The sequence below is a fragment of the Aotus nancymaae genome, unplaced genomic scaffold, assembly GCF_030222135.1.
Source record: "Aotus nancymaae isolate 86718 unplaced genomic scaffold, 86718_ANA_hifiasm-v0.15.2.pri h1tg000076l, whole genome shotgun sequence".
Lineage (NCBI taxonomy): Eukaryota > Metazoa > Chordata > Mammalia > Primates > Aotidae > Aotus > Aotus nancymaae.
This window is the reverse complement of record NW_026988491.1, coordinates 13603556-13673114: the sequence shown is the minus strand read 5'-3', so window position 1 is coordinate 13673114 and position 69559 is coordinate 13603556. Positions and strand designations below refer to the sequence as shown.

The following is a 69559-nucleotide window of genomic DNA, read 5'->3' as shown; positions in this document are numbered from 1 at the left end:
CACTCAGCAAATGTTCACTGGGTGACCCTGCCTGGCTGTGTAGTGGGTACTGCAGCGAGCAAGACAAACCTTTAAAAAGCTAACATTTATTTTATTTTATTTATGAGACGGAGTCTTGCTGTCTCCCAGGCTGGAGTGCAGTGACGCGATCTCGGCTCACTGCAATCTCTGCCTCCCGGGTTCAAGCAGTTCTCCTGCCTCAGCCTCCCGAGTAGCTGGGATTACAGGTGCCCGCCACCATGCCAGCTAATCTTTTTTTTTGTACAGACGGGGTCCCGCTATGTTGGCCAGGCTGGTCTCAAACTGCTGACCTAAAGTGATTCTCCTGCCTCTGCCTACCGAAATGCTGGGATTACAAGTGTGAGCCACACCACCCAGCCTAAAATGTTAACATTTTAATTGGAGAGGACAACATTTACATACATAAGACATTCCAAGTGAAGTTTATGGATGGTGGCATGGAAGTGAGGTGTCAGCTGGCAACAGGGGAGAGCAGGCGAGGTGGAGGGGACCCTTAGTACAAAGAAAGGGTGACTTTGGGTTCAAAAAGCATGCTTGTCGGCCAGGCGCTGTGGCTCACACCTGTGATCCCAGCACTTTGGGAGGCCAAGGCGGGTGGATCACCTGAAGTCAGGAGTTCGGGATCAGCCTGGCCAACATGGTGAAACCCTGTCTCTACTAAAACTATAATTTTTTTTTTTTTTTTTTTTTTTAAGATGGGGTTTCACCATAATGGCCAGGCTGGTCTTGAACTCTTGACTTCAGGTGATCCACCCACCTTGGCCTCCCAAAGTGCTGGGATTACAGGCTTGAGCTGCTGCGCCCGGCCATCTACTAAAACTATAAAAAAACATTAGCTGGGCGTGGTAGCCAGGCCTGTAATCCGAGCTACTCGGGAGGCTGAGGCAGGAGAATCGCTTGAAAACCTGGGAGGCCGTCTCCCAGGTTTTCAAGCGATTCTCCTGTGAGCCGAGATCACTGCACTGCACTCCAGCCTGGGTAACACAGAGAGACTCTGTCTCAAAAAAAAAAAAAAAAAAAAAAAATTCACACCTGTCATGGGAACCCACTGTGGCTTGCACAGAGATGGATAAGGAGAGAGATGAAGGGGTTGTAGGGACCGGATCTGACCAAGGAGTTTATTCACCTGGAGGACAGAGGGAAGTTGTTGCCTTCTAAGCAAGCCATTGACAGGGTTCCATTGGTAGAGAGATGTTTGACGACTTTCATAGAAAGACTTTGACTACTGTGTTCAACACAGATTTTTAGGGGGATTGGAGTGGAGACAGGAAGACCAATTAAGGAACTGTTATAACAGTTCTAAGCAAATGTGACTGAGAATAGCGGGTGGATTTTATTTAGGAAATGAAATCGTCAGAGCTTGATCATGGTTTGGTTGTGGGTGGTGATGGGAAGAGATGTATCCAAGATTCTCCCAGATTTCTGGCAAGAACAGCTAGATTTGCAGGTAGGGAGATGGGAATGACCCTGAGTTCAGTTTGGACATGTTGAGTTCTCAAACTCAACATGTGTTTTTGAGACATGCAAGAAGAATGGTCAAGTTCTCCATTAGATAGAGGGGACTGGAGCTCAGGGCAGAGGCTGAGCCTGCAAAGACAACCAAGAAGGAGCGGCCTGCGAGGCAACAGGAGCACAAGGCAGCACAGAATCCTCCTGTGCAGTGGCTAAGGAGGGCCTGGGCAAACTGAGATGCTTTTTTTTTTTTTTTTTTTTGAGACGGAGTCTCGCTCTGTCTCCAGGCTGGAGTGCAGTGGTGCCATCTTGGCTCACTGCAACCTCCGCCTCTCGAGTTCAAGCGATTCTTCTGCCTCACCCTCCCAAGTAGCTGGGATTACAGGTGCACGCCACCATGCCTGGCTAATTTTTGCATTTTTAATAGAGACGGGGTTTCACTTTGTTGGCCGAGCTAGTCTCGAACTCCTGACCCTGTGATCTGATCACCTCAGCTTCCCAAAGTGCTGGGATTACAGGCATGAGCCACCACGCCCAGTCAAGTGAGATGCTTTTGAGAGATCCTGAAGATAACTGAAGAGGCCAGGCACGGTGACGTGAATCCTATAATCCCAGCACTTTGGGAGGCCCAGGTGGGCGGATCACCTGAGGTCAGGAGTTCAAGGCAAGCATAGCCAACATGGCGAAACCCTGTCTCTACTAAAAATGCAAAAATGAGCCGAGTGTGGTGGTGTGCACCTGTAATCCTAGCTACTCAGGAGGCTGAGGCAGGAGAATTGCTTGAACCCAGGAGGTGGAGGTTGTAGTGAGCCAAGATCATGCCACTGTACTCTAGCCTGGGCAACAGAGGGAGACTGTCTCAAAAAAAAAAATGTGAGGAATGGCTGAGAAATGGGCATGGAGACCTAGAAAAGGCAGTCCTTCCCACATGGTGGTCTGCAAAGAGGAGAGAGAGACCAAGCACTTAGGATTGAGGAAGGGTGTTTTCTTTTAGGTTGGGAGAAACTTGAACCTGTGTAAATACCAAAGGGAAGGCATAGTAGAGAAGGGGTGATAACTCAAAGCGGTGGTGGGCAAGGCAGTCTACAGTTCACTGTCTCACTGTCCTGCCATCATAGTTTCCTGTAGCCCCAGATGACTGCTTGGGCTCCACCCATTCTGTCCAAGTTCAGCTAGCAGGAAAGATAAAATATAGGAAGAAGGCACCTCTCTTCCCCTGCTTCTGCCTGCTTTTTTTTTTTTTTTTCTTTTTTTTGATATGGAGCCTCACTTTGTCGCCCAGGCTGGAGTGCAGTGGCAGGGTCTCAGCATACTGCAACTTCTGCCTCCCAGGTTCAAGTGATTCTCCTTATTCAGCCTCCCAAGTAGCTGAGATTACAAGCACCTGCCACCATGCCTGGCTAATTTTTGTATTTTTAGTAGAGATGGGATTTCACCATGTTGGTCAGGCTGGTCTTGAACTCCTGACCTCAGGTGATCCGCCCGCCTCGGCCTCCCCAAGTGCTGGGATTACAGGCGTGAGCCACTGCGCCCAACCCTGTCTGCTTTTTATAAAATTAAACAAAACTTCATTTGCAAGCCATCTCCCCCCAACCCCCACCATTTTTTTTTTTTAAAAAAACAGGATCTCAATGTGTTGCCCAGGCTGGAGTGTAATCGCGTGATCACAGCTTATTACAGCTTCAAGCTTCTGGGCTCAAGTGATTCTCCCACCTCAGCCTCCCAAGTAGCTGCGACCACAGCGTGTGCCACCACACCTGGCTAATTTTTGTATTTTTCGTAGAGATAGGCTATCACCATGTTGCCCAGGCCAGTGTCCAACTCCCGAGCATCAAAGATCCTCCCTGCTTGGCCTCCTAAAGTGCTGGGATTATGGGCGTGAGCCACCACACCTGGCTCTCCCTTCACTTTTAAGGAGACCTTCAGAGGTTCCATATGACACTTGTACTTACATTTCACTGGCTATAAGCAAGCCCTGCATCCACATCTAGCTGCAAGGAAGGTCTGGAAATGGGTCGGTTTTAGGCTGAGCTTCAGTGTGCCCAAGTATAAATGGGTTTTGTTGCTAAAGGATAGGAAAATGGATTCCTGGAGGCTGTAAGCAGCCTCTGCTGTGAAGGGGCTGGGGCTGAGGAGGGGCTGCTGGTTTGTCTGTTGAGGCCGAATCTGCAGAGTTAGGACTGGGGTCCCAACCACTTTCACTCTAATCCCAGCTCTAGGCCCTGTCACCCATGTGACCTTGGACATGCCACTTCCCCTCCCTGAGCCTCATCATCTTCCTCTGTAAAATGGGAATGACAAGCTGCTTAGCAGAACTGCTGCAAGGATTACAGGAGATGCCGTGGGAAGACCCGGGCTGTGGTGGGCGCTGGTGTTTGTTACATTCAGATCAGAACTTGATGTTTTTCAAGATAATGAATACACATGAGCACCTGATGTATATCTGGCATTTGCTAGATGTTTTTTCATCCATACACTTTTGTATTTCTCTTTTTTTTTGAGACGAGTCTCACTCCGTCGCCCTGGCTGGAGGGCAGTGGCATGATCTTGGCCTTCTGCAAACTCCACCTCCTGGGTTCAAGTGATTCTCCTGCCTCAGCCTCTTGAGTAGCTGGGATTACAGGTCCACACCACCACATCCAGCTAATTTTTGTATTTTTAGTAGAGACGGGGTCTCATCATGTTGGCGAAGCTGGTCTTTAACTCCTGACCTCAAAGGATCCACCCACATTGGCCTCCAAAAGTGCTGGGATTACAGATGTGAGCCACCATGCCCAGCCACACTTACGTATTTCTAACTTCCCCTTGGGGGGCAGGTGTAATACTAATTCTTTCTTTTTTTTATAAAACAAGAAACTGGGCCGGGCACGGTGGCTCACGTCTGTAATCCCAGCACTTTGGGAGGCCGAGGCGGGTGGATCACGAGGTCAAGAGATCGAGACCATCCTGGTCAACATGGTGAAACCCCGTCTCTACTAATACAAAAAATTAGCTGGGCATGGTGGTGCGTGCCTGTAATCCCAGCTACTCAGGAGGCTGAGGCAGGAGAATTGCCTGAACCCAGGAGGCGGAGGTTGCGGTGAGCCGAGATCGCGCCATTGCACTCCAGCCTGGGTAACAAGAGCGAAACTCCGTCTCAAAAAAAATAAAAAATAAATAAAAATAAAAAAATAAAACAAGAAACCCCAATTCAGTGAGTCACCCAGTACATAGATGTCAGGATTGGAACCCAAGTCTTCTGACTCCAAGCCTTTCCTGGCACCCTCCAAGGCCCTTCACAGCTCAGTCTCTGAGTAACTACCTGTGGTTTCCCAAACAGCCACAGTTTCCTGCCTCTACCTTTGGACAAGTTCTCTCTGCCCAGAAGCCTTTCTCATACTTGACTACCTAGTGAAATTCTCAGTCTTCAAGGCTCTAATAAAATCCTGTCTCAGAAATTTTTCTGGATTCCCACTCCTTGGTCACCTTTCATTATTTAAAATCAGAGGTATGATGTGTGGCCAACTCCCCAAGGGTAGGAACTAGGTCATTTCAGGTCTGGGCTTCCTCACAGGCTCTAGAGAAGCTGCTCAGCAAATGTCTGCAGCATCAGATTAGTTCAAGAGTCAGACACATTGGTGGACACCTTGGTAAATGGAGGCACAAGTCATCCCAAGGTCCCTGGTGACTTAGAGAGAAGCTGGGACTACGGCTTGGGGCTTCCGCTTTCCCTTCACCCTGCTTCCCATACTTAACTCCCCAGACAATGCACCATGGCAGGCTCTCCCTCCACAATTCCCAGGGTCTGATTTTCCAGGGAGCAAGAGGACACTGGGTTCAGCATGGTATTTGGGAGAATAAGCATGAAGTCATCACCTTCTGTTTGCAGGGCCCTGAGCTCCTATAGGGTGGGGGATGGATAGAAGAAAGTCTGCTGTGGACAGGCCTTCTTTTCTGGGGACAGCAGGCCTGGAAACCAAGCTGGAAAATGGATCCTGTTTTCCCCAGGACGTTTGCATATGTCACACTGGGTCTTGCTTTTGCCAGAGGAACAAAAATGCCACAACGAGACTTGCCTTGATAACCATTGAAACAGCCAGAGCAATCTTGCAGGCCCTATCATGGGTGCCCAGGTGGGCAGGCCGCTTGGCATGGGCAAGGGTCCCTGGTGCACTGTGAAAATCACACATGCCCCAGAACGTTAGATCCACTTTTAATGTGGTTATTTTTTTGTTTTCTTGTTTGTTTTTGTTTTGAGACAGGGTCTTTCTCTGTCACCCAGGCTGGAGTGCAGTGGTATGATCTTGGTTCACTGCAGTCTCAAACTCTTAGGCTCAAGCGGTCCCTCCACGTCAGCCTCCCAAGTAGCTGGGACTACAGAGCATGTGCCGCCATGCCTGGCTGATTTTTGTATTTTTTGTAGAGATGGGGTTTTGCCATGTTGCCCAGGCTGGTTTAATGTGGTTTTATGTCTTATAAAAATAATATGTTTAATGCAGAAAATGAAAAGAGCAGAGAAAAAATATTAAATCATTCATAAGCCTACTACCTAGATGTAACTATTGTTAAAAATTTAGTCAATATCCTTATATATATAATACATGTGATATAGGCCAGACCTGGTGGCTCATGCATGTAACTCCAACACTCTGGGAGCTGAGGTTGTCTCTGGGATAATTTAATCTGCATTTCTCTGATTGCTAGGGAAATCGAACGTTTTTGGATACATATATTAGCCCATTTATTTTTCTTTCTATGTAAATTGTCTGTTTTCATGAAAGGTCTGTTTTCTGTCTGCTAACATGTCGGAAATATTTTTCCTGTATTGAAATGTTTATTTTTACTATTTATTTATTTATTTTGAGACAGAGTCTTGCTCTGTCGCCCAGGCTGGAGTACAGTGGTGCATCTCAGCTCATTGCAACCTCTGCTTCCCCAGTTCAAGTGATTCTCTGGCCTCAGCCTCCTGAGAAACTGAGATTACAAGCGCATGTTACCACGCCTGGCTAATTTTTGTATTTTTAGTAGGGACAGAGTTTCACTATGTTGGTCAGGCTGGTCTCCCTGACCTCGTGATCCGTCTGCCTTGGCTTCCCAAAGTGCTGGGATTACAGGTATAAGCCACCATGCCCCGCCTATTTTTTGACATAATCAACATTTACAGGTTGGACATGGTGGCTCACCCTTGTAATCCCAGCACTTTGGGACGCTGAGGTGGGCAGATCACCTGAGGTTGGGAGTTCGAGACCAGCCTAGCCAACTTGGTGAAACCCTGCCTCTACTAAAAATACAAAAATTAGCCAGGTTTGGTGGCATATACCTGTAATCCCAGCTACTTGGGAGGCTGAGGCATGAGAATCGCTTGAACCCAGGAGGCAGAGGCTGCAGTGAGCTGAGATGGCACCAGTGTACTCCAGCTTGGGTGAAAGAGTGAGACTCTGTCTCAAAGAAAAAAAAAACTTACATTTTTCCGTTATCAAATCTCTTGGCATTTTGCTTTATGGCATCTGCCTTCTATGTTATGCTGAGAAAGTTCTTCCCTACCCCAAATTCATATAAATATTCACTCCAGGCAGGGTGTGGTGGCTCATGCCTGTAATCCCAGCACTTCGGGAGGCTGAGGCTGGCAGATCACTTGAGGTCTGGAGCTCGAGACCAGCCTGGCCAACATGATGAAACCCCTGTCTCTACTAAAAATGTAAAAATTAGCAGGGCGTGGTGGTGCACTTCGCATGCCTGTGGTCCCAGCTACTCGAGAAGCTGAGGCATGAGAATCGCTCAAACCTGGGAGGCAGGGGTTGCAATGAGCCAAGATCATGCCACTGCACTCCAGCCTGGGCAACCAAGTGATACTCTGTCTCAAAAAACCCCCAAAACAAAAACAAACAAACCACACACACACACACACACACACACACACACACACACACGTATATATATATTTTTCACTCCAATGATCTTTACTCCATTTGACATTTTATGCAGTGTAAAGAATCCAACTTTGTTTCCATATACATAACCAATCCCATATCAAATTCGTTTGTTGAATAATCTTTTCTTCCCCCCACTGCTGTGAAATGTTACCTTCAGTGAGTTTGTAAATCTTATACGCCAGCGTCTTTGTTTTTAAAACCCCTACCTCCCAGCGATGTTATGAGGATTAAATAAAGTAACATCTTCCAAGCCTTTAGCACAGAAACAGAATCTGCTCCAAATACGTGGCTCCTCTTCCCTTTCCCAGACCCATTTCCGCATGCTCATGCCATATGCTTCTACCGTTTCACCTTGGGATGCTGGCAACAGTTCCAAAAACACAGAAGGTGCTTCTGAAGGCCTCGCCATTAGACGCCCCAACTGCTTTTCGGCCAGTTATCACCTTCACCAAGATATCCTTGCTCTTCAGGCCTAGGACAAACTGAGTGGAGCCAGAGGCCCACGGGAGGGGGAGGTTAATTCTGCTGGGGGAGTAAGGGAAGACTTCATAGGAGAAGTGACCTTCCAGCTGGGTTTCAGAGGGCAGAGGGATTGAGCAGACAGAGAAGACAGAAAGGGCATTTCAGGCCAAGGGGATAGCATGGTCAAAATGAGGGGGGAAGCTGGGTGCGGTGGCTCACATCTGTAATCCCAGCACTTTGGGAGCCGAGGCGGGCGGATCACCTGAGGTTGGAAATTCGAGACCAGCCTGACCAACATGAAGAAACTCTGTCTCTACTAAAAACACAAAATTAGCCGGGCGTGGTGGGACATGCCTGTAATCTCAGCTACTCGGGAGGTTGAGACAGGAGAATCGCTTAATTTCAGGAGGCAGCGGTTGTGGTGAGCTGAGATCGCGACATTGCACTCCAGCCTGAGCAACAAGAGCAAAACTTCGTCTCAAAAACAAAACAACAACAACAAAACAAATGAGGGGGGATCTGGCAAAGGCAGAAATTCACTGTGGCTGAAACTGAGGAGGATAAATCGGGGAGGGATATGGCTACACCAGAAGCACCTTCATCTTGTAAGCGTAGGGACTCATTTCGGGGGAGAGTCACACAATCATATTTGGGTTTCACAGGGATCCCACTGAGTCAGACAGGGGGCAGAGAGCCCAGTGTTAGGAACCTGCTGAGATAACCCAGATAAGAGAAGGAGGTGGCCTGGACTAGGGTGGTGGCCCTGAGGATAAAAGAAAATGGACGGTTTTCAAAGATATCCAAATAGGCGAAGCAGGAAGACTCTGGCAGTGGATTGGAAGCAGAAGAATGGGGAGTGGAGGATGACTCCCAGGCTCTTGGCACAGGCCGCTGGCCCAGTGGTGGAGGATCTGCCGAGACAGGACCACTAGAGGAGGCCCAGGTCTGGGCCTGGCGGGTAGACAGAGAGGGCGGGACAGAGGGGACGGTGAAACATTCACAGTGTGCAAAGCAGCATGCTACTCTATGCATTCGAGGCATCTGCTGTGGAAGGGGAGAATCGAGGCAGTGACAGAAGGCGTGGTCTGAAAAATATTTAGGATGTTAAGTCAACAAGATCTGGCGTATGCTTAGGTTTTTGAAAAGAGGGACAAATCTGGGATAATACCCAGGGGGGTGACTGGGAGATGATGGTGCCTTTTTCTTAGATGATGAGCACAGAGGAAGGAGGAGGTTTGATGGGAAGATTCATGCATTAATTTGACAATCCTCAACAGAGCACTCAGTACGTGGCAGGAAGCTAAGCAGTGACGAGAGCCCTGCCCTTATGAGACTTACATATTCAGTGAGGAGAGATAGGTAATAAACAGACAAGAAAATACATGTCAGCGGTGACAGGTGCTGTGGAAGAAAACAAAGTGGAGGTAGGCTGCCTTTTGCTTTTTTTGAGAAGGAGTTTTGCTCTTGTCACCCGGGCTGGAGTGCAATGGCACGATCTTGGCTCACTGCAACCTCTGACTCCTGGGTTCAAGCAATTCTCCTGACTCAGCCTCTTGAGTATCTGGGATTACAGGTGTCCGCCACTACGCCCAGCTAATGTTTGTATTTTTAGTAGAGATGGGGTTTCGCCATGTTGGCCAGGCTGGTCTTGAACTTCTGTCCTCAGGTGATCCACCTGCCTCAGCCTCCCAAAGTGCTGGGATTACAAGCATGAGCCACTGTGCCCGGCCCGTTTTTTGTTTCGTTGTTGTTTTTTTTGAGACAGGGTCTCACTCTGTCACCCAGGTTGGAGTGCAGTGGTGCAACCACAGCTCACTGAAGCCTTGACTTCCCAGGCTCAGGTGATTCTCCCACTTCACCCTCCTGAGTAGCTGGGACTACTGGTGTGTGCTACCATGCCTGGCTAATTTTTGTGTTTTGTTTTTTGTAGAGACAGGGTTTCGCCATGTTGTCCAGGCTGGTCTCAAACTCCTGGGTTCAACTGATCTGACCGCCTCAGCCTCCCAAAGTGCTAGGATTACAAATAAGAGCCACTGTGCCTGGCCAGGGTTGCCTTTTTAAAAGGCATGATCAGGGATGATCCCATTGCAGAGATCTCAGATCTTCCCCAGAGATCTGAGGTAGAGCAAGGAGAGCATTTCAGACAGAGGCGACAGCAAGTGCCAAGGACCTGAGGTAGGAACATGCCAGGTGTGTTCTTGGAACAGCAAGGAGGCCAGCGTGGCTGAAGCATGGGTGAGAGTGGCAGGCTATGGGATGAGAGAAGTAGCAAGGCAGGCTGGGCGTGGTGGCTTATGCCTGTAATCCCAGCACTTTGGGAGGCCGAGGCAGGTGGATCACAAGGTCAGGAGTTCAAGACCAGCCTGGCCAACGTGGTAAAACCCCATCTCTACTAAAAATACAAAAAAAATTAGCTGGGCATGGTGGTGGGCACCTGTAATCCCAGTTACTCGGGAGGCTGAGGCAGGAGAATTGCTCGAACCGGACCCAGGAGGCAGAGGTTTGCAGTGAGCCAAGATCACGTTACTGCATTCCAGCCTGGGCGACAGAGCAAGACTCCATGTCAAAAAAAAAAGAGAGAGAGAGAGAAGTAGCAAGGCAGACCCTGGGGGTCTTCACAGGAGATGTCAACCAGATACCTCAGAGTAAAGCCAGTTGGATATACAAGTAGCAGACCTGGGGGTGTACACTTGAGAGAGGTCAGAATACAGCAAATATTTAAAGCTGTGAGACCAGATGGCCTATTAAGGAAGCAAGTGTGGATGAAGATGGGCCTGGGAATCCTCCACATTGACACTGAGGGCTCAATCCCTGCTACTGTTCAATCAATGTAATTTTTTTTTTTTTTTTTGAGACAGGGTCTCACTCCGTCACCCAGGCTGGAGTGCAGCGGTGTGATCTTGGCTCCCTGCAAGCTCTGCCTCCCGAGTTCAGGCGATCTGCCCACCTCACCCTCCCAAAGTGCTGGGATTACAGAAGTCAGCCATTGTGTCCAGCGATGTAACTTTTGAAAAGCCTTGAGGAAAAGCTCATTCATTTTTGTATGAGATCTCTCAAACATTTGAAGTCGCATTTCTAGGTCACGTAATTGGGACAGGGTTTGGGAAGACCCCAGTGCCGGATAAGCACAGAGAACAGATGGGTAACCAAAGCTGAAGGCTTTGCTGATCCAGAAGCATGCACAGCTGGGGGAATTTTCACATCAAAAACAGGCTTTAAAGATATGTGAGTTACCGCAAATGTATAAAAATAGTTTAACAAAAGATGGCAAAGAGGCTAAGACCATGGGTTTTTTTTTTTTTTTTAGATGAAGTCTTGCTCTGTAGCCCAAGCTGGAGTGCTGCAGTGTGATCTCTGCCCACTGCAACCTCCGCCTCCCAGGTTCAAGCAATTCTCTGCCTCAGTCTCCCAAGTAGCTGGGATTACAGGCGCCTGCCACCATGCCTGGCTAATTTCTGTATTTTTAGTAGAGACGGGGTTTCACCATCTTGGCCAGGCTGAGTCTTGAACTCCTGACCTCGTGATCCACCTGCCTCGGCATCCCAAAGTGCTGGGATTACAGGCGAGAGCCATCGAGCCCGGCCCAGACTATGGGTTTTAAAGCTGGACACACTACTGCTCAAATCAGGCCCTGCCCAGGTATAACTGTGCTGAGCCACTTCTCCTCTCTGGCTCAGCTCCTCATCTGTAAAGTGGAAGCATCTGAGTGCCCCTATCACAGGTCTTGAAAGAAGGGAACAAGGCCAGGTGAGGTGGCTTACGCCTGTAATTCCAACTCTTTGGGAGGTTGACCCGGGCGGATCACCTGAGGTCTCAAAATAACAACAACAACAACAACAACAATAAAATACGGCCGGGTGTGGAGGCTCACATCTGTAATCCCAGCACTTTGAGAGGCAGAGGCAGGAGGATAACGAAGTCAGGAGATTGAGACTATGCTGGCCAACATGGTGAAACCCCGTCTCTACTAAAAGTACAAAAAATAGCTGGGTGTGGTGGCACATGCCTGTACTCCTAGCCTACTTGGGAGGCTGAGGCAGGAGAGTTGCATGAACCTGGGAGGTGGAGGTTGCAGTGAGCTGAGGTCATGCCACTGCACTCTAGCCTTGTGACAGAGTGAGACTTCATCTCAAAAAAAAAGAGAGAGAGAAAGAAAAGAAAGAAGTGAACTAGACAATGCTTTGCAAAGTACACAGCATAGCTTGGACCCATAGTCAAGTGTAGCTATCTAATAGACAAGGAAACTAGAAGAAGAGGGGAAAAGATTCAGAATAAAAGAAAGGAGACATAGAGAGGGGCCAGGATCAGCGTGCTGAGCCGGACTGCACTCATGGGCGTGGGACTCGTGCAGTCACACAGGGCCCTGCTCTTGGAATAGGCCTAGCATTCGGTTTAATGCTCTGCATTAATTTCTGTTTTAATTTCGCCACCTTGAAATTCTTCATCATTTTATTTTGGATCTTGTGTTTTATAAAGGAAGTCCAGTGGGACAAAGAGGCATCTGCGTGAGCAGGCTCAGACCAGCAAGGATGACAGGCGGTGGGCTGTGGAGTTGCCTAGCAATTGGCCTGGCCACCCTGTGTGCACCCACATGGCTGGGCAGTTTGCGACACTGTGGGGCTGTGTGGGGACAGCGGGGGCCAGGATCTGTGCCCAGATTGGCGGTGGCAGCAGAAGAAACTGGTGGGGGTGTCACGGCTCCATGCCATCACTGACTTGGCGGTGGGAGAAGAGACTCCACGTGGAACAGCCTGTCCCTGTAGCATCTGCACAAATATAGCTCACCAGCCTAAATGTCAGGACAGGTCCTACCAGCAGTCAGGCAGTAAGCCTTGTCAGAAAGTTATTACAACATGGAAACACACACATGGATGCTGGAATAAAGCGTGTCAGGGAGCCATGAGGATTTTTCAAAGAGTTTAGAATTTTTTATTTTCTCCCTGGCAGCCATGGGGATGTTAGGGAAAAAAAAAAAGAATCTCTGGTTTTGAAAATTGATATAGGCCAGGCACAGTGGCTCATGCCTGTAATCCTAGTACTTGGGAGGCTGAGGCACGAGAATCGCTTAAACCTGGGAGGTGGAGGTTGCAGTGAGCCGAGATCATGCCACTTCACTCTAGCCTGGACAACAGTCTCAACAAACAAAAACAAACAAAAAAGCCTGCTGTAATATTGCAAATGTCCAGTCTTAGAAATTAAATGCATAGATCATCACATTCTACAGAAAATAATTCTATTTTATGTGACGCTTATTCACTATGAAGGCAATTTTAAAACTAAGTTTTCCTTGTAATAGAAGACCCAGCAATCAAATGCATAAACAGATCATTAAAATTATATAGAAATCATGAGGTCACTTTCAGTTTCTTGTACAACCTTCACAAGTTATAGAAAATGTCAAAGAAAACATTAAAATGTTGTATAAGTTTACATTTAAAGTTAAATCAAACACATATGAGACTGATTTATATGAAGAGTTAAATCTTTTTTTTTTTTTTTTGAGATGGAGTCTCACTCTATCACCCTGGCGTCACATTGGAGTGCAGTGGCTTGATCTTGGCTCACTGCAACCTCTGTCTCCTGGGTTCAAGCGATTCTCCTGCCTCAGTCTCCTGAGTAACTGGGATTACAGGCGTGCACCACCACACCCAGGTAATTTTTGTATTTTTAGTAGAGAAGGATTTGCCATGTTGGCAAGGCTGGTCTTGAACTCCTGACCTCAGGTCCACCCGCCTCGGCCTCCCAAAATACTGGGATTACAGGTGTCAGCCACTATGCCCGGCCAATATGAAGAGTTAAATACTTTTTTTAAGAGTTAAATCTTTTTAAAAATTCTTTAAAATCATGAATTTCTCCTAATGTGACAGCATATAAAATACTCTTAGCACCTACAGCAACAATTGCCTTGGCAGGAAGAAGGAGCCTTTTCAAAATAAAAAGTGTAAGGTTTGTTCTTGCCGAGTTTAAAAGGAAGAAACTGAGGCCAGCACAAGAAGATCCAATGCGAATTTATTTGGCTCCCAGGCGAGGTTCTGCGGTCCGACAGGAGGGACCGGAGAAGTCGCACGGACTCCTCTCAGACGTGGGGTTTTATAGGGAGTGAAGGAGCTCGATTGGTTGTGGGAGAGCAGGACTACTATTGGATAAGGTTACAAGCCTTTGTTTGCATACAGGACTTGGCTGCTGTTGGTTAGAATTACTCGGCTGCTATTGGCTAGAAAGACTCGGCTGCTATTGGCTAGAAAGACTTGGCTACTATTTGCTAGAATCACAAGACCCCGCTTGCATACTGGGTTCTTTAAGGGAAAGCCAGGCTGTGCAAGAAAGGGAGAAGGGAACAAGCCCGAGCATGTCCGAGCTTTCGGACAAAAGCCGGGGAGCGGGGGTGTGTGTCCGAGCTCCCGGCGAGGCAACCGGCCTTACAAAAAGTACAAAAAGTTATTTGTAATCTTGGCTTTGCCAAAAGTGGCTGTTATAGCTTTTAATGGAAAATGAAGTTGTCACAAGTATAAATTTTAAAACCTAATAAATGAACTTGCAAAAAAAAAAGAGCCAAAAAATCATATGACCAATCAAGAAATTGTATTAGAAAGGCGTTATTATTTTTGTCTTATATAAAATGACACCAAAATATTATTATTATTTTTATTTTGAGAGGGAGTCTTGCTCTTGTCACCCAGGCTGGAATGCAATGGCTATCTCAGCTCACTGCAACCTCCACCTCCCAGGTTTAAGTGATTCTCCTGCCTTAGCCTCCCAAGTAGCTGGGATTACAGGTGCCCACTACCATACCTGGCTAATTTTTGTATTTTTAGTAGAAACAGAGTTTCACCATTTTGGCCAGGCTGGTCATGAACTCCAGACCTCAGGTGATCTGCCCACCTTAGCCTCCCAAAGTGCTGGGATTACAGGCATAAGCCACTGCACCAGGCCCCAAAATATTATTTTTTATAATCTTAAATTTATGATGTTACTCTTACTCTGGTTACATTTTATATGTAATATTTTGAAAGTAAAATGCTTTATATTTTAGTATTTATTTATTTATTTATTTATTATTATGTTTTGAGACGGAGTCTCTCTCTGTTGCCCGGGCTGGAGTGCAGCGGTGTGATCTCGGCTCACTGCAACCTCTACCTGCTGGGTCCAAGCTATGCTCCTGCCTCAGCCTCCTGAGTAGCTGGAATCACAGGAATGTGCCACCATGCCTTGCTAATTTTTTTTTATATTTTAAGTAGAGATGGGGCTTCACCATTTGGCCACGCTGGTCTCAAATTCTGGGTCTCAAGCAATCTGCCCGCCTCGGCCTCCCAAAGTGCTGGGATTATAGGTGAGAACCATAACACCCAGTCAAAAATTGCACTATTTTTTAATATTGCCTTTTGAACAAGAGGCCCTGTACTTTCATTCTGTACTGGGCTCTGCAAATCATGCAGCAGCCCTGACTCTGAAAACTAGCATTTATTTGAAATGGTTTTCCTATTTCTCCAAATTGTTCTGAGTCAATTAAAACCCTTTCAGGGTTTAATGACTTCCCGCAAGTCCAGTGAAGGCCATTCCATTACATTATAACTTTTTTTTTGGGTGGTGGGGGTGGAGTTTTGCTCTGTCACCCAGCCTGGAGTGCAATGGCACAATCTCGGCTCACCACAACCTCCACCTCCCAGAGTCAAAAGATTCTCCTGATTACAGGTGCTCACCACCACTCCTGGCTAATTTTGTATTTTTAGTAGAGACGGGGTTTCTCCATGTTGGTCAGGCTGGTCTTGAACTCCTGACCCCAGGTCATCTGCCTGCCTTGACCTCCCAAAGTGTCCAACCAACATTTATTTATTTATTTAATTTTTTGAGACAGGATCTGACTCAGTCACCTAGGCTGGATTGCATTGGCAGTGATCACAGCTCACTGCAGCCTCCACTTCCTGGGCTCAAGAGATCTTCACTTGGCCTCCCAAGTAGCTGGGACCACAGGCTCTGGCCACCACGCCTAGCTAATTTTTGTATTTTTAGTAGAGACGCTGTTCTCGAACTTCTGGACTCCTGTGATCCACCTGCCTCCCAAAGTGCTGGGATTACAGGCATGAGCCAAGGTGCCCAGCCTTAACGTCTTCTTTTTTTTTTTTTCGAGATGGAGTTCCACTCTGTCGCCCAGGCTGGAGTGCAGTGGCCGGATCTCCCTTCACTGCAACCCAGGTTCAAGCGATTCTCCTGCCTGAGACTCCCAAGTAGCTGGGACCACAGGTGCCCACAACCATGCCCGGATAATTTTTTTGTATTTTTAATTGAGATGGGGTTTTACCATGTTGGCCAGGCTGGTCTCGAACTCCTGACCTCAGGTGATCTGCCTGCCTTGGCCCCCAAACTGCTGGGATTACAGTGGTGAGCCACTGTGCCCAGCTTAATTTTTGTTTTGTTTTGTTTAGACACTGGGTCTCACTATGTTGACCAGGCTGGTCTCAAACTCCTAGGCTCAAGCAATCCTCCCACTTTGGCCTCTCAAAATGCTGGGATTCCAGACGTGAGCCATGGCGCCCAGTGGAGGGCCAGTAAATTTAAAAACTACCTTGTAAAAACATGTGTATGTAAAAGCATGGAGATGGTCTGGAAGGAATGAGGCTAAGCACCTAATCTTGTTTCTCCTGCGGGTTGGGGAAGGGACCAGGATAGGAGATGGTGATGGGGTGTGTATGTGGATGTGTGCACATGTAAGGTGAGGGACTCTGGCTTCAACTGTAATGATTTTCCTTTTTTTTATTTTAAGATGAATTTTGCTCACGCCCAGGCTGGAGTGCAATGGCACGAACTCAGCTCACTGCAACCTCTGCCTCCCAGGTTCAAGCGATTCTCCTGCCTCAGCCTCCCAAGTAGCTGGGATTACAGGCATGCACCCATGCCCAAGTAATTTTTTTTGTATTTTTAGTAGAAACAGGGTTTCACCATGTCAGTCAGGCTGGTCTCGAACTCCTAACCTCAGGTGATCCACTCACCTCGGCCGCCCAAAGTGTTGGGATTACAGATGTGAGCCACTGTGCCCGGCCAATTTTACTTCTTTTTAAAAAGATAATATATTGATAGCTTCATTGTGTGATGAAGAATTAACAACGGCCTGTCTGGGGAGGCAAACGGGATGGACCGTCCAAGCCAAGCGCAGAATGAAGAACAAAGAAACACCGTGACACGCTGGCAGTCGCTGCTGGGTTCCGAGTCTTCACTTTATTACTATGTCACCGGAAGTCACCACCTTCACTTGGTTCACCACGGATGGATGGATGTCATAAAGGAGGGTGCCACGGGGCCACTGGATTCACTCGAGACTTAACCAGGTGGTGGGGGGGGCCTAGAGTGGGGGCCCAGGATGGGGACCGCCCTTCACCGCACACACACGCACACACACACACAGATATATTTGTGGAGCCTTATATTATACATCTTATATATAGAAAATATATATATTTATACTATACACAGGCAGTAACGCTGCGGGAGGGGGCCGGGGCACCGACAAGGGCTGTGCGCACCAGGGTATGGGGAGTGTCAGGCCAAGGGCATTGCTGGGAGGCAGCCGGCCCAGTCCCTCCTGGGAGGGGCGTTCCCCCTTTTGTGCTCCTTAGAGAATCAAAGGGGTCTTGGGCCAAGGTTAGGGGTCCCCCAGGGCTAACAGGCAGGGGCTCTCCGTGACATGGAGAAACCTGGGACCCTCGAGGCTTTGAAGATCAAGAATCACCAGGGAAGGATGGAGTGGGGAACTAATGTCCGTCCCCTGGGAATTAGCCTCTCCATTGACACACCCGCAGGTGGATCAGGAGCCGTGCAGGCAGGACAGTCTGTAACCACCCAGGATGAGCCAATTCAGAAAGCAGACCTGGCTCCTGAACCTCTCACTCTGCACTTGACCTTGGACAGGCTGCTGTCTCCCTGCCCCAGACTCTGCCAACTCTAAGGGTCCTTGCAGCTCTACACTTATGTCAAAGCTTTTTTCCTGGGCCCTCTCTTGTGCTTGATGGGGAGGAGGAAGCCACCCTGCAGTGTCCAGCTGCAGGAAGGCCCTTCTCCAAGGAGAGCTTTGGGAGCAAGGGAGAGAAGCAGGGGAGGGCAGCTCAGAGGAAAAAGGGATACAAGACAGAGCTGGGCCTGGGGTCCCCCAGGGGCTGTCCTCTGCCAACAGAAGGCAAGAGCTTCGCCATGAACCTTCCAAGGCAGAGTCAGAAGCCCTGGGTCCATCCAAATCCCGCCCTCCATCTCTTGCCCTCTCTCATCTCCTTCCTGGGCAGGTTTCTGCCAGAGCCCAGCCTGATGGGGATAGATCATGCCTGGGAGTGCTTCTGGGCTGTACCCGGGAAGAGTGAGGGATTCTTCGTGAGATGACTCAGCACCCCCCATTCCTGGCAGGAGTCTTGACAACTTTCCCTGCCTAGGGTGGCAGGCAGAGTCTGTAACAAACAGCCAGGATGGAGTCAAGCTTACCTGGTGCCCTGCCCTCCGGCCAAGGATTGCCAACAGCTGGCTGGCACCCAGCGAGAAACAGATGGGCAGCACCCTGAGATCTCCAAGTACCCACCAACAGGGGAGGCTTTTGGTGGAGAGTGGGTGAGGGTCAGAACATCTCACAGCCTCTTGTAGGGGGCACAGAACTTCACTTTGCCATAAACACTCCTGCACCCACTCACACCTTTGCCTTTGGCCTGGTACAGGTTTCACTCTTCAGGCCAGCAGATAACCCGCCCCCATGCTGGTCCCATTTGGGTCACTGTGGACAGGGCCCCTTCCCTGGATTGGAAAATGAAGTCAGCAACAAGTAGCTATCACTCAGCTGCCTGGGGTCCTCTCCATCACTGCTGTCCCTTGGGAGGTCTTGGACAGACCCGAGTTTAGATCTGTGTTCCACTGCCAACTCGCTTATGTTCGCGGAGCCTGTTTCCCCTCTGTTAAATGGGGACAATGATGCTACTTCTCTGATTAGGACTTCCAGCCCAACCTTAGGGATATGGAAGCAGGAACCACCCACACCCTTGGTATCCCCAGGACAGGTGCCGGATAACTGCTGAATGACTGAGCAGGTGAGGGATCGCCTACCTCTTAGGATTCTTGGAGCGGGGATGGGGGGTTGGTGGTAGAAACACCCAGCACTGGGCTTGTCCACCACCTGCTCTGCTCTGCTCCCCAGGGGACAGGTCAGTGGACACTCGGTGGACGGGGGGATGGGCCCCCAGCGCTCTCCCACACCTCTCTCCCGGTCCCTTGCGGCTCAGTGAAGAGCCCACCTTGTGCAAGAATCTACCTGCCCCCTCAGAAGAGATTATGACCTCCTCAGGCCCCATGGCCCTCTTCGTGCCTTGGGGTCACCTGCCACCCTCTCCCCTACAGCCCATGGTCTTCCCTGGGCCTCCCATGCCTCAGGGGCTCTTGCCTGTGTCGTCCTGGAGGCAGCACCTCTCCACGGCTGCAGCCCGGGAGCTGACTTGCTGATTCTGAAGGACAAGGCTGGCTCCGCAGAGGGTTTTACGGAAGGCCAAGGAAACACCTCTCATGCCCTTGGCTGCTCTAGCCCCTGAACCCTGACTGACTCCAGATGAGAGGAGAGGTGACACAGTGTCCCAGATCAGTTCTGTTTCCTGGGAGGTCACAAGGGCAGGGAATCGAGGCACCTGCTGGGCAGCTGAGGCCAAGAAACCCGGGCGTCAGGCCCAGCTTTGCCACTCACTCACCGTGACCTTGGGCCAGTCACACCCTCATCTGGGCCTCCTCATCCACCAGTCCTAGGCAAGGGCTTTGTGAGCCCTTCTAGAGGAAAGGACAGTGATCAGTCCTTTGAGACCACGAAGGGGGTTGATGGAGCTCCCTGGAACGAGTGCCAGTGGGACACTCAGAGCACAGAGCAGCACCAGGGTGAGTCCTCTCAGAGGAGGCCAAGGGCCAGGGGTAGGGCCAGGGGGATGTGGGTGGAGGGACCTGGAAGTGGGGGTGTCCCCGGGGAGGGGGAGGAACAGCTTGGGTAGAACAGGCCCTTGGCTTGCAGCAGAATCAGGGTGTCTCAAGGGGCTGAGGGCCCCAAGGCCTCCCAGAATGACAGTAACACTGAGCTGGGAAGCCCTAAGCGTGGGGATGGGGGGAGGTGGGTGGCCAGGGACAAGCATGTGGTCTGCAGTTGGGCGGCCTGGGCTTGGCCCCACCTCTATCACTAGCTGCCTGAGTGACTCTGGGCAAGGGATCTTGACCTCTCCAGACCTCAGTTTCCTCAACCATAAAATCGAGACTGTCCCGACACTCTTAGCAGGACTGCCGGAGTGGGGTGACAGCCCCCAGTGTCCTGTGGTTGTTCACATTTGCCCTATGACTGAGCCACGGTGTAGCCAAACTTCCCAGCATTATCTGGGTCTGTCTTTCCCACCGTTCTGGCCTCTGGGACCACCAAGACTTCCTCCACAGCTCATCTCTCCCCTTTCCAGAGGCCATCTCTGCCAATTTCACCACCCATGCCCAGTACAGGCTGGATGCACAGTAGGCGCTCAGGGAATGCTGATGACACAATGTATGAATGCAAACACCCCTGGCCCCCACCCACTAGGGCTCTGTGGGTCACATGCCCTGGGACATACTTGCACACACATTTAGACACCCCCCAGCACTGGACGGTCCCACCCCTGCCCTGAGCTACCCTGGACCTCAGTGGGACAAGGCAGAGGCTGATGAGGCGCTGGGCAGGGCAGCCTGGGAGGGAACGGGGGTTGGTTGTGGAGGGAGGGGACAGATTGGGGAGGGGCAGGGGCAGGCGGTCACTGTGGCTCAGTAGCCCTGCGACTGGTAGCCCTGGGGCTCGGTGTCGAAGGTGTTGGCCGGCTGCTGGTAGGTGCCGCCCATACCGGCCGGATCTGGCCCGGTGTTGGGCTCCACGTAGGGCGCGTAAGGCATGCTGGAGTCCTGGCTGGGGTCCATGTAGTCCTGGGAGAAGAGGGCCGAGTCGGCGCCAATCTGGTACCGCTGGAAGGCCAGCACGGCCTGGCCCGCCTGGGTACGAGGACCGTCAGGGACAAGGACAGGTGGGAGGGGGTGGTTAAGGGAGAGACAGACAAGAGCCCTGGGTTAGTGGTGGTTAGTTCACAGGACACAGGCAGGAGAGGGTTAAAGATCCTCAAAGTACTGAACACGAGATTGAGACTAAGCTTGGCTGTGGAGAAGGAAGGCTGCTCTCACAGTCACCTCTAGAGATGCCCAGAACCAGATCATCCAGCCAGAAAGAATCTCCGAAGCCACCTGCCCCTGTCTTCCAATCCCAGAGGTCAATCTGGGCTACTAAAAGCTCTAGATCATCATTATGTTGTGTTAAAATGGCCCAAAGGCCAACAATAGCCTCCTTAAAAAAAGTGTCTCAGCAGGACAAAGGACTGTTGGGATCTCCTAAGAGCCATTCTTTTGTCTCTCCTGCAGCTAGGCAAGGCCACGTAACTACGTTTCAGCCAATGGAGTACCCTCGTGTTCTTTGTCCCACCCTCTGACCTGATGCCTGGAATGCAGATGTGATGGCTGGAGCTCTAGTTGCCAAAAGGGACCACAAAGACCAGGAGCCAAACTGTAGGAATGAAAGATGCCTGGGTGCATCATGGTGTAACCATCATTACAGGCATGGTGGCTCATGCCTGTAATCCCACAACTCTGAAAGGACAAGGTGGGAGAATCTCTTGAGGCCAGGAGATCAAGACCAGCCTAGGCTAAAATATGTAGCTCTGGCATATTGACCATGTTGAGTTAAAGGCACTTGAAAAACAGTAGGCACAAGAACAATCTGACCTTCTTCTCGAAAGCAGGAGAGGCTGGGTGTGGTGGCTCACACCTGTAATCCCAGCACTTTGGGAAGCCAAGGCGGGCAGATCACTTGAGGTCAGGAGTTTGAGATCAGCCTGGCCAACATGGTGAGACCCCATCTCTACTAAAAATAAAAAAATTAGCTGGGCATGGTGGTGCTCGCCTGTAATCCCAGCTACTCGGGAGGTGAGGCAGGAGAATCATTTGAACCCAAGAGGTGGAGGTTGCAGTGAGCCAAGATCTCATCACTACACTCCAGCCTGGGCAACAAAGTGAGACTCCGTCTCAAAAAAAAAAAAAAACAAAAGACAAGCCTGGACAACATAACAAGACCCCATCGCTAAAAAACAAAACAAAACAAAACAAAAAAAAAACTCACACAAAAAAATTAGCCAGGCATTGTGGTGCTTCCCTGTAGTCCCAGCTACTCAGGAGGCTGCAGTGGGAGGATTGTCTGAGCCTAAGAGTTGGAGGCTGCAGTGAACTATGATCCAGCCTGGGCAACAGAATGAGACCTGTTTCTAAAAAAAACAGAAAGATGCTTGGGTAACTGAAGACCTCAGGAGCCACCATGCCAGCCCTGGACCACCTCCACAGCCTTGGATTTTGCTGAAATCACTGTTTTGTTTTGTTTTTTTTCTTTTTGAGACAGAGTTTTGCTCTTGTTGCCCAGGCTGGAGTGCAATGGTTCAATCTCGGCTCACCACAACCTCCACCTCCCGGGTTCAAGTGATTCTCCTGCCTCAGCCTCCCTAGTAGCTGGGATTACAGGCATGTACCACTGTGCCTGGCTAATTTTGTATTTTAGTAGAGATGGGGGTTTCTCCATGTTAGGCTGGTCTCGAACTCCCGAACTCAGGTGATCTGCCCGCCTCGGCCTCCCAAACTGCTGGGATTACAGACATGAACCGCTGCACCTGGCTGAAATCACTGTTATTTGGGATTTCTGTTACCTGCTGCTGAACCTAATTCTAAGTGAGAAACTGAGTTAAACAGAGTGAAACAAGTTTCAGGATCATCCGACTTGGTGGAGCATTGACTATTCAGTGTATGTTGGATCCCTAAGGGGGAACTGTGGCAAGCAACACCGCCAGCCTTGCCTGACCACTGGAGCCTCCCCGGTTTTTTTTTTTTTTTTTTTTTTTTTGAGATTGAGTTTTGCTCTGTTGCCCAGGCTGGAGTGTTATGGCGTGATCTTGCCTCACTGCAACTTCCGCCTCTACGGTTCAAGCAATTCTCTGCCCTCACCGCCTGAGTTGTAGCTGGGATTACAGGCACCCGCCACCAAGCCTGGCTAATATTTGTATTTTTAGTAGAGACGGGTTTCACCATCTTGGCCAGGCTGATCTTGAACTCCTGACCTTGTGATCCACCCGCCTCGGCCTCCCAAAGTGCTGGGATTACAGGCATAAGTCACCCCTGAAGCCTGAAGCCCAGCACCCCTTTTTTTTTTCACAGATCTCAGATGGAGAAAGACTTGTCCACAGCACACATGCATGGTTAGGAAGTTATTTTTCAATAAAAGCAATTATGTTGTTATTAAGGATAATGACACTGACCACACTGAGCTAAGTCCAAGTTTAAGTAAATCAAACTTGTCATTAGAAAAACAACTTAGAGGTTTATTGCAAAAGCCTTCTCCAGAAACCTTCCTGGCCCAGGGAATCTGCCTGTGATGGGAACATGCTGATACTCTCCAGACCCCTGTTTAGGGCTGGAAAGACTGAGCCTAGAAAAGGAAGCGCCCATGCAGAGTTACTGCTAGAACCCATCCCTAAACATGGGGCCCTACCCCTTCCCAGGTCAGGGTACCCTCAACTCCTTCCCTTTGGCCCCTGACAAGGCACTTAGTCAACCAGCAACCTAAAAGGGCCACTTAGTGAAGGGGCAGGGAGTGAATATGACTGGTGTTTTATTCCACGAAGTTCCAGAAGCCCAGTGACTGGGCATTCCCTTTTTCTTTTTTTTCTTTTGAGACAGAATCTCACTCTGTTGCCCAGGTTAGGGTGCAGTGGCACAATCTCGGCTCGCTGCAACCTCTGCCTCCTGGGTTCAAGTGATTTTCCTGCCTCAACCTCCCGAGTAGCTGGGATTACAGGTGCCTGCCACCACGCCCAGCTAATTTTTGTATTTTTAGTAGAGATGGGGTTTCACCAAGTTGGCCAGGCTGGTCTCAAACTCCTGACCTCAGGTGATCTGCCCACCTCGGTCTCCCAAAGTGCTGGGATTACAGGCGTGAGCCACCATGCCTGGCTAGGGCATTATCTTTTGATTGTACTCACTGACCAAAGCTCTGAGGGGCAGCCCTTTCTGGGAGGTGGGGGTTTAAAGCAAAGTGCCAGCGCCTTGGGAAAAAAAGCAGATCAGGTCTAAAGAAGTTTGGCTAAGGGATAAGGCGTGGCCCTCTGGGGTTTCCCACTATGTTGGTGTGGGGTCCTGGCTGCTGGAGGCTCAGATGCTGGAGCCTGTAGAAGCAAGGAGGTGAAGAGCTTCCATCCTGAGGATACTCTTGAGCCCTGGCCAGCCCACAGGGACTGACTGAATGAACCTTGACAGCAATGTCTGTAGACTCGGTTCTCCCCGAGCTCTCTGGCTCTACTATCCAAGCTGGTTTCCTGTACAGAGGCAGAGGGCTGGGGCAGATGACCCCTACTGACCCTTCTAGGATCGTCTGACTTGGCAGAGCCTTGGCTAGTCAATGTATGTTGGATCTCCAACATATATTGGGGCTGCAGGCACTCGTACTATCTCTGTGGTCGCTAAGTCGAGGCTTCATTTGGGTAACCAGCTTAAGGGGCCACAGACAGGAGCAAAGGAGAGGCTGGCTTGGTCTGCAGAGGGAGGATGGGAGTTGTGCTGAGAGTTCAGGGACCTGGAGGTCCCCTGGCCCCACTGTCTCAGAGCAGATGCCCTCTCTGCAGCGTCTCCAGCGTGCAGCAGGCAGTCTGTGTCTGCACTGAGATGCCCCCAGTGTCGGGAAGCTCACAATCAGTGTGCTCAGGTCCTGGCAGGGCTGAGGCATTGCTTTGGGGAACTGTCTGTGCTCCACCAGCCTCCTTAACTCCTGCAGAGAGTGGAGGAATGGGTGAGCTCCTGCCCAGGCAGCTGGGGGCCCCAAGGAGGAAACCTGTGTAGAATCAGAGACCAAAATCCTTTGGCGGTAAAAAGATTCATCACATGAGAATCACTCTCAAAGAAGAGATTCTGGAGGTGCCCCTGACTCTCTGGAGAAGAGAAGAGTGAATGAATGAATGAATGATGAATGAACAAAAGAGCTTACATTTATTGAGCATGCTTGTGCTCAGCCCTGTGCTGGCCTTTGTTTCACTGGCACATGGCCTTGAGAGGTTTGTCCATTATCACTCCCAGTCCAGGTAAGTGGACTGAGGCTCAGAGAGGTGCAGGGGTTTGTCAGGGTCACACAGCACATGAGAACAGAGCCAGATCAGGAGTCTTCTGATATCCTAGGCCAGACCACTCACCAGGGGGACAGTCACTCTTCACACCGCCGTGAAGGGAGAGGCTATTGCTCCACACCCACAGCTCAGCAATGGGGGTCATGAATGCCTCCAGGCAGCCTGTGTATGGGGCCACCTCCAACCCGGTAACTGCCCATGGCTGTCCGTTTGAAAGAGATTTTGATGTGTTTGTCTTCTTCTCCCTGGCCTGTGGGCTCCTGGAGCCAAAGACCCCACCTAATTCATCACTAGGCACAAAACAGCTGCTCAATAAATGTTTACTGAATGAATGAACACGTGGAGAATAAATGAAGGAGGCAGTGAAGGAATATGAGTCAGTGGAGAACCTGAATCGGTTCCTCCAGCCAGCCTTCCACTGCCCTGCATGCTCTGGCCTCCTGGACACTGCTGGCACTAGGCTGCTCCTGCAACCTCCCCACCAGGGGTGATACAGGGCTGCCGGCCTCTGTCTATGGCTGTGCCGAGGTAGGGAACAGTGTGCTGTACTCCTCCTGGAAGCTTAGGTCCTTGAATCTCTGTACGGCCAGGGCTGCGGTCATGCTCTGCCAGGAGAGAGCTGGGGTGAGGCCGGTGGGGAAGAGCTGGAGAGATGCCAGGAGGGAGGCTGGCTTCAGAGGGCCGGGCAGGCACCTGTCGGTCAGGTACTTCACACCCACGGCTAGAAATCACCCACTACTCCTCTGGGAGCCCCGCCCCTGAAATCTTCCCTGTAGGCTGGGTGGTCCCTAGTCCTGGGGCACCTTCTCTGGGCTGAGATCCCTGGGGTCACCTGATTCTTCCTTCCCAGTCGAGGACACTGAGGGCTGCAGCAGCCATGGCTGGCCCACTAGGGCCTGAACCATGGGTCTCCCCCTCCGAAAGCTCTCTTCCAATATTGTTGGGGAGATGGGTGTACCCTCAAAAAATGAATATTCAGGGGCCCTCGAAAACAGGAAGAAGTCATTCCAGGGCAGGCCAAGGAGGATGGGGGAAACAGGGAAGGCTGGTGGCCTGTATGTAGCCTCAAGGGTCTCAGTGCAGGAGGCTGAACCCAGAACTGCTGGCTGGCCCAGAGGGGAGGCAGCCGTGGGTCACGGGGAGAGCTGTTGGGATGGGGCTATGGAGCTGATGTGACCCTAGATCTCTGCAGAAGGGTGATTAGGAGAGAAGAAACACAGATGACCCAGACCAGTGGGAAAGAGGGCCCAGCCGAGCTGTTGCACTGCTGGCGCTCCAGCCTGCCAGCCCAGGGCCTGCAAAGGAGGGGTCTCTGGCCAGCTGGCCTCAGAGATGTGCTTTGTTTGACACACACAACATATTGCTTAAACTTGAATAAACTTCCAACACATCAAGATCCGATTTCATGTAAAAATTCAGACTTCTGCCTTCTCTTGGTCCCTATTCCTGCTTGGCATCCAATCTCCTTGAATCTCCACATGGAGGACAGGCACGCATGTGCCACCCGGCTCGCTCACGGCTCTCTGGCCCTGCCTGGCCCACTCGAATCTGACGTCGACACCTGTCTCCCCGAGATCCTATCCCATTTCACAGATGGGAAGACAGAGGCTAGGAAAATTAGAGGCAGCCCCGATGGGAACCAGGTCTCCTGACTCCTAGGCAGGGCTCCCTCCCAGCCTCAAACCCTGCAAGCCTCGCCTTCCTGTCCAGGCCTCTGCTTTCTTATCTGTGAAAGGGGATGATGAACACCACCCACCCAGAATGAGGGTCTGCCATCTCTAGTGACTGTGCTGCCCCCAAGGGCCACAGCCTCCTTGCTGAGGGAGGACGGCTGTGAGTGCCGCAGAGACAGGCAGGCAGAAGAGGGAGCCAGGGTGGTGTGGGCTTCCAGAGGAGGAGCAGGTCCCGGGCTAGCGCAAGGCCACCAGTCCGGGAGTTCAGTCGGGAAAGGGGGCGAGTGTGGGCTTGGTGGGCGGTAGCTGTACTCACCCAGGTGAAGATGGAGAAAAAGGAGAAGGCGATGGCGGCCCGGGCTGCGTCCGTCCCTTCGTTCAGCGGGTTGTCCTTGGGCTTGGAGACCTGCCACTGGTTGGCCAGGAAGCAGAAGCCCACGAACCAGAGGAAGGCCCAGAAGGCTGAGGGGGTCCCCAAGGCCGGGCAGAATGGGCAGTGCCACACATGGGGGAGAGGGTGAGTGGGGAGCAAATGAGAAAGCCAAGGAACGGGGACATTCAAGAGCGTATCTCCCACGCTCCCCGACCCCCAAAGGGAGAGGCCAAGGGGGTAGGGGAAGAGAGAGGGGAGCCAAGAGAAGGTGCAGGTGAGAAGAGAGAAGCCAGTCAGATGCAGGGGGAAGGGGCCACAGACAGGGCAGGGCCAGGGCCAGACAGAGAAGAGCCACGGGCAGTGAGAGGGGAGGACGGAGGGAGAGACAGAGAGAAGGCAATCAACTCAGGCCGCATTTCTCCAGTCTCTGCCAAACCCCCATCTCAGCCACACCCCTGACGTTGGCCCCCCACCCCCGCCGTCCACCCCTGATGCCTGCAGCTCTGCAGCAGGAAGACCCCAATCCCTAGACCCCACCCTGCTAGAGGCTTCCAGACAAATGAGGTGGGGGAAGGAGGATGAGGCTGGGGCAAAGATGGCAGCTTGGCTGGGTGGGTCTGGGCTTCGACTTCTTTTTTTTTTTTAATTTTCATTTGAGACGGAGTCTCACTCTGTCACCCAGGCTGGAGTGCAGTGGTGGCGATCTCGGCTCACCGCAACCTCCACCTCCGGGGTTGAAATGATTGTCCTGCCTCAGCCTCCTGAGTAGCTGGGATTATAGGCACACACCACCACGCCTGGCTAATTTTTGTATTTTTAGTAGAGACGGGGTTTCATCATGTTGGTCAGGCTGGTTCTCAAACTCCTGACTTCGTGATCCTCTCGCCTCAGCCTTCCAAAGTTCTGGGATTACAGGTGTGAGCCACCATGCACAGCTGGGCTTTGACTTCTAACATGCTGCAGCATGATAAACCACAGAGCCCCAGGTTTATCAAGGGGCCCACTGAGAGCTAAGCCTGGGGTGGTCAGCAGCGGGAGCCTCACGGCCACACAATCACCTGTGGGTGCCCAGGTCTCTCCAGAGAAACCCAGACCTGCTCAGGGCAAGGCGTGCATCTGCCAAGCGGGTAGGGCACCCACCTGGGGCCAGCCCACCTTCCAGAGGCACTGCCAGGGAACCCTGAGGCTCTGTGGAAGTTTGAGAACCACTCATTTAGCTCTAGTTCCTTCTAGAACTAGGCCTCATGGGCTGCCTTCAGCCTGGCTTATCCTGAAACCTCCAGGCTTAGAACTAGGAGGTGGTCCCAGTCCAGGGACCCAAGCCTCAGAACAGCAAGGCTGAAGCCTAGGGTTCTGACCCCTGGCTGAGAGCATCCACCAATCAGATTCCTGGAACTCACGGGGCAGAGATCAGCGTCCCTCTGCCAAAGGCTGCTTCTGAAGGGCAAAGGGCAGCATGTCAGGTTGGCTCCATAGGTCCAGGCCCTGGTCCTGCCCAGGTCTGGCTGGGAGGGCAGGGAAGGGTAAGGCTCCAGGGCCCCTGTTGCCAACTGGGCACCCAGTCACCACCTTGCTCAGTCCTCATGAAGCTGCCCCAGAGAGGTGGCACAGAAAAGGCCACTGAAGCATGGGCCAACCCACGAGGGCTGGCACATGCCCAGCGCCATTCATGGTCCCTTAGACTAGAAGGAACTAGAATCCCATCCGTGCTCCCTGCCCGGGGGCAGCATGGGTTATTTTGGGGTCCTAGGCCCTGCCCTGGTCCCATCCTCCCTGTTGCCAACCATGTGACCCTGAGTCTGTCTCTTCACCCGCCTGCACCTCATTTCCTCATCTGGAAGATGGGGAGAAGGTTGGTGGCTGTCTCCCATGGCCGGGACAGCCCTCTGCAGACTCCGTGTAGGGGGCACCCGCTGGGCGGGGCTCACCCGAGACTCCGATGTCAGACAGGACGGCTTTCTTGCGGTCCTTGACGCTGCTGATCTGCGGGAAGTACACGTCCAGGGCCAGGTACAGCAGGCAGGTGAGGAAGGCGAGCACACCCACGGTCACACCGTAGCTGCAAGCGTTGGGGTTCCGGTTGTAGATGCAGAACTCCTCCTCCTCAGAGGCGCTGTTGAGGTAGCCCTCGTTCACGATGGAGCCGAACACCACTATAGAGAACAGCTGTGGGGGTGGGGGACACGCCTTAGACCTGGGCAGACCCCTGCCTGACACCACCCAGGGGATGGGGAGGCTGCCACCCTCTCCTGCTGCCTGCCCCTCCGTGAGCCACAAGGCATTTCAGAGGGGGGTGCCCAGAGAGGGAGGGCAACTTGCTTGGGTCACATAGCGCAGGTGGGGGTCAATCACTTCCTTTCTCAGCCACAGGCACTGAGGACCCTCTGACCACAAATGTGGCCCCTTCTACCACCCCTCAGCCAGGTACTAAATGTCCTCCCAGGCCCTGACACCAAGATGTCCTGGGACTAGACTGACCCCTGAAGAACAAGGAGCCACAGTGGGCCCTCCTGGGCTGTGAACCTGCCCAGCCCCCACCCCCAGGCTGACTCCTCCAGATGCTGGCATGCGCCTGGCCCCATCTTGTGTTTCCCTTCCCTCTGCAGAGCCGTGGGCTGGCCTGGGGTCTCAGGCCCCTACCCAGGCCTGTCAAATGGATGGAGTGATGAATGAAAAAATAACAGTGGACCAGGTGCAGTGGCTCATGCTTGTAATCCTAGCACTTTGGGAGGCCAAGGCAGGAGGATCACTTGAGCTCAGGAATTTGAGACCAGCCTGGGAAACATGGCAAAACCCCGCCTCTACTAAAAATACAAAAATTAGCCAGGTATAGTGGTGTGTGCCGATAGTCCCAGCTGCTAGGGAAGATGAGGGGGAGGATTGAGCCCAGGAGGTGGAGGTTGTAGTGAGCCAAGATCATGCCACTGCACACCAGCCCGGGTGACAGAGAGAGGCTCTGTCTCAAAAAAAAAAAATCTATCTATGTGTGTGTGAGAATGTGTATACGTGTGTGTGTGTATATATAAAATAACAATGGACACAATCCTACCAGGTACAGGGCACCCTGCATGTTCCCAAGGGTGTTACACATGTGATCTCACTGCCCTGCCCCCCTACGATATGGCAAGAAGTGATGGGATATCACTTCTGAGAGTAAGTGACAAAGGATTTCTACTTCCTTCTTACTCGTCCTCCCCTCCCCGACTCCCTGCTTGCTCTGTTGAAAGCTGTTGTGTTTTGAGCTACCCTTTGGAAAGACCTGAACTGAGAGACGTCTTCAGCCAACTGCCCACAAGGAACTGAGCCCCTCAGTCCAACACCTACAAGGGATTGAATCCTGCCAATATCATGTCAGTGAGCTTAAGAATGGATCCACCCAGGCTGGGTGCAGTGGCTCACACCTGTAATCCTAGCACTTTGGGAGGCCGAGGTGGGCAGATCATGAGGTCAAGAGATCAAGACCATCCTGGTCAACATGGTGGAACCCGTCTCTACCAAAAACGCAAAAATTAGCTGGGCGTGGTGGTGCGCGCCTGTAGTCCTAGCTACTCGGGAGGCTGAGGCAGGAGACTCGCTTGAATCCGGGAGGCAGAGGTTGCAGTGAGCAGAGATCGTGCCACTGCACTCCAGTGTGGGGGATAGAACAAGACTCTGTCTCAAAAAAAGAAAAAAGGCAGGTCGGGCGTGGTGGATCAGGCCTGTAATCCCAGCACTTTGGGAGACTGAGGTGAGTGGATCACTTTAGGACAGGAGTTCAAGACCAGCCTGGCCAACACGGTGAAACCCTGTCTCTACCAAACATACAAAAAAATGGGCTGGGTGTGATGGCGCATGCCTATAATGCCAGCTATTTGGAAGGCTGAGATAGGAGAATTGCTTGAACTTGGGAAGTGGAGGTTGCAGTGAGCCTTGATCATGCCATTGTACTCCAGCCTGGGCGACAGAGCAAGACATCATCTCAAAAAAAAAAAAAAAAAAAAAGTTTAGAGACCACTGAGTTAGGACGCCGTGGGTAAAAGGGATTCTGACGTAAATGTGCACAGAAGATGAACGGAGACACAAAGCCTGGTACATCCGTATACTGGATAACTGTTCAGCCATGAAAAGGAACCACCAGCCTGGGCAACGTTGTAAAACTGCATCTCTACAAAAATTAGGTGGGTATGGTGGCATGCACCTGTGGTCCCAGCTACTTGGGGGAATGAAGTGAGAGGATTGCTTGAGACTGGGAGTTTGAGACTAGCCTGGGCAATATAGCAAAACCCCATGTCTATAATAAATAAATTGTAAATTATAAAAAAGAAAAAAAAAATGTACCCTGAATTATACAACATTAAAATGGTATGTTATGCAAACTGGGCACAATAAAAAAAGGATTCTGAAGCTGCGTCCTGGTTCAGCCATGGCACAGAGGTGGGCAGTGGTGGCCCGTGAGCCACCATTTGCCAGTCCTGATTTGGGAAGACCCCATGACCATGAGACTTCAGACCCATGAGGGCATCAGGGCCCACAGCTCTGCCTGCCACAGGCTCTGCAGCCTCACCATCACCTCTCTGAAGCAGGCAGGGCTATTTATACTGTCCCCAATTGATAGAGTAGAAAAACTAAGGCTCAGAAAGAGAAAGGGGCACTGTTGTCGGCAGCAGAGGCTGAACTTGAACCTAGGCCTCCTGATTCCCAGAGCTGTGTTCTTTTCTACCTGGCCAAGCTGCCTCTCAGCCTCGGGTGGGCCCTGAAGAAGGGGTGGAATTTACTCCCAGAGATCCCAGGGATCGAGCAGAGAGGCCAGCAGGGAGGAAGGCCTGGAGGGCAGCCTCAGTGTGACTGGGGATCAGGCAGCACAACTGAGTCCCAAGTCTGGTGCTCAGAGGCACAGTGGGGAGCACCTTTGAAGTTAGGACTTAAGAGCCATTGTCAAGGGGGCTCCTGGGCTACTGAGAAACCAAGACAAGCAAGGCAGATTCTGAACACTGGGAGATGTGCAGTACATGGCCAGCTGCCTAGGCTGTGTACTGCACAACTCCAGGGACTGCTAGTCACACAGCCCCTTGCACCTGTGTACTGCCACAAGTCTAAGGCTCCTACCAGAAAACTGTCAGGTTGGGAATCTGAGGCCCAGTCCTGGATGCCACCAAAGCAGAACAGAAAAGGCTCCTGATCAGAAAGAGACTTCAGACACTGAGGAGTCATACAGACCTGCCGATTCAGATCCAAGGCCTGCTGCTTATGCTGGGTGGCCTCAGGCAAGTGACTTAGCCTCTCTGAGCCTCAGATTGGTCCTCTGTAAAAATTAACATCCCCTCTGGGGCTGATGGGAGAATTAGAGCAAGTACCCAGAGCAGAGCAGTGCCTTGTAGGAGCTTCGTAAGGTTCATTTCCTCTCTAGAGGCCCCAGAAAAGAAGGAATAACACCAGGAAGGGCCCTCTGGAATCCTTCCTAACAGACACGTGCTCCCGGGGCCAGAGGAGACCCCGCTGCTGCCAGTGCTGAATATAAGTGTGGATCCCCTTCCAAAAACAGAACAATATCAGGCTCTCCAAAAACAGAGACGAGGTGGGAGGGGAAATAGGCAGGCAGAAGCCTGGGCCCTGGGGACAGCAGAGGAGGAGTCATTATGACTGGCCCTCTTGGGAGACAGAGGCAGGCAGTCCTTAGAGAGGCCGGGAGGAAAGTGCTGGAGAGGATGTGTCTCCAAGAGGGTGCAGAGTAAGAGCAAAACAGCATCACTGGAGGGACCGGGTGGGGCCCCAGGGCCCCAGCAGACATCCGCCTCAGTCAGGCATTCATCACAGGTCACAAGTTTCTCGGCTCTGGGCACTGCGCTGGGAGGGGCACTACTATGGAGAGAGAAGGCTGTGGTGGTAAAGTGAAGACAAGCTGCCCAGCCAGGAGCTACGGCAGCACCCAGGGGAGGGACGAGGGGCCTGAGGCTGGTGCAGGCAGTGGCGCGACGGGGAAAAGTGGGTGCTGAATATCCTTCGAAAGTAGAACCACCAGAATCTGCAGAAAGACTGACATGGGGAGTGAGAGGAGGAGAGGAGAAGCTGGGAATGGTGGCTCACGCCTGTGATCCCAGCACTTTGGGAGGCAGAGGCAGGTGGATCATTTGAGCCCAGGAGTTTGAGACCAGCCTGAGCAACACAGTGAACCCCTGTCTCTAAGAAAAATACAAAAATCAGCCGGGCAGAGGCTGAGGCTGGAGGATTGCTTGAGCCCAGGAAGTGAAGGCTGCAGTGAGCTCGGATCGCACCACTACGCTCCAGCCTGGGGGACAGAGGGAGATCCTGTCTCAAAAAAGAAAAAAAAAAAAAAAGAAGAGGCCAAGCGCAGTGGCTCATGTCTGTAATCCCAACACTTTGGGAGGCTGAGGTGGGCAGATCACTTGAGGTCAGGAGTTTGAGACCAGCCTGGCCAACATGGTGAAACCTCGTCTCTACAAAAATACAAAAATTAGCTAGGCGTGGTGGTGCGCGCCTGTAATCCCAGCTACCCGGGAGGCTGAGACAATGCGCTTGTAATCCCACCTACTTGGGAGGCTGAGACAGAAGAATTGATCGACCCGGAAGGCGGAGGTTGTGGTGAGCCGAGATCGTGCCACTGGACTCCAGCCTGCGATAGAGTGTGGCTCCATCTCAAAAAAAAAAGAAAGAAAAAAGAAAAGAGCAGGTTGGGGACTGAGTCATGGAATTTAGGCTCAATGATAATGAGGAGCAGAGCCGTCCCCTGCAGATGCCACATCCCCTGCAGCCTGCTGATCCACAAGTAGGGAAACTGAGGCTCAGGGGAGGGAAGGAACATCGCAGAGGACACAGATCCAGTCCCTTGCAGTCTCCTGAACTCCCTGCAGGACTGTCAATTGCCCTCTGCGATAAGGGTTTAACTTCTCCATTTAGCTGCCATCCCCCACCCCAAGTGGGAGCTCCCCCAAAACGCGATACAAGCCTCAGGTTTCTGCTCCTCAGCCACTCATAGTACACAGGAGGAGGAACAGAGGCTTGCCCAGGGCCTGCTGTGTGCCAGGAAAGGTATGTTCTGACTCCACCAGCTCAATATTCTTATTCCCATTTTGGAGCCGCTTCTAGGGACCTGCCCAGTCTCCCAGCTGGGCAGGAGTGGAGTTGAGGCTTGAACCTGAGTCTACTGGATCCAAAGCTGGTGCCCTGTGCCAGGCAGCATCCCTGGGTCACTTGCTAAGGCCAGATCGGCAGGGACGGCAAGGGGCACACAGAGCAGCCGCAAGGAGCCACTGGAGAACCGGAAATGAAACCAGAATGAAATTCCACACTGGCCACAGCAGCCGAGACACCAAGGGAAATTCTTCCAACAAGCGGATCTGCGGCTGGGAAGGGAGATAGGTCTTCAGCGGCAGAGACAGAGGCCCGGAAACAAGAGAGGATGGAGGGCAATGGCCAACGGAGGACCCAGGTCACCAGCAAGCAGAGGAAAAACAAGCTTCCTTCGAGCTAAAGCAAACGCTAAAAAAAGGCACCAAGGTAAACCTGCCAAGCCTCTTTGGTTTTTTTCCGCCCTCTTTAAAATCCAATCCTGAGTCTTTTTTAAAAACGGATTCCAGATGGTGCTTGGTGGAGATCTATGTCAAACTCAGAAAAACAAATCAGAAGGAATCTCAGAATCTTGGATTTCAGGATCCTGGGCTACTAGATTCAGAGACACATAGAAACAGAGACCCCAGAAGCACCAAGTCCTCTGTGGCCTACCCTGGTCTCATCTGTCCCCTTCCCCGCCCTATGTAGCCACCCCAGAGGGCTGAGGGTGGCTGGTGTCCTCAGGCTGTCTGATAATTCTGCACCTGCCTTCCTACCTTCTTCATCTTCAACGGGAGCGAACTCCTTCTCACCCTCCCAATGCTGCTGGGATACGGTGACTCCCAGACACCTTCAGGGACACCCCACTTCCCAGTTACTCTTTCCCATCCTGAGCCTCGGGCACTCCTGGCTGGGACCTATTTGCAAGTCTGTCTCCACCCTGAGACCCGGAACCAGCCCTCAGCCTCCTCGGGACCTGGTGCCAATGGAAGAAGGCACCTAAATCATCTCATTTAATCCTCATCAAAATCTGCAAAGAAGAAACAAACCAAAAATCATCCTCACAAAGCAGTCTTATACTTAGACCATTTCACAGGCAGGGAGGCTAAGGCTCAGAGAGGCCTCGCCTCTGGCTGGCCCACAGCAGGTAAGTGGGGAACCAGCCTCATATCCAGGCTTGCTCCTCCAGCCCCTCAATGAGCTCTGTGTCCAGCTGCCTACCCATGAAGGATCGAATTCCAGAATCCCAAACTAAGGGCAGCATGAGACCAGGGAGGGACGCCTGCTGGTCCCGAGCCCTGTGTCCCACAGTGCAAAAGGCCCTGGGCCCACTTTACTTGAGAGACCAGATAATATCTCCTCTCCACAGACAGACCAACCAGGGCGTGCTCAGGACCCACTGCAGGGCATCAGCTAATGAAGGCTCGGGGCCAGCTGTGCCCAGCCAGCATGGAGGTGGCTGAGATCACTGTTGCGCTGCCAGGAACCTCCCAGAGGCCTGGTTTTAAATGTCGTTAGACAAATGCTGGCTTTCCCCAGATAAGCTGCAGAGAGATGACATCTGGCGCCCATGGCACTCTGTCCTCCCAGCTCAAATGGAACTGTCTACCTCGCCCTGCGTAGGAACATGTGTTCCTGAGCTGCGCCGCTCAGGGGAGCCCTGCTCCCTGCCCTGTCGATGCCCAGGTGGCTGACACCACCACAGCCTCCTCTCCAGCCTCCTCCAGGCAGTCCACAGGCAGCAGCCAGGGGGATCTCACCCACTCCAAACCTCAACAGTCCCTCCATTGGCTGAAGATAAAGTCCATCACCCTAGAATGGCCCTGAGGTCCCCCTGCTTGGGCCGTAAGTTCTGCCTCCAGGGTTCCAGGCTCTCTCAGCCCCCCAGTGACCTTAGCCTTGCACCAGCTGCTGGGCCCAGCCCTGGCTCACACTCGACCCCTCCATCCAGTCCGACAGTCGGGCCTGCTGCTTCAACCTCCTCCCAAAACTGTCAAGTCCCTCCACCCTGGGGCAGGCCACGGTCGCCACTCTGCAGGCAATGACAGGAGCCCATATGTCCACGTGCACACCCACACTCTGTCCCCTCACAGCAGCCAGACAATCCCTTTAAACCCAAGCCAGGTCATGTCACCCCCCAGCTCTAGACCCTTGGATCGATGCTTGCCCACTGCTCCCTGCCCAGGCAAAGATCTTCCCCCACCCCGGGGTCCTGCCTGCCTCTGAAACTTTCCCCAATACTCTCCTCCCAACCCCTCCTGAGTTCATTCCTGCCGCAGGGCCTTTGTACTCAGCTCTTCCCTCTGCCTGGGATGCCTGTCTTTCTCCAGATCTCCCCTCAGCTGGCTCCTCAACATCCACATCTCAACGCAAAAGACACCTCACCGGAGAAGCCCTCCAGACCAGACTCCCAGATCTAAAGTATTCTCCAGTGCCTCGATTAATTTTCTCAGTAACATCACTATATAACTTCTTTCCTGTTTGTTAGTTCAGTTGTTGGGTGTATGTCTGTTCCTCAGACCCAGGGAGAGAATCAGGAAAGGTTTCAAGGGGAGCAGACAGAAAGACTGACAGTCAGGGAGGCCCAGGCAGCATGGGGGGCAGGAGAATGATCCCTTCCTCAGCATCCTTGGCTGGCACCTTTGCTTGCACACCCCTGTGCACAGGGAGCTCACTCCCTGGAAAGGAGGCTGCCGAGTCCTCTCCCCACCAGCTGAACCCAGCCTTCCTGCCCACGTCCCGGTGCAGGCATCCATCCTGCCTCCTGGGGAAAGGCTGAGGGAAGAAAGGAGCAGTTAGGCTTTGAGAAACAAGTCAGGCTGCCCTGGGCCCCCCTTTGCAGGAACGGCGCCTTGCCTCCCCACCCACGGTCATGTGAGGAAAACGGCTGAAGCCACATGGACACATGATGGATGCTGGGCAGCCTCTTGGCTTCCTGAAGAGCCTTGCTGGGGCATAGGCGGGGGTGGGGCAGGTGGGGCTGTGGGCCCCTTCCCCCACCCCTGCCTCACCCTGGGTTGTGCAGCCTTGGAAGTGACCTGCTGGGGATTAGGAGTAATCTCTGCAAGCTGTCCCCGATCAGTGGTGGGGGTGGAGTGGGCTCTGCTGGGCAGGACCTGAGCGAGCAGACCCCTGTCTCCCCAGGGCGCTGAGGCTGGGCCAGCGTAATCTGCAGGCCCCTCCCTCTTTTCAGAATGCCCCATGTTCCTCTCCTCTGGCTGAGTAACCTCAAAGGGGCCTTGGAGTCTCATGAAAAAGGGCGAAATTGGTCGGGCATGGTGGCTTACGACTGTAATCCCAGCTATGCAGGAGGCCGAGGCAGGAGGATCACTTGAACCCAGGAGTTTGAGACCAGCCTGGGGAACATAGTGAGACCCTGTCTCTACAAAAAAAAAAAAAAAAAAAAAAAAAAAAAAAAACAGAAAGAGAGAAAGAAAGAAACGAAGACCCAGAGAGGGGTTGCTTGACTGGCCCAGGGCCTCATTCTCAGTAGCAGAAGTATCTGGACCGCCATCCCCATAACCCTTCTTCCCCCAGGGTCTTCTTCACCCCAGGTCTTGCCACCTCTGCCCTTTCAGAGGCAGGGTAGAGGTGCACGGGGGAAACATTACCACCTGGAAAGGGGTGTAAATGCCAACCAAACACTGCAGAGCCCTTCAGGGCTAGACCTCATTTATATCCCCAAAGACCCCTGGGGTAGGCACTGCTGTACCCATTTTACAAATGTGGCCACTGAGGCTCTGTGAGGTCTCTCAGTTGGTAAGAAGGGCAGGGTTGGCTGGATGTGGTGGCTCATGCCTATAATCCCAGTACTTAGGGAAGCAGAAGTGGGTGGATGACTCGAGGTCAGGAGTTCGAGGCCAGCCTGGCCAACGTGGTGAGACCCCGTATCTACTAAAAATATTTTTAAAAATTAACCGGGCGTGGTGGTGGGTGCCTGTAATCCCAGCTACTCGAGAGGCTGAAGCAGAAGAATCACCTGAACCTGGGAGGCGGAAGCTGCAGTAAGTTGGGATCATGCCACTGTACTCCAGCCTGGGTGACAGAGTAAGACTCTGCCTCAAAAAAAAAAAAAAAAAGAGAGAAGGACGGGGTTCACCATCTGGTTCTGTCTGCTTTTCCTCATCCCAGTGCCTGCCTTGGCCCTGCCAGTCCCTGCCTGCCTGATGTGTTTGATTTCTCTCCTTCTGTGCAAATTCCAGGTCATCAGGGAAATAATCTGGTCGAAGGCCCAGAAGGGGAAAGAGATTTTTTGAGATTTCTGTCTGCCATCCCCACAGAGTCCAAGGGAAGCAGGGAGAAGAGCTCAAGCTTGGGAGAATCCAGGAAGCCTTCACGGGGAGGTGACACTGGAGCAGGGCCCTGAAGGCGGGGGGACTTGAATGAGAACAGAGACAGGAGGAGGACAGGTCAGTGCGGTTGCCGCCTCATCCATCCATATGTGGGGCCCTTAAGAGATGCGTGGAACAAGCCTAGCCCTGGGGATATGACAGATGCCATTCTCGCCCCTCAAGTATACACCCAGCAGGGGTGACAGCCTCGTCTCTGCTCTGCCAGGCCTTTCAGCCTTTGCCCATGCTGTTCCTCCTTCCCCCTTCGCTGCCTGGCTGGCTCCCTGCTCTCATCTCAACACTGGTGTCACCTGCCTGTCCCTCTCTAGGGGTCTGTGCTCACCTCCATATTTTAACTGGCTTCCGCCACCTTTCCCTCCACTAGACTGTAAGCTCTCCCTACAGACCAGGCACCTCATCCGCCTGTGCTCAGCATGCATATTAAAGAGAGGACGAACAGGGTGAGGGTGTCCACATTCTGCGGCTGTTTGGATTCAAGGGAGGATGCATAAACCCCTCACTGCTGCCAGATGATGCGGAGAGATCCATCAATAACCGTCAGCCATGAGATGGGCAATGTGAAGGTCAGGAGTGAGCTTGAGAGGATGGCGAGCAGGGGAGAGAGCCCGTGGGGAGCGTGCGTGGGAGACTGCAGAAGAAACCCTGGAGATGGTGACAACTCTTCTGAAGGACCAGAGAAATGGGTGAGGGAGTATCTTCCTGAGACGGGGAATCATGCACATTTGCAAGCTGATGAGTTAAGAGAGTAGACCGGGTGAAATTGAGGGTGGAGGAGAGAGGGAGAGAGAATTGATGGGTGCGTGTCCTTGAATAGGTGAGAGAAACAGGCTCTAGTGGCTGCAGCCAGGCTGGCTTGGGCCGCCAGAACAGGGAGATAGTCTAGGACGAGGGGGCAGGTGTGAAGAGGCCTAGGACTGAATTTAACCAGAGCTGTGCCAGGTGAGTGTGATGCGCAGAAGGGCTGGAGCTGCAGCATGTGGCCACTGGGAGCCGAGGTGGGGAGGGGGACAGGTGGGACAAAGGGGTGAAGCCTAGTGCATGGGGGAAGATCAGCGGTTCAGAGGCCTCAGGCCCAAGGGCCTAGGATCAGGGGCGGGAGAGAGAGGTGGAATGGTAGGAGGGATGGAGGAGATATCTGGAAGGAGGATCAGGGAGTGCGACAGGCTACTGGGAAGGCAGGGCCAGGCCTTGCTAGGGTCCAGCTGGTGACATGGCTGAGGCTGGCACACAAGAACATGGTGGGAGAGGAGGCCAGGGTGTGGGAAGGGCCACAGAAGTAGACACTCCAGTGACCAGGACTGGAGCAGGAGTAGTGCTGGAGAGGGCTGACACCGAGCCAGGGTGGGCATCTTTGAGGAACTGGCAAAGTGGCCTGGAGCCGGCTCATCATGGAGGCAAGTGGGCGCGACCCAGTGCTGACAATGGCCTGGAAGCGGCCTCAGGAGCCAAAAGGACCCTGCCCACCTCCAGGCCCAGCAGATGGAGGGTCTGCAGGATAAAGTGGCCTCCACCGAGCAGGCTGCAGGAAGCAGGGTCTGGAGGAGGCCAGGTTACAGAGCAATTTACAAAAGCTGTCATGGACATTCTGGGAGGGGCTGAAGGCTTGGGAACTCTTGCCCCTGGACTTTGGGGTACTGGAGGAGCCCCAGCTTGTTAAAGTTTCTGCATGATTGCAGCCTGGGCCTGACAGCTTGGGACTATCCCATCTACAGAGCTGCCCCTCCCCAATGTCTCCTTCACCTGGCCCCTGCCCCACCAGCAGCACAGGCTGAGCAAAACTCCATCCCTGGAAGGGAAGGTTCTCCCGGAAACACAGGGCATGACTGCCCTTCCAGGCTCCAGCTGACGTTGTCTGCTCTCCTCCCATGCACGAACCTGGGGCCCAGGACCCCTCCACTGTAGGCCCTTGCAGAGCATGAGGGGATGGCTCCCAACATCACTTTTTTTTTTTGAAACAGTCTCACATTGTTGCCCAGGCTGGAATGCAGTGGTGGGATCTCAGCTCACTGCAACCTCTGCCTCCCAGGTTCAAGCGAGTCTCCTGCCTCAGCCTCCCGAGTAGCTGGGATAACAAGCATAATCCCAGGCACCACCATGCCTGGCTAATTTTTGTATTTTTAGTAAAGACAGGGTTTCACCATGTTGGCCAGGCTGGTCTCAAACTCCTGGCATCAAGTGGCCTCCCAAATTGCTGGGATTACAGGTGTGAGCCACCTCGCCCGGCCCCAACATCACAGCTTTCAAGACTTACCAATCCAAAGTTCCCAACCTGGAGTCCACTAGGGGCAAGAGTGGGGTTCTTCAAAGGTGGAAAGGTCGGGAACCACCAAAGCAATCCAGCTATCCTTTTCCCATTGACAGATGGGGAAACTGAGGCCAGGAAAGCATGGGCCTCTTGCTCAAGTCACACAGCCAATCACGGGCAAAGAGGGTGCAGAACACAGCCTCGGGTCTGCAGGCCAAGGCACTCTCGAGCGCCTGCCCTGCCTCCCCTCCCACCTGACAGCTGGTTCTTCCTGTCTGGGTGCCAAGTGTAGCTCCCTCCAACAGCCCTGCCATCTGCCTCTCCCGTCCTCCCTCCCTTCTCCTCCTGGCTTCTCCTCCTTTCTTCCCTTCCTCTCCCAGCCTCTGTTTTTCTCCCTGGGGCTCAGGCCTGCCCAACAGCTTTGCACGCGCTGCTCTTGTAGGACTGTGGCTGGGGACTCCCTGGAGCAGGGGCCATGGGTTCCGATTCCAGCAACTCCAGAGTTAACCTCTCTGGGCCTCAGCTTCTCATCTGAGGAGGGGATAACAAAACCCACCATAGCAGCCGTATGGCAGGCTTTTAAACTTGCATTCAGGCTGGGTGTGGTGGCTCACGCCTGTAATCTCAGCACTTTGGGAGGCCAAGGCAGGTGAATCATTTGGGGTCAGGAGTTCGAGACCAGCTTGGCCAACATAGTGAAACCACGTCTCTACTAAAAATACAAAAATTAACCTGGCGTGGTGGCGCACGTATGCCTGTAATCCCAGCTACTCGGGAGGCTGAGGCAGGAGAATCGCTTGAACCCAGGGGGCAGGGGCTGCAGCAAGCCAAGATCACAGCACTGCACTCCAGCCTGGGTGACAGAGTAAGACCTTGTCTCAAACAAACAAACAACAAAAAAAAACCCTTGCATTTTCTTTTTCTTTTTTTCAGACAGTGTTTCGCTCTTTTAGCCCAGGCTGGAGTGCAGTGCTGCAATCTTGGCTTACTGCAACCTCTACCTCCCGGGCTTAAACAATTCTCATGCCTCAGCCCCCTAAGTAGCTGGGATTACAGGCACGCCCGCCACCACGCCTGGCTAATTTTTTGTATTTTTAGTAGAGACGGGTTTTCACCATGTTGGCCAGGCTGGTCTTGAACTCCTGACCTGAGGTGATCCACCTGCTTCCACCTCCCAAAGTGATGGGATTACAGGTGTGAGCCACCGCACCCAGTCAAAATTTGAGTTTTCTATTTTTTTCAGATGGAGTCTCGCTCTGTCATGGAGTCTTGCTCAGTCACTCAGACTGGAGTGCAGTCGTGCAATCTTGGCTCACTGCAACCTCCGCCTCCCAGGTTCAAGCAATTCTCCTGCCTCAGCCTCCTAAGTAGCTGGGACTACAGGTGTGCACCACCACACTCGGCTAATTTTTTGTATATTTAGTAGAGACAGGGTTTCACCATGTTGGCCAGGATAGTCTCTATCTCCTGACCTTGTGATCCACCCACCTCCGCCTCCCTAAGTGCTGCGATTACAGGTGTGAGCCACCTCGCCTGACCAAAATGTGCATTTTCATAAGCCCTCGAGGCCTCCCCAAACCCAGGTCCTCCAATCCCATGTTACAGATGAGGCGACAGAAGCTGAAAGAGGTTGGGATTTTCCAAGGTCCTGCTCTGATGACCTTGTTCCTGATGCCCCAGGCTTTCTCAGGCTCTCTAGGCCATCCCCAGGCTGTCCCTTGACATGAGGAAGGTCCTAAGACACAGCAGAAATCTATCACCTCCTGGGGCTCTTCTTGCAGCTGACCCTGTCCTAGACCTGAGAGCGAAGAAGTAGCTGAGGAGCCGGCCACAGGAGTGAAGAGGCGAGGAAGACTCCAGGGTGGTCAGCAATAAATGCCAAATGGGGCTGTGGCCCACCTTCCTGTCTAGGTGACAGGGCTGTGCCAGTACTGGGGAGAACAGGCTGGACGTGACCACACATCTCCAGCCACAGAGCCCTCTCCAAACCAGGCTTCCGAAACCCCCCTTGACTGGCTCACAGCCCCTCTCTCCAGCTTCCCACTGCCCTCAGAGGAAGTCCAGCTTGTGAGTGTGTCCTCCAAGCCTCTCCCGCGATGCCCCTTGGGATTTCCTTCTTGTAGTGACCCGAGCCTCTGGGGCGGTGCTTCACACTCAATCCTGTTCTGGTCACCTTGGGGTGGCACTGAACACTCAGCTGGCACTGAGCAGGGGACTTGTGGGATGAACAAATGAACATCAGAGCTGGCCAGAGGTTCTGTCTCTACCCTGGACCCCCATCCCCCAAAATTGCTGGTTCCAGAATTTTCCTGTGGGCCCATGGCCGGCACACGGCAAGCTGGCTGGGGGATGCAAGGGGTCTTATCTTGAAGCTGCTTCGTTTACAGAAAAAATTCAGCTTTTTAAATTTATTTTTTCATTTGAGATGGAGTTTCACTTGTCGCCCAGGCTGGAGTGCAGTGGCACTATCTTGGCACACTGCAACCTCCACTTCCCGGGTCAAGAGATTCTCCTGTCTCAGCCTCCTGAGTAGCTAGGATAACAGGTGTGCGCCACCATGCCCAGCTAATTTTTGTATTTTAGTAGAGATGGGTTTCACCATGTTGGCCAGGCTGGTCTTGAACTCCTGACCTCAAGTGATGTGCTCGCCTTGGCCTCCCAAAGTGTTGGGATTACCGGGGTGAGCCATTGCACCCAGCCAAGTTCAGCTTTTTTACTCAGTGTTCATTTTGGATGATGTGGGGTGAGGTGGGGGGTGGATAAAACCAGCACGTAAAGTTGCCCCCGTGAGACCACACCTTGGTGCCATGGAGATCCAGGCAGGGAAGCCACAGGGAGTACACAGAGCCTGGAGCCCTGCAGGCCAGGTTCAAACCAAGGCTCTGACAGGCCCAGGCCTTGAGCTAGCAAAGGAGTCATTTCTTCAGGCTGAGCCTTCATTTTGTCATCTGTAAAATGGGGGGAAAGATACCCACCCCACTTACAAAACCATGTGATGTTACCGCCAAAGCCCTTAAAAAATGAACCCTGAAAATGCAACATTTCAAACATTTCATCATTTTCATTTTGTTAAAGTGGAGAATTAAAAAAACCTCATTTACCAGCACTGATATTCATTCGCTATAGTCCATTTTAGCCCTCTGCAAAAAAGAATATAAACTCCAAATAAAAGGTGGTCCTTTCTATTAAATCAGTTTAGCTCCTTGCTGTAACTGCTTTTTTTCTCCATCTGGCTTTAAACAAAGAAATGAGTCACTGACAGGCGGCAATCACCACACAACAGATCAGGCACCGCTGACCCAGCCCAGCCTAGTTCGGGTGGGAAGACCGAGGCACAGAGGCTGAGGAGGGGACACTTGCTGAAGGTCACAGCTGTGGCCTGGGGGTGCCAGGAGTGGCAGCTGATCTGTCACTGGGGCGATGTCACCAAGAGGTGAGAAAGCCTTAGTCGGGAGAGAAGTCATGCTGGATGCAGTGGCCACGCCTCGTCGTCCCAGCTACTCAGAATGCGTAGGTGGGAGGATCACCTGAGCCCAGAGGTCTGAGACCAGCCTGGGCAACACAGCAAGATCCTGTCTCTAAAAAAATAAAAAAGAAACAAGCCAGGTCTTGGAGGCCCTGCTTCTGTGCAGGCTGACCTAGGGACTCAGGGTGGGTCCAGGTTGGTGAGGCCCTGAAGCGGTTTGGGGGCCCTCTTTTGGAAAAGCAACAGAAAAAAAAACTTCTTTAACAAATTTTACAAAAACACAGGTCCAGGCCAGGCATAGTGGCTCACGCCTGTAATCCCAGCACTTTGGGAGGCCGAGGCAGGCGGTTCATCTGAGGTCAGGAGTTCGAGACCAACCTGCCCAACATGATGAAACCCCATCTCTACTAAAAATACAAAAATTAACTGGGTGTGATGGTGTGTGCCTACAGTGCCAGCTACTCAGGAGGCCAAGGCAGGAGAGTTGCTTGAACCCAGGAGGCAGAATTAGGTTGCAGTGAGCTGAGATCGTGCCATTGCACTCCAACCTGGGCAACAGGGCAAGACTCTGTCTCAAAAAAAGAAGAATCAAAAAAGAAAATAACAGGTCCATGTGCACATCCTGGTAGGGCCCCTCCAGGGCTGTGGCAGGGGTCTGGGTTGTCCACGAGTCCTGGCCACGGTAATCAATTGTCCCTGTTTGTCTGGACTGAGGGCCTCTCGGGATGCTAAAGACAGGAGATTCCGGCACACCAGGATAAATGGGTCACCCCAGCCCTGGAGCTCAGGCTTCACTTGCTCTGCCCTGTGGTGTGAGGGCCAAGAGCAGGCGCCAGCTGCATCCCCCGCAGCTCCTGATGTGTGAAAACGGCTCAGCACGCCACACAGTTTTGAAAAGACCAGAAGGAGACACAGCACCATATTCACTGCAGCCCTCCCTATCATGCGGTGGTATCACATGATCACCACTCCCCACCAAACTTTTTCTGTTGTGGTAAAATACACGTAGCATCAAATTTACCATCTTCACCATTTCGGTGGTGTTAAGTCGATTCCTACTGCGCAACCATCACATGTGATTTTTATACTTTCCAATAATTGGCAGGTATTACTTTGATCAGGGGAAAAAAAGCTATTTTTGAAGGTGTTAATCAGCCTGTATCAGACACCTCTTGGTCCAACAAAGGTAGTGAGCACCTCGTATCCACCTGTGTGAGCGGGGCTGGAGGTCGTGCAGTTGTCTGAACTTTGGCCCAGGTGACCTTTGTGTCCTTTCCAATCCTGACATTCCAGGATTCCAGACTCTTCCCTGCCCCCGGGGGGAGCACTATGCTTCGGAGACAGCAAGGCCTGGGCTCAAATGCTCTTCTGCCACTTACATGCTCAGTGACCTTGGGCCAGGCACTTGGCCTCCCTGAGCCTCAGTTTCCTCTAGTGTTGGGGAGCCAGCTGGGTGGCTGTGTGTGGTCCTGCACCCCGTGGGTGCTCATAGGGGCTGATCTTTTCTCTTCTTTCCACGTCCTAGCCCCTGGATGTGCACATGTGTAAACCCTCATCCCACCAGCCCCAGTCTGACACCACCTTCTCCACGGAGCTTGATTCCACAGCAGGGAGACCCCTCTCCTGGCTCCTGTGGCCTCTGCCTGGTGGCACCTGGCTTACTCCCCAGGGGGACTGTGGGCTCCCTGAGAACAAGGCCTGCTTCTGAGTCATGCTGCCTTCCCTCAGAGCCCAGCAGAGTCAATAAACTAAATGAAGCCATCACTGGCAGAAATGACCCAAGCAGACAGAATGCCCACGCCACCTCACAAAGCCAGTGGCTTCGCTCTTCCAGGCCAGGGCCCCAGGGGCGGGCAGACTGGAGCAGTGAACACAGCTTGCCCACCTGATCCAGCAGGTGCCCCCCAGGGCTCCCACCTTTGTCAAGGGCCTGTCAGGGCATCTGGGGAGGAGGAGACTAGCACAGATAAACGAATTCAGAGCCACAAACACTTAGAGATGTGCTGGGGCGCCGAGCTCTGTGCAGGCACTGGGGACACGAGGGCTAAAGGAATTGGGCTTTCATGCCCACAAAGGGCTCCCATCTGACGGCATTTGAGAAGAAAAGGCTTCAAATGGGGTCATCCTTGGCAGGCTGGGGATACATACCCAAGCCATCCTACCAACCAGACCCTGAAAACCAAGGAAAGGAGGGAGCTTGAGCATGCTGAGGTCACAGCCGGCCTTGGATGTAGCCCCTGGGGTCCCTGACAGTGCCCTGCCCAGCATTGCCAATCCAAGCCCTTCTACTCTGAGCCCACCAGGAATGGGCCCCAGACCTGCAGAGGCCAGAACCTTGGGTGGGGGTATCTAGGATACAGCCAGCCAACCCCAGGGAGCCCTGGGCACCCCCTCTCCAGACCCCAGCAGGCCTGCTTTCCATGGGGTGCCACTCAAGGCACCTGAACTCCTCCCTCTGTGCTCACTGTCTCTGTCCAATCTCCCGCTACCAGTCTGAACATGAGCCCCACTCAGCCCTTTGTACTGGGGAACCTGCCCCCCAGCTAGGCTGGAGGCCACCCTGGCCTCTTCACTGTGGGAGGAGACCTTTCTCCCAGACACCTGCCGTGGGCAGCCAGGTGCATGCTGAGTGGGAGGGGTGTTATGGGTTCATGAAATGTCAGAGCCCAAGGGAGCCTCAAGAAGGCTCCTCCCACCTTGTCTGTAAATTGGGAAACTGAGGCATGATAGAGGAGATGACATTCCCCACCTTGGAATTGAAGTCCTCATTTCTCAAGAACATTTCCTGGGTGGTTCCCAGACCAAGGTCACGCAGAGAAGGAGAGGCAGTTCCTGGGTGGAAGAGAGGTATCCGGCTCCCGACTCATAGCTCCACACGGGCACACGAACCCAGTTCCCTGCCCTCTCCTCCTCCAACGTCCATCGCAGGCGCGGCGGGCACCCCAGCGGGATGGTCCACGCCCTGATTCAACCACCCCAAAAGGCCACCTTAAACCCCGGCTCCCTCTCCTCGGTCTGGAGTCCGCCGCGGCGGCAGCGCACAACCCGAGCCTCTAGCTGCATAGCCGCGGCCTGGAGGTCACAGCGATCCGGGCGGGAAGAGGGGTGCACGAACCGGGGGCCCCGGGAAACCAGGGCTCCGGGAGCGGGAGAGGCGCCCCCCGCGAGCGCCAGGGCCTCCACCCGCCCGGAGCCCCGGAAGGAGGAGCGGCGGCAGCAGGCCCCACGGGCAGGACAGCTCCCCGCCCGTTGCCGCGCCAACGCCAGGGGCCGGGTGGGGTTGGGGTCCGTCCGAGCGCGTCGCCCTTGCCCACACCCCCACCCCAACCTGGCGGAGCCGCCGGCCGGTCCTTACCCAAGACACGACGCGCAGGATGGTGTGAGGCTGCCGGACCAGGGTGTAGGGGTCGAAGGCGCCCCCGGCTTTGCCCGCTCCGTACGCACCCCCTTCCATCGTGGCTGCACCCGCGCGGTGCCCCCCGCTCGGCGCGCGCCGCCGACCCGTGCGCGTGCGCGGCGCCCCCGCCCCCTCCCCTACGCGCGCGGCCGGCGGCTCAGGGCTCCCGCGAGGGGGCGTCGTGCGCGGCGGGCGCAGCTCGCGGGGCGCGAGCGGGGTGCTGGGCGGCGCGCGACCTCGGGCGCGGGGACGCGCGTGCTGCGGCCCGGGGCGGAGGGCGCGCTCGTCGCCAGTGCGGTGACCTCTTTGCGAAGTGTATGGGGAGCGCGGTGCGTGTGCAGCAAGTGCGGGCCGTGTCCCTGCCCCGCATCCCCGGCCCCCTGTCCCGGATCCCCGGTCCCTTGTCCCGGTCGCAGCCCCTCCAAGCCATCGGCTCTGCTGAAACCATCTTCATGCTTGATTTGTTTGACTGTTTCCTGTCGCTTTGTCGGCCCCAAATATAATGAGAGGGCAGAAGCCGTGTTCGTCCTCCTTAGAAGGTGCTTGGTACACAGTATGCGCCGCATGAATATTTCTCGAATGAATGAATGAACCACGAGTGAATGACTCTCCCTTAGAGCCCTTCAGAGCAGCCCCCACTTCCCAGGACCACCTTTCCCCGGGCTCTTACGATGACGTCATGTGTGTCCCTGTGCCTGCGCACCCTCCCACCCTCAGCCTGGAGGGGCCTGGCATACAGGCGGCAGCTGAGACTTCCTCTTCCCTATTCCCTCCCACCCCAGGACATTGTCCCTTTCCTGAATCCAGCAATTAATTACGCAGTCGTTTGTTTGTGGGCCCTTGCTCTGCTTTTCTGTGAGCTCTCAAGACCCAGGTGTTGTCTAATTTATTCAATTCCTTACCCAAGGGCCTGGCATACAGTAGGTGCTCAGTAAATAGAGCTAGTCTCCATCACCCCACACAGCTTGGGCTAGAGCTCCAGGTTTCATGGAAAAGGCGGCTGGATAAAGGAGCGCTCCCTGCAGTGGAAGGGCCACCTTCCAGGGCTGGATCTCCTGCTGCCCTGTGCCTCTACGGCCTCTCTGTGTCTGCAGTTACCTGCACTGGTTCCAGGAGCAGGTTGGATGAGGTATGTGTGGAGGCTTTTGCTTCTCCGGTATCCTGCCATTCTGTGATGACAGGGCACAACTTCTGTGCGGAGAAAATGTGTGCTGGGCCTGAGGGTGCCCCTGATAAACATTACAGGGGCAAATGTCCATCTTAGGCTCAGTTGATTGCTTAGTCTTTACCAGGCCTTGTGCTAAGGGCTTTACATACGTTTTTTTCTTTCCTTCTTTTTTTTTGAGACAGAGTTTCGCTCTTGTTGCTCAGGCTATAGCGCAATCGTGTGATCTTGGCTCACTGCAACCTCTGTCTCCCAGGTTTAAGCAATTCTCCTGCCTCAGCCTCCCAAGTAGCTGGGATTACAGGCATGTGCCACCACGCCTGGCTAATTTTGTATTTTTAGTAGAGATGGGGTTTCTCCATGTTGGTCAGGCTGGTCTCAAACTCCTGACCTCGTGATTCACCCACCTAGGCCTCCCAAAGTGCTAGAATTACAGGCATGAGCCACCACACATGGCCAGGGTTTTACATACATTCTGCATTTAATCCAGCAAACTTATAAGGTGGCTACTATGACTATATAAAACTTTTAGAATCATGCACAAGAGAAAATATTTGTGACCTTAGGTTAAGCAAAGAGTTCTTAGATACAACATGAAGAACATAATTCATAAAAGAAACAATTGATAAACTGGACTTCATCAAAATTAAGAACTTCTGCTATTTAAAAGACACTGTTAAAAGAATGTATGAAAAGACAAACGATAGTCTGGGAGAAAATATTTGCAAACCCTAGATCCAAAGAACTTGCATCCCAAATAAAGAACTTCCAAAACTCAACAATGAGAGGAAAATTTTAAAAAATGGGCAAAAGATTTGAATAGTAGTAATACACCTCACCAAAGAAGATATACAAATGGCAACTCAGCACATGAACAAATGCTCAACATAATTAGAGAAATAGAGCTGGGTATGGTGGTATGTGCCTGTGATCCCAGCTACTTGGGAAGCTGAGGCTGGAGGATTGCTTGAGCCCAGGGATTCAAGGCTGCAGTAAGCCAGGATTGCACCAATGCGCTTCAGCCTGGGCAACAGAGTGAGACTCTGTGAAAAAAAAAAAAGAGAGAGAGAATGTGAGAGAGAAGTACAAATTAAAATTAGAATGAGATACTTCTACACATCTATTAAAATGGGCAGGCTGGGCGCGGTGGCTCATGCCTGTAATCCCAGCACTTTGGGAGGCCAAGGCAGGTGGATCACGAGGTCAGGAGTTCGAGACCAGCCTGGCCAATATGGCAAAACCCTGTTTCTAGTAAGAATACAAAACAAAATTAGCTGGGCATGGTGGCGGGCGCCTGTAATCACAGCTACTCAGGAGGCTGAGGCACGAGAATCACTTAAACCCAGGAGGTAGAGGTTGCAGTGAGCTGAGATCGCACCACTGCCCTCCAGCCTAGGTGATAGTCTCAAAAAAAAAAAGGAAAAAAACTTGTACAGAAGTTTTATTTCTTTTATTTTTTAATTTTTTTTTGAGACAGAGTCTCGCTCTGTCACCAAGGTGGAGAGCAGTGGCGTGATCTTGGCTCACTGCAGTCTCCACCTCCCGGGTTCAAGTGATTCTCCTGCCCCAGCCTCATGAGTAGCTGGGATAACAGGTGCCCCCCACCATGCCAGGCTTATTTTGTATTTTTAGTAGAGACAGGGTTTCACCATGTTGACCAGGTTGGTCTTAAACTCCTGACCTCAGGTGATCCACCCACCTTGGCCTCCCAAAGTGTTGGGATTACAGGCATGATCCACCTAGCCCGACCCTGAACAGAAATATTTGGAGCAGTTTTATTTGTAATAACCCAAACCTGGCAACAACCCAAATACTCCTCAAGTGCAGACAGTACAATGTGGTACACTACTCAGGAATAAACACTACTCAGGAATAAACAAACACTACTCAGGAATAAAAAGCAACGAACAGCGGATACACTCAACAACATGGGTGACCCTCAAACACATTAAGCAAAGTGAAAGATGCCAGACTCAAACATCTAGAGACTGCAGGGTTCCCTTTCTGTGGCATTTCTGCAAAGGCAAAACTGTTAAGGACAGAAAAAGATCAGTGGTTGCCAAGGGATTGGTGGGCAGAGATTTACTGTGAAGAGGCGTGGGGAAATGTGGGGGCACGATAGAATCGTTCCATACCTTGTTTATGGGAATGGTTACCCAATTAATAAAATTGGTAAATTTTATTAATAAAACATATTTTATTAATAAAATTAAAAATGTTGCCCAGCGTAGTGGTTCATGCCTGTAATCCCAGCACTTTGGGAGGCTGAGGTGGGTGGATTATGAGGTCAGGAGTTTGAAACCAGCCAACGTGGTGAAACTCCGTCTCTACTAAAATTACAAAATTAGCCAGGAGTGGTGATGTTCACCTGTAGTCCCAGTTACTTAGAAGGCTGAGGCAGGAGAGGCATTTGAATCTGGGAGGTAGAGGTTGCAGTAAGTTGAGATCACACCACTGCACTCCAGCATGGAGTGAGACTCCGTCTCAAAAAAAAAAAAAAAATTCGTCAAAATTTGCAGAACAGGCGGGGCACAGTGGCTCACGCCTGTAATCCCAACACTTTGGGAGGCCAAGGCAGGTGAATCACTTGAGGCCAGAAGTTTGAGACTAGCCTGGCCAACACGGTGAAACCCCATCTCTACAAAAAATACATAAATTAGCTGGGCGTGGTGGTGCGTGCCTATAATTCCAACTAATCAGAAGGCTGAGGCACAAGAGTCACCTGAACCCGGAGGCAGAGGTTGCAGTGAGCCAAGATTGCGCGCCTGCACTCCAGCCTGGGTGATGGAGCAAGTCTCTGTGTCCAGGAAAAAAAAAAAAAAAGGCTTGCAGATTGTCCATACAAGAGGTGATTTTCAGTGCATTAAGTTATTACACTTTTTTTAAAATTTTTATTTATATTTTTTATTTTCTTTGAGACAAAGTTTCTCTCATATTTCCCAGGCTGGAGTGCAATGGCATGATCTCAGCTCAACTTCCACCTCCCAGGTTCAAGCGATTCTCCTGCCTCAGCCTCCTGAGTAGCTGGGATTACAGGTGTGCGCCACCACGCCTGGCTAATGTTTTGTATATTTAGTGGAGATGGGTTTACACCATGTTGGCCAGACTTGTCTGAAACTCCTGATCTCAGGTGATCTATCTGGCTCAGCCTTCCAAAGTGCTGGCATTACAGGCGTAAGCCACTGCGCCTGGCCAAGTTACACCTTTTTTTTTCAGAGACAGAGTCTGACTCTGTTGTCCAGGCTGGAGTGCAGTGATGCAATCACAGCTCACTGAAGCCTTGAACCCCTGAACTCAAGCCATCTTCCTGCCTCAGCTTCCCCAGTAGCTGGGAATACAGACTAGTGCTACTGAGCTTACCTATTTTTTTTTTTTTTTTTTTGTAGAGATGAGGTCTTGCTATGTTGTTCAGTCTAGTCTTCCAGTGACAATATTCCTTCATTTATTAATTCAATAAACATTTATTCAAAGTCCACCCTGCATTAGGCTTTGTGCTAGTCATAGGGGTGTTTGGCTGAAAAACTGGACTGTCCATAACCCTCCACCCCTAATATTTCATCATACTAATACATTAAGTCTCAGAAAGCATGGTGTTTAACATCCTGAATTTCAGATTCAGATATTTTGGGGGATGGATGGAAACCTTGGCTTCCCTTATCCTCATTCACTGTGTAACCTCGGGCAAATGGCTTCTCTTCTCTCAGCCTGTTTCCTCATCTGGAAAATAGAAACAAGCATAGTACCTGCCTCTGAGGATTATTGTTGAGGTTAAATGAGAGAATGCACATGACATGCTTAGAATGGTGCCAGATACAAAGAATGGGCTCAGCAAATGTTATTAGCCTCACCATCAGGGTTGGTTTTCAAGGTAGGTGTATACTGACAAAGATTCTTTGCATTGCCAAACTTTAGTCAGGCTTCCGGATCTTCTGCTAAGCCCACTTATGCACTTCCTTGTAAAATCCAGCTTTAGCCCTCCTAAGTCGGTTTAGCAAGAACCCCTCATCCTCCATATAGGATCCCCTCTGTATCTAATCAGGTTTTTCAGCCTCCACTCCTGGTGATGTCTGTTTACCCCGGCTTGTCTTCAGCAAGAACCCCGTTAGGTCAGTTTAGCCAGAATCCGCCTTACTTCTGATACTTCCTCTTGGTAATTTTCCATCCAGTGGCCCCCACACTTGCCGAAGTTTGGAGTTAAGCCCAATCTCTCTTTCCCATTGCAAGACTTCATCACGTGGTTCCTGTGTCTATAGCGATGGTCTTGCGTAAAGTCTTTCTTATCATGCTTTCACACATATCATTGAATAATTTTTTTCTCTAACAGTGTAACAAGGTATGTAGGCATTTTCTTAGAAACACAAAGCTATGAATGGTGGATAGGTTCCCAGGGTTGCCCATGAACCTCTATACCATTGTGAAGTATATAAATATACTTTATGTCACAGCAAATTGTAGAAACATCCTCCTCTACCATCTGGATTTAATGTGTTCTGTGTTTGTGGCGAGGCCAAAGGAGGAAGTCAGGTCGGTCTTTGCAGGACAAGCTTTTGCAAACACAGAGCTGCCTGCACCATGCCCTGTAGTTGGAATTCCGAGCCCTGGCTGAGTGGCAATGGGCATTTACTCCCTCTTTCCTGCCCTCTGGAGGCTGGTTTGGCATCCAAGGTGCTAGTTCTGTCTTCTGTATGTGAAGTTGGAGTTGCCTGAACAGAAGGGAGATGAGATGCATTCACTGTATTTGAGTGCATGAGCCACAGAATGATTACATTCTTTTTTTTTTTTTAGACAGGATCTCAACGTCGCCGAGAGTGGAGTGTAGTGGTGCAATCGTGGCTCAATGCAGCCTTGACCTCCTGGGCTTAAGACATCCTCCCACCTCTGTCTCCCAAGTAGCTGGGGCTACAGGTGTGTGCCACTACACCCAGCTAATTTATTTATTTATTTATTTTTTTGTAGAGATGGGGTCTCACCATGTTGCCCAGGCTGATCTTGAATTCCTGAGCTCAAGGTGTTCGCCCTCTTCAGCCTCCCAAAGTGCTGGGATTACAGGTGTGAGCCACCACACCCAGTATAATGAGAATCTTAAAAATTGACCACAGGGGCTGGGCACGGTGGCTCATGCCTGTAATTCCAACACTTTGGGAAGCCAAGGCGGGCGGATCACCTGAGGTCAGGAGTTTGACAGCAGCCTGGCCAACATGGTGAAACCTCGTCTCTACTAAAAATACAAAAATTAGCCGGGAGTGGTGGTGCGTGCCTGTCATCCTAGCTACTCAGGAGGCTGAAGCGAGAGAATCACTTGAACCTGGTAGGCAGAGGCTGCAGTGAGCTGAGATTGTACCACTGCACTCCAGCCTGGGCAACAGAGGGAGACTCCCTCTCAAAACAAACAAACAAAAAACATTGAGCAGAGATACCTATTTGGAGAGCTGCTTGGTAGTGTGCTTCAATTGACTGAAGAATTTGCCATTTGACCCAGCAATCCTATTCTTTTTTTAAAGAAGGGGTGAAGGTGGGACACACAGGATCTAGTTGGCAGCAAGCCTGCGTATCGCACATTCATCTAACCATCTGCTCGATGTGGATGTAACATCGCTGTGAGCCAGGTTATTGAAGATCCTTGGGATCCAGCAGTGACATTACACACGGTCTCTGTCCTAAAGGATCTCAAAGTCAGGGGCGTGGGGCAGGGGGGGTGAGAAATAGTACTAATCAAGCCTAGCAGGTGAGATATGGCCACAAATACTTTGAAACTCCTCCAATAGAGAGGAGGGCTCTATGTCTCCTCCCTTTGAATATGGGGAGGCTTGTGATTGATTAATACAGCAACAGTGGGCCATTTTCCTGGCCCAGGCATTAAGAAAATATTTGCTTTCAATTTTCATCTGTTGGAAAGCTCTCTGTCCTGAGCTGTCATGAAAGAAGTCTTGAAACCACCAAGACCTCATGTAAATACTCTGGCCACAAGGTTCACGGGATTCCAGCCTTCTAGTCATCACCATCAGCATCTTGAGCTCCTGGGACTAACTCGTGTAACCAGCTGAATACCAAAAAGTGACCTCAGTTGATGCCACTTTGAAAAGAAGAATCACCCAGCTGAGACTTGCCCAAATGAAGCACATCACGACTAATATAACATTATGTAATATAGAGGCTGGGCACGGTGGCTCATGTCTGTAATCCCAGCACTTTGGGAGTTTGAGACAGGTGGATCATTTGAGGTCAGGAGTTCAAGACCAGCCTGGCCAAAAAGATGAAACCCTGTCTCTACTAAAAATATAAAAAATTAGCTGGGTTTGGCGGTAGGTGCCTGTAATCCCAGCTACTCAGGAGGCTGGGACAGGAGAATTGCTAGAACCTGGGAGATGGAGGTTGCAGTGAGCTGAGATTGCACTACTGCACTCCAGCCTGGGTGACAGAGTGAGATTTTGTCTCAAAAAAAAGTACATATATTATATACATACATATATATACGTAAATATAAATATATGCATATATAAATATATACAAATTTTTGAGACTATCTAAAAATGTATGTATACACATATATATGTACACATGTATATACATATATGTATATATAAATATATATACACACACATATATATATATGTCTGTATATAATAATGACTTGTTTGGGAGCCACTGAGTGTTAAAGTAATTTGATATGTGGAATACATAACAAGACTAGTAAGTCAACAGAAACTTCTGCACCATACCTAAAGCAATTGCAAGTAAAACATAAGGCAAAACTAAACAGACCAAGCCATGCTCAAAAATGAGCAACTCTATGGAGTTGAAAGCAGGGAAATGGCTGAAGCCACAGGCACTTGGGCACTGGGTCCTCATGCCACCAAATCTTCAGCTTTTTTAGGGTAACAAGATTAAACTGCTTCACAGGAGACAGAAACCACATCAGCCTCCTGCCTGAAGCCAGCAACAGTGGTGGCACCCCACTATTGGGAATGGAAGCAAAAAATTAAACTGCAGGGGATCTCTGCCTGGGACTCCAACTTAGATAAAGTGCTTGGTTCAGGGAGGGAAGGACAGATTTTGGTGGCCCACAGGATGCTGAAGCAAGCCTCCTTCTGAATCTTCCACTGAGGCTGCAATGTCCCCAGTGTGTCCACGGGAAGGGGCCCTAGACATCATTGTGAGGTGAGTTTCTGGAAGCCTGGCAGAAACAGGAGGAACTCTGCTGGAGAGGGTAGGTGAGGACAAAGGGAAAGGAAAAAGAAAAACAAAACCCTTCCATTGCAAATGAGGCTGCAACCCAAACTTTAGAAGCCTTGTTGAAATCAACAGGCAGCAAATTCACCAATCACAACAAGCAGAAAATGAAGTAACTGCAGGCCTGGAGAGGTGGCTCACATCTATAATCTCAGCACTTCGGGAGGCCAAGATGGGAGGATCACCTGAGGTCAGAAGTTTGAGACCAGCCTGGCCAACATGGTGAAACTCTCGTCTCTGCTAAAAATGCAAAAATTAGCTGGACATGGTGGTGCGCACCTGTAGTTCCAGCTACTCAGGAGCTTGAGGCAGGAGAATTGCTTGAACCCAGGAGGCGGAGGCTGTAGTGAGCTGAGATCGTGCCACTGCACTCCAGTCTGGGCAACTGAGTGAGATTCCATCTCAAAAAAAAAAAAAAAAGGAAAAAGAAAATGAAGTAATTGCAGAAGATGAGATGAATTTATAGAAAGATAAAAGACTAAAATAAATGTTTGGAATCCTCAAATAAAGAATCTTTATAAAGGAAGAAAAAAAAAGAACAAGACTAGCCATATGGAAGTCTAGATAGCTGAAAACTTTAAGTGCTAAGGAAAAAAAATGAATGGACAACAAAAAGCACAAAAAGGAAGGAAGGCATGAACCCACAGAAATGAATGAGCCCTGAAAGCAGAGCTTCCCTAATGACTGTTCCTTGAAATTTTAATAGCTTTTGCCTGGCATGGTGGCTCATGCCTGTAATCCCAGCACTTTGGGAGGCCTAGATGGGAAGATCACTTGAGGCCAGGAGTTTGAGGCCAGCCTGGCCAACATGGTAAAATCCTGTCTCTACTAAAAATACAAAAAAATTAGCTGGGTGTGGTCGTGTGCACCCATAATTCCAGGTACTTGGGAAGCTGAGGCACCAGAATTACTTGAGCCCAGGAGGCCAAGGTTGCAGTGAGCTGAGATTGCGCCACTGTACTCCAGCCTGGGTGACAGAGCAAGACTCCGTCTCAAAAAAAAAAAAAAAAAAAAAAAAGAGGGCCGGGCGCGGTGGCTCACGCCTGTAATCCCAGCACTTTGGGAGGCCAAGGCGGGTGGATCACGAGGTCAAGAGATCGAGACCATCCTGGTCAACATGGTGAAACCCCGTCTCTACTAAAAATACAAAAATCAGCTGGGCATGGTGGTGCGTGCCTATAATCCCAGCTACTCAGGAGGCTGAGGCAGGAGAATTGCCTGAACCCAGAAGGCGGAGGTTGCGGTGAGCCGAGATCGCGCCATTGCACTCCAGCCTGGGTAACAAGAGCGAAACTCCGTCTCAAAAAAAAAAGAAAAAGAAAAAGAAAAAGAAATTTTAATAGCCTTGAGAGAGAATGGGAGAAAAGAAGTGTGGACCCACTGAGGAGGGTTGATTTGGACCCTGCATAAAAATAGACAAACAAAGGACAATTTCCTATGTATGTATAGAAAAATATAACTTACCAAAATTGATTCAAAAAGGCATTGAAAAATCTGTATTGTCCTATAACCGTTAAAGATACTAAAACATCACTAATGATGTGGGTACTTAAAGAGAAAAAAACCCAAGAAGCTAAAACAGTGGTTAAAAATCTAGTGTCGGCTGGGCACTGTAATCCCAGCACTTTGAGAGGTTGAGGAACACGGATCACTTGAGGTCAGGAGTTGAAGACCAGCCTGGCCAACATAGTAAAATCCCATCTCTACTAAAAACACAAAAATTAACCAGGCGTGGTGGCATGTGCCTGCAATCCCAGCTACTGGGGAGGCTGAGGCAGGAGAATCGCTTGAACCTGGAAGGTGGAGGTTGCAGTGAGCCAAGATCACACCATTGTATTCCAGCCTGGGCAAAGAGGCAAGACTCTGTCTCACAAAAAAAAAAAAAAAAAAAAAAATCTAGTGCCAAAACCCAAAATATCTCCTGTCAATGAATAGTTAAAAACTTAAACAAACAAACAAAATATATCCTAGCTGGGCCCAGTGTCACATGCCTGTCCTCTCAACTACTTGGAAGGCAGATGCAGGAGGATCACTTGAGTCTAAGAGTTAAAGACCAGCATAGGCAACAGAGCAAGACCCCATCTCAAAAACAAACAAGCAGGCTGAGCACAGTGGCTCACAGCTGTAATCCAAATGCTCTGGGAGGCCAAGGTGGGAGGATCCCTTGAGGTCAGGAGTTTGAGGCCAACTTGGTCAACACAGCAAAACTTTGTCTCTACAAAAATGTTAAAAAATTAGCCAGGCATGGTGGTACTACTCAGGAGGCTGAGGAGGGAGGATCACTTGAGCCCAGGAGTTTGAAACCAGCCTGAGCAGCAAAGTGAGACCCTGTCTCAAAAAAAAAAAAAGGGAACATTTTCCTAGTTTTATCCTAGTTTAAGAAAAAGTTCAAAAAGGCTGCGAGCGGTGGCTCATGCCTGTAATCTCAGCACTTTGGGAGGCCAAGGCGTGAGGATCATGAGGTCAGGAGTTTGAGACCAGCCTGGCCAACATGGTGAAAACTCGTCTCTACTAAAAATACAAGAATTAGCCTGGGGTGGTGGTAGGCATCTGTAATCCCAGCTATCCGGGAGGCTGAGGAAGGAGAATTGCTTGAATCTGGGAAGTGGAAGTTGAAGTGAGCCGAGATTGCACCACTGCACTCTAGCCTGGGTGACAGAGCAAGAGTCTGTCTCGGGAAAAAAAAAAAAAGTTCAGACCAATCTCACTCATGAATGTCAGTGCAAACAATGCTGAGGAAATATTAACAAACTTAATCCTGGAATGTATAAAAATATAATATATTATGAACCAATTGGGTTTATCCTAGAAATACAGTTTGGTTCATTATTAGGAAATCTATAAATATAATTTATCATATGAATAGACAAGAAGGGAAAAATTACATGATCATCCTAGTAAATGCAGGAAAAGTATTTAGTCAAATCAGTACCTTCAAAGTAAAAGCTCTTACTAAGCTAAGAAAACATCCTCAGCTTGACAAAGATTATCTACAAAATTCCTGCACAATGAATATACTCAATGGAAACATTAAAAGCATTCCTTTTATTCCTTTAAAAAAAAATAGAGAAGTCCGGGCATGGTTGCTGACACCTGTAATCCCAGCACTTTGGGAGGCCGAGGAGGAGGGATCACGAGGTCAGGAGTTCAAGACCAGCCTGGCCAACATGGTACAAGTACAAGTCGCTACTGAAAATACAAAAAACTAGCCAGGCATGGTGGCGGGCGACTGTGGTCCCAGCTACTCGGGAGGCTGAGGCAAGAGAATTGCTTGAACACTGAAGACAGAGGTTGCAATGAGCCAAGATCACACCATTGCAGTCCACCCTGAGCGACAGAGCAAGACTCTGTCTCAAAATAAATAAATAAAAGAACATGAAGTAATAAAAGAGAATTGATTAGAAGTATTAAGAATGCAAATATAAACATTGAAATAAATAATGCAATAGGAGGAGAAAACGGTAAGATGGATACAGCTGAAGAATGAGCTGGGTGATCAGAATGGTGAAATACCTTGAGATAGGTAACTCTGAACAAAGAAAGAGAGAAAGGAAAGAAGAGAGAGAAGGAGAGGGAATAATAGAATATTTTTATTATTTTGGGGATAAGGAAGGGTCATGTGATAGAGAATAGAGAAGACATAAAATTGTGAGCAAATCTTTTTTGTTTTTTTTTGAGACAGGCTCTTGCTCTGTTGCTTAGGCTGGAGTGCAGTGGCACAATCTTGACTCACCGCAGCCTCTGCCTCCCAGGTGTTCAAGCAACTCCCCTGCCTCAGCCTCCCGAGTAGCTGGGACTACAGGCGTGCACCACTGTGCCTGGCTGATTTTTCGTATTTTAGTAGAGACGGGGTTTCATCATGTTGGCCAGGCTGGTCTCAATCTCTTGACCTTGTGATCTGCCTGCCTCAGCATCTCAAAGTGCTGGGATTACAGGCGTAAGCCACTGTGCCCGGCCCCCCTCCCATTTTCTCTCTGCTTTCTCTCCAACTGCCAGCCGATTGGGTCAGGCAAGTCCAACCTGTCCCGAGAGCCTCAGGCCCCCCTTCGACCTTTTAAGAGATCCCTCTTCTTCTCGGAGACCTCCCTTTCCAAGCCTGCCAGGGTGGCTGTTCTGTGACCTGACAGTGGCTCCCCAAGCCCCAAAACAAGCTCCCTTCATCTGTGACTTAGTCTGTTGTCGTGGTGAGCTGACATGTCCAGGTGTGACCATCGATGAAAATGTGTGCCCCCTCTGTGGTATGCCCTGCCCTGTTCTATATATATCTATAAATACTCATATATATATACACATATACCTACACATGGCTGACCACCTCACCTATAGTGCTGAGAATCAGTCACTGTGCTGTCCTTGTGGAGTCTTGTGGCCCAACAAGAGAAAGCTGTCCCCTGAGACTGCCCCCTCCAAAGTGCGCCACCTCCAGTGAGCCTCCCTGTCATGCCTGGCCTGTGGACAGCCAGCCCCCGCCATCTCTCCTGCCCCTCACCAAGCATGGGGGTGCTGTGCAGGCAGCCATGTGACCTGACAGTCTCTACCAGTCCTGATGTCCCTCGGCTGAAAATCAAACACATTTCTGGATGACAGGGAATGTTTCCTCTGCTGGCTGTGTTATCTGTTGAGCTCAGGGGAGGGGAAGGGCCAAGCCATTCCTAGGGTGCTCTTGGGAGCAGTGAAAAGGCCACACCCTTCCCAAGGGACACTGTTCCTGGAAAGGCTCTGGAGCTTAGCTGGCTCTTATTCTGTAAAACCGACTCTGGCCACTAGAGGGAAGCGCCATGAACTTGGCCTAGAGGGGCAGCCGGCACTCTGGAGGGACAGACAGCACGTGCCACCAGGTGCAGACAGGAGAGGGAGGCAGGGGGACGGAACAGAAGACGCCTGGATTTGATGTAAGTCAGTGCCCTTGGGTGCTGGTACCTGCCTTCCTGGCCACTGCTAGATCAGGTTTCTGAGCCTCTTGGCTGTCAGGGCCAGAGGCACCATGGCAGTCCCCGTGAAATCCCCCAGGCGTCACCAGGCAGCATACAGTTAACAGGCCTGGAAGGTCCCCGACAGCCCAGCTGGACATGCTCAGACACTCTGGGGCTCATCGTTCAGTGGCACAAACTCCAGGACCCAGTGAGGGAAACAGGAACACCCCAGGCCGAGCAGTATGGCTACATCCATTTATTCCAAAATAAAAAGCAAAATAAGAGTCGCATCACCAGGGAGCCACAACCCCATCCCCACCTCCTTCCTCGGTCCTATGCTAGCAATAAATAAGTTTCCCAGCTGCAAATAATTATTAGAACCTCCTCCTTATATGCCAGCTCCAACCTCTGCTAGGTATGATACAGGGGAGGCCCTACCCCCTGGAATATACAAAATGTGATACAGATACAGTATGTACACTGGGGAAGGGGGGCCACCCCAGCAGCCTGTGCCCTTGCCTGGTCCACAGTTAGCCCCACTGCCCTGCCTCAGCTGCCTCTCTGCATAAGAAGATGGGAGCCCCCCTGAGGGAAAAGTTGCTTTAGTGAGAGTACGAAGGCCATTAGGCCTCCTCCAAACCAACCAACTGCACTGGCCTCTGGCTCTTAAATAACAATCATCATCATCCAGAAATGTAAGGACTCAGCCCTGGTCCAGGTGGCAAAGGGTCTGTTTGTCTTTCCCCATTAGACAGGGGGCTTGTCTTGCTACTGGGACGGGGTGGTAGGAACATGGTGGGGGCGGAGACTCCAGCCCCACTTCTTCAGGCTTTGCTGACAGGGGCCTGCTTTTAATTTTTATTTTTATCCCATGATTTTTTTTTAATCCCATAACTTCTTTTTCATAACATTTTTTTGGTAACTTTTCATAAAACTTTTTTCCACAACTTTTTTTTCCAGAACTTTTTTACAACATTTTTTATCCCGTAAGTTTTTCATCCTATAACTTTTTAAAATCTCATACCTTTTTTTAGCTTGTTCTTTTTTTTTTTTTTGAGACAGACTCCTGCTCTGTCGCCAGGCGCCAGGCTGGAGTGCGGTGGCAGGATCTCGGCTCACTGCAGCCTCCGCCTCCCGGGTTCAAGCAATTCTCCTGCCTCAGCTTCCCGAGTAGCTGGGACTGCAGGCACAAGCCACCATGCCCAGCTAATTTTTGTATTTTTAGTAGAGACGGGGTTTCACCATGTTGGCCAGGATGGTCTTGATCTCTTGACCTTGTGATCCGCCGCCTTGGCCTCCCAAAGTGCTGGGATTACAGGCATGAGCCACCGCGCCGGACCTGAACTCACATTTTAAAATTCTATGTTTCTGATGAACTCCAACCTTCTAATGTTGCCTTCTAAGCAAATTGAAAGCTGCCTTCTACTGAATTAGGAAGAGAACAAATATTTAGCTGAATGAGGCATTGCAAAAGACTGCATGCACTTTGAAGAAAGACAAGTTATTGTTATACGATTTCCATTCTTTTAAGCTTTTCCTTAAATATACGATGAAATACCTAAACAAAGAGTGGTATTTCAGTTAATATAGCAAATTTATTTTTCAGACTGACATTCAGCTTACATATGCCAGTATGTGATTTAATCCATAGGTGCCTGATGAATACATTATTGTCAGATTGGTTACAGATGCTAAATGCTATCTGAAGGTCATAGCCATTTGTATTTATCGGGATAAAAGTGAAGTGATTTGAACTATAAAAGTGCCTTTTAAATAATTTATCAATGTATTAAATAAACCCAGTTTCAGAATGATAAAGAAAAAGTGTTAGACCAAATAATGTGACTAATTAACAGTGGCAAGATTTCTAGCCTGAGGGTTTAAAATGGACTTAAAGTAACTGTCTTTAAACTGAACTCAAAGAATACAAAAGTGGCAAGTTCAGAAAGACAGTCATAGGTAAAGAAAGGCAGGGATGGGTTGGGCGCAGTGGCTCACGCCTGTAATCCCAGCACTTTGGGAGGCCGAGGTGGGCGGATCACTTGAGGTCAGGAGTTCAAGACCAGCCTGGCCAACATGGTGAAACCTGGTCTCTGCTAAAATACAAAAAAAAAAAAAAAAAAAAAAAAAAAAAATAGCTGGACGTGGTGGTGGATGCCTGTAATCCCAGCTACTTGGGAGGCTGAGGCAGAAGAATTGCTTGAACCTGGGAGGTAGAGGTTGCAGTGAGCCAAGATCCCGCCACTGCAGCCTGGGTGACAGACTGAGACTCTACCTCAAAATAAAATAAAAATAAAAAGTTTGAGAAGCACTATTTTAGGAGATTTTGAAGATGGACTGAGATAGTGAATATTATAACTACATAGTGAATATATTCATTGTGTAATTATACAATGAATATAACAGAATCTGACCTGTAATGGGACATCTTTCTGTATTTGCTGAATGGATAGATGAGTAACCCCTTGATTTAAATGCGTTTGTTTACACTTTACACCAAAGGAAAGAAAGGCTCAGACGGATATTAGGTCCACTAGCCAAACTAGTGAAATTCTGGGGTCACAGGGCATGGTGTTTGGGAAGGGTAAAAAAAGAAGATTCCTTCCCAGAGACTTTAAGGCCAGAACACAAAACTGTACCATTAAATATTCTGGCAGAAAAGGTTGTGCCCCATCTTCATAGAGATGCAGTTTAGCTTAGAGAGACCAAGGGGTGCCAAGCCTGGGGTACCACTGACAATATTTGTGCATCTAAAAGACTAGTATAGCCAGGCGTGGTGGCTCACACCTACAAAACTAGCACTTTGGGAGGCCAAGGCGGGTATATCAAAAATTAGCTAAGTGTCAGGAGTTTGAGACCAGTCTGGCCAATATGGTGAAATGCTGTCTCAACTAAAAATACAAAAATCTAGCCGGGCGTGGTGTTGCAAACTTGTAATCCCAGCTACCCGGGAGGCTGAGGCAGGAGAATCGCTTGACCCCAGGAGGTGGAGGTTGCAGTGAGCTGAGATTGCTCCATTGCACTCCAGTCTGGATGACAGAGTGAGACTCAGTCTCTAAATCAAATCAAATCAAATCTACGGCGGGAGAGAGGTGCTCTGAGAACAAACTGAGATAGCTAAGGATTGATGAGGCTTAGGAGATCAAGTGCCTGGGAAAGGCTCCTGAAGAATCACATAGAAGATGAAATCTGGGCCTGGGCATGGTGGCTCACACCTGTAATCCCAGCACTTTGGGAGGTCGAGGTGGGCGGATGACAAGATCAGGAATTCGAGACCAGCCTAGCCAATATGGTGAAACACCATCTCTACTAAAAATACAAAAAAAATTAGCTGGGTGTGGTGGCACATTCCTGTAGTCCCAGCTATCTGGGAGGCTGAGGCAGGAGAATTACTTGAACCTGGGAGGCAGAGGTTGCAGTGAGCCAAGATTGCATAACTGCACGCTTCAGCCTGGGCGACAGAGCAAGACTCTGTCTCAAAAAGATGAAATCTGAAGACCACTTTTTAGGGAAAATTGGAAGATTTGGGATAGGCAAAAGAGATTACCAGCTAGCCAACATGCTGGAGCTGTCAGGGGTTATCTAGTTCTGTGTTGTTTAAAGGCTCTTGTTGGCTGGGTGTGGTGACTCATGTCTGTAATCCCAGCACCTTGAGAGGCTGAGGCAGAAGAATTGCTTGAGACCACGGTTTTAAGACCAGCCTGGGCAACAGAGCGAGAGCCTATCTGCATTCAGGTACACTTCATTTGACTGCACTTTGCTTTATTGCATTTTGCAGAAATGCATTTTTCACAAATTGAAGGTTCGTGGCAATCCTGTACCCAGCAAATCATTCAGCACCATTTTTTTCCAGCAGTCTGCATTCACTTCCTGTCTCTGTGTCACACTTGGTAATCTAGCAATAGATCCAACTTTTTCATCATTATATTTGCTATGGTGATCTGTGATCGGTGATCCTTGATGTCACTATTGTAATTATTCTGGGGAACTGTGAACTGTGTCCATATAAGATGGTGAATTTTTTTTTTGAGACAGAGTCTCACTGTGTTGCCCAGGCTAGATGTGGGGGCATGATCTAGGCTCACGACAACTCTGCCTCCCAGGTTCAAGCGATTCTCGTGCCTCAGCCTCCCGAGTAGCTGGGACTACAGGCTAGTGTCCCCACGCCTGCCTAATTTTTGTTATTTTTTTTTTAGTAGAGACAGGGTTTCACCAAGTTGTCCAGGCTGGTCTCGAACTCCTGGCCTCAAGGGATCTGTCCAGGCTCCCAAAGTGCTAGGATTACAAGCGTGAGCCACTTCGCCCAGCCTGAGATGGTGAATTTGATAAATGTGTGTATTCTAACTCCATTGACTCACCATTTCTCTGTCTTTTTCCCTCTCTAGGTAGCCCTATTCTCTGAGACACAACAGTATTGACATTAGGCCAACTGATAACTGCTCAATGGGCTCTAAGTGTTTAAGTGAAAGGAAGAGTCCTGTCACTTTCAGTCAAAAGCTAGCAATGATTAAGCTTAGTGAAGAAGGCATGACAAAAACCGACTGAATTTAGGCCAAATAATAACTCAAGTTCAAGTGAAAGGAAGTGTCACATGTCTCTTGCTTCAAATCAAAAGCTGGAAATGATTAGCCTTAATGAGGAAGGCATGGCAAAAACCAAGATAGGCTGAAAGCTAGGCCTCTTGCACTAAGCAGTTAGCCAAGTTGTGAATGTAAAGGTAAAGCTTTTGAAGGAAATTAAAAGTGCCGCTCCAATGAACACAAGAATGATAAGAAAGTGAAACAGGCTTATTGCTGATATGGAGAAAGTTTGAGTGGTCTGAATAGAAGATCAGACCAGCCACAACTCTCCCCTAAGCCAAAGACTAGGCCGAGTGTGGTGGCTCACTCTTCTAATTCCAGCACTTTGGGAGGTTGCGGCAGGAGGATTACCTGAGGTCAGGAGTTTGAGACCAGCCTGGCCAACATGGCGAAAACCTGTCTCTACTAAAAGTACAAAAAATTAGCCAAGTATGGTGGCAGGCACCTGCAATCCCAGCTACTCGGGGAACTGAGACGGGAGAATTGCTTGAACCTGGGAGGCGGAGGTTGCAGTGAGCCAAAATTGCGCAACTGTACTCCAACCTGGGTAAGAGAGAGAGACTCTGTCTCAAAAAACAAACAAACAAACAAAAATACCCAAAAAACAAAGACTAATCCAGAGCAAGGTCCTAGCTCTCTTCAATTCTATGAAGACAGAGAGATGAAGAAGCTGTCGAAGAAAAGCAGAAGCTAGCACAGGTTGGTTCATAAGGTTTTTTTTTTTTCCAGCTCTCTTCATGCAAGTTCATAAGGTTTAAGGAAAGAAACTGTCTCCATAACACAAAAGTGCAAGGTGAAGCAGCAAGTGCTGATGAAGAAGCCACAACAAGTTCTCCAGATCCAGCTAAGATCCTTGATGAAGGTGGCTACACTAAATAGTTGAGTTTCAACGTAGATGAAACAGCCTTATATCAAAAGAAGATGCCAGTAGGTCTTTCATAGCTAGAGAGAAGAAATCAATGCCTGGTTTCAAAGTTTCAAAGGACTCTCTTCTCAGGAGCTAGTGTAGCTGGTGATTTTAAGTTGAAGCCAATTGCTCACTGACAATTCTGAAAATCTGAAGGCCCTTAAGAATTATGCTACAGTTACTCTGCCTGTGCTCTGTTAAGTAGAACACAGCCTGGCTGACAGCACATCTGTTTTCTTTTTCTTTCTTTTTTTTTTTTAGATGAAGTTTCGTTCTTGTTGCCTAGGCTGGAGTGCAATGGCGCGATCTCGGCTCATTGCAAACTCTGCCTCTCAGGTTCAAGTGATTCTCCTGCCTCAGCCTCCTGAGTAGCTGGGATTGTTTTCCTTCAAAATATTACTGCTTATGGTCAGTGGCGGTGGCTCATGCCTGTAATCCCAGCACTTTTTTTTTTCCTTTTAAGACGGAGTCTTGCTCTGTCCCCTAGGCTAGAGTATAGTGGCATGATCTCAGCTTACTGCAACCTCCACCTCCTGGGTTTAAGTGACTCTCCTGCCTCAGCCTCCCAAGTAGCTGGGATTACAGGTGCCCACCACCGCGCCCAACTAATTTGTGTATTTTTAGTAGAGACGGGGTTTCACCATCTTGGCCAGGCTGGTCTTGAACTCCTGACCTCGTGATCCACCCGCCTCTGCCTCCCAAAGTGCTGGGATTACAGGCCTAAGCCACTGCACCCAGCCTAATCCCAGCACTTTGGAAGGCTGAGGTGGGTGGATTGCCTGAGGTTAGGAGACCAGCTTGGCCAACATAGTGAAACCCTGTCTCTACTAAAAATACAAAAATTAGCTGGGTGTGGTGGCATGCCCCTGTAGTCCCAGCTACTTGGTACGCTGAGGGAAGAGAATCGCTTCAACCCTGGGAGGTGGAGGTTGCAGTGAGACGAGATCGTGTTACACTCCACCCTGGGCGACAAAACTCCGTCTCAAAAAAACTGTCTCAAGAAAAAAAAAAAAAAGCTTCTTAAATTATTTGGCAGCAAAAAGTAAACTGATGTATTTCTTCGGGCAGCAAAGTCAGCCTTGAACTGATGTGAGTCTATTTATATTTATCCCACTCCATGTGAATATTCATGTTTCCTTATGGAATATTGTTTTTCTTTAAAGAGTGCTGGATTACATAATACACAGTACGTGCACCTAATTACCTTTCTAAAACTCAAAAAATGCTGAATTGGAAACATATGTGACCCCCAGGATTTCTAATAATGAGAACCTATCAGTTATGTCCCTCGGGGATGGTGTTAGGATTAAGTGAAAGGATTTTTTTTTTTTTTTTGAGATGGAGTCTCGCTGTCGCCCAGGCTGGAGTGCAATGGGGCGATTTCGGCTCACTGCAATCTTCACCTCCCGGGTTCAAGCGATTCTTTTGCCTCAGCCTCCCGAGTAGCTAGGACTACAGGGGCATTCCACCATACCCAGCTAATTTTTGTATTTTTAGTAAAGACAGGGTTACGCCATGTTGGCCAGGCTGGTTTCCAACTCTTGACCTCAGGTGATCTGCCCGCCTCGACCCCCCAAGTGCTGCAGCCATCGCGCCAGACCATGAGAATGTTTTTTAAACGACGGTGGGAGCAAAGGCCAGGCCCAGAATTAAAGAAGAATACAGGGTGGGATGGAGGAAACAGGTGATACGAGAGGTGCGCTCGCGCGCAGCCACGAGGCTGAAGTAGACGCTGCCGGGCAGCGTCTTCAGCGGCAGCTAAAGTTGATGCTTAATCCCGAGGAAATAACGAGGGGGGCCATGGGAAGTAACGAGATACTTGATTCTTAGAAAGATTTGTAGGGGATGAGCCTGGAGGCAGGGAATCAGTCAGGACCCGAGTCACCCTGGAGCCCAAGCAGAAATCAGCGAGAGCCCTCGCTGATGCAGAGGGCTGGAAGACGTGAGGCTCCGGGAGGCTGGACAGCTGGATCCAGCAGGACCCGAGGTCCTCTGAGGCTGTTCCGTAGGCTTGGGACGCTCCTGAGACCCTTAGAATCAAGCACGGGCCACTGTATTAGCATGGGAGAAACGGCAGAGATAGAGCTTGAGGGAGGGATGCCCGAGATTAAAGGTATTAAAGGCAAGTTGGTGTCGCGGCAAAATCAGCGTAGAAGCCAGGAAACGAGGGTTTCAATCTTTCCTCGCCAATTCCAGAGATAGCTGTACATCACAGGAAAAGAAGCGACGCAGCCATTTTTCTTCATTATTATCAAGTTTGGCTGCTGCCGGACGCCGTAGACTTCTGGCACACTAAACTTTTAGCCCACGTCTCAGTGGCTTTTCATTAAGTTTGATCCCAACCCCTAGCCGTAGAGTGTCTAATTTCTGTCTCCGAAGCTGACGTCCACCAAGGAACGAATGCTAGGCGCGGAAGAGCGTGCGCGGAAATGGCGCTCTGTACGTGTCCCGCGACCCGACGTCTGCCACGGGCGCGCGCTCGCACGCCGGAAGGGGCGGAGCCAGGTTTGGCTTTATATAGCGGATACGGAAGGCGGACCGATCTCTACCGGCTGGATTTGACGGCGTTATGGTATGTGTTGTGATGGCGGCTGTTACATTGTCACCGGCGTCGGCTGAATCCACGACGCATCGCCGCCATCCCGCCTTTGCCGGCGCCGGGGACCTGCTCTAGGGGCACGGGCGACATAGCGGGGGCCTCACTCAGGCCTATTTTCTGGAAAGTCTAGAGGCTTGTGGAGAAAAGCGCTTGGAGGACTGGTTTGGGGCCTGCAGATCGGCCAGAGGGAGGCCGTAAGGGTGGGAGCAGGCTTGGAGGCCTAGGGGCCTGGCATTTTTAAAGCCGTGAGTGATTTCTGAGTTTCAACCTCACCAATTGTTTCGTTAGTCGCGATTAGGGTCCATGAGGAGCTTGCCTGGCTATGAGGACCTTGGGTGAGGATTCTCGGCGCTGTTATTATTGGGTGGTAAAGAAGCTTTCGAGAGGAGAGGTTAGGGGAGGGTTGTGTTGCGGAGGCCGCCTTCTGAAATATTTGGGACCGCAGATGCATTCCGAAGGCCTCTGGAGCTCTCAGAAACCACAGATGATGAACTTATTGACGGGCGGACAGAAACTATGTGCTGATTGTCAATGTTCTGATTTGGCTCT

The 69559-nt window shown here is 50.7% G+C and overlaps 2 protein-coding genes and 1 non-coding gene across 6 annotated transcripts in view; 2 read left to right on the top strand and 1 right to left on the bottom strand.

The window, feature by feature from the left end:
• Positions 1–17033: 17033 nt before the first annotated feature.
• SYNGR1 (synaptogyrin 1) lies at positions 17034–47693 on the bottom strand. 4 transcript variants are annotated; one of them, XM_012458993.3, is made up of 4 exons: positions 47575–47689; positions 29038–29275; positions 27053–27198; positions 17034–20852 (listed from the first exon to the last, which is right to left on the bottom strand). In XM_012458993.3, exons 1-4 carry the CDS (start codon positions 47671–47673, stop codon positions 20631–20633), a joined length of 705 nt encoding a protein of 234 aa, XP_012314416.1. In that variant the 5' UTR covers positions 47674–47689; the 3' UTR covers positions 17034–20630. The 4 variants fall into 4 exon arrangements, with proteins under 4 accessions (XP_012314416.1, XP_012314417.1, XP_012314420.1 ...); XM_012458994.3 differs by having other exon boundaries at positions 17034–20786; XM_012458997.3 differs by lacking the exon at positions 17034–20852 and adding an exon at positions 24907–25668 and having other exon boundaries at positions 47575–47693.
• Positions 47694–68912: 21219 nt separating this feature from the next.
• The window catches only part of RPL3 (ribosomal protein L3), a 6331-nt gene continuing 5684 nt past the window's right edge, over positions 68913–69559 (top strand). Inside the window, exon 1 of the mRNA XM_012458987.1 lies at positions 68913–68983. Within this exon, the coding sequence (XP_012314410.1) occupies positions 68981–68983 (3 nt within the window). The 5' untranslated portion in view covers positions 68913–68980. The remainder of the gene's footprint in view (positions 68984–69559) is intronic.
• On the top strand, positions 69490–69554 carry LOC135271379 (small nucleolar RNA SNORD43). Its single transcript, XR_010339476.1, has one exon. It is a non-coding gene; the product is annotated as a small nucleolar RNA SNORD43 (small nucleolar RNA).

Coding starts and splice junctions, on each gene's coding strand:
- SYNGR1 (XM_012458993.3), bottom strand. CDS start 47,673: ATGGAAGGGGGTGCGTACGGAGCGGGCAAAGCCGGGGGCGCCTTCGAC. Junction 29,276..47,574: donor TCCTGCGCGTCGTGTCTTGG/GTAAGGACCGGC, acceptor CCACCCCCACAG/CTGTTCTCTATAGTGGTGTT. Junction 20,853..27,052: donor TTTTCTCCATCTTCACCTGG/GTGAGTACAGCT, acceptor CCTCGTACCCAG/GCGGGCCAGGCCGTGCTGGC.